Here is a 72,089-nt window from a genome sequence, read left to right as displayed (position 1 = left end):
TGGGCATGTACCGCCGGCCACAAGAGAGTTCACCCACCCCCAGCTCAAACATTGCTCTACCACTTGCACAATTATCTCTCACAGTTACACCTATGTTTAGTCTATGCGCTGACATCCGTAAATTACTGCCACTGACAATACCATTGTGTTGACATGTATGATGGTACTTAACATAGTCAGGGGCAGTGTCCTATATTTACCCAAGTAAATACTTTGTGCAAAATTACTAGGTCTGAAACTACGCAGAGGAGCCCAACCCTGTACCTAATGATTGCACCCTTTTGGTTTTTCTTTTTGTTGTAATGCGAGACATTAACATGTATTGATTTTTTGGGACTACTAACTGGCAGACACTCATTACAATCGGCCGCCGCTGACAACACCAATGGTGCCCACTGCCTGTGTACCCCTGCAAGAGAATTCAAAGTGCCTACAGCCCTAATTTATTATGTTAGGCCATCGAAGCCTGTCTGCGGTCCCTCCTTCCACTAGGCCTCCACTGACCAGTCTACTGCTGCCCGTGTACCCCTGGAACCAATGTTAAAGTGCCCACAGCCCTAATTTATTATGTTAGGCCTTCGAAGCCTGTCTGCGGTCCCTCCTTCCACTAGGCCTCCACTGACCTGTCTACTGCTGCCCGTGTTCCCCTGGAACCAATTATAAAGTGCCTACAGCCCAATTTTATTATGTTAGGCCTTCGAAGCCTGTCTGCGGTCCGTTCTTTCTACTACTCCTCCACTGACCAGACCACTGCTGCCCGTGTACCCCTGGAACCTATTTAAAAGTGCCTACAGCCCAATTTTATTATGTTAGGCCTTCGAAGCCTGTCTGCGGTCCCTTCTTTCTACTACTCCTCCACTGACCAGACCACTGCTGCCTGTGTACCCCTGGAACCAATTATAAAGTGCCTACAGCCCAATTTAATTATGTTAGGCCTTCGAAGCCTGTCTGCGGTCCGTTCTTTCTACTATTCCTCCACTGACCAGACCACTGCTGCCGTGTACCCCTGGAACCTAGTTAAAAGTGCCTATAGCCCAATTTTTTTATGTTAGGCCTTCGAAGCCTGTCTGCGGTCCGTTTCTTCTACTACTCCTCCACTGACCAGACCACTGCTACCTGTGTACCCCTGGAACCAATTATAAAGTGCCTACAGCCCTAATTTATTATGTTAGGCCTTCGAAGCCTGTCTGCGGTCCCTCCTTCCACTAGGCCTCCACTGACCTGTCTACTGCTGCCCGTGTTCTCCTGAAACCAATGTTAAAGTGCCTACAGCCCAATTTTTTTATGTTAGGCCTTCGAAGCCTGTCTGCGGACCGTTCTTTCTACTACTCCTCCACTGACCAGACCACTGCTGCCCGTGTACCCCTGGAACCTATTTAAAATTGCCTACAGCCCAATTTTTTTATGTTAGGCCTTCGAAGCCTGTCTGCGGTCCCTTCTTTCTACTACTCCTCCACTGACCAGACCACTGCTGCCCGTGTACCCCTGGAACCTATGTAAAAGTGCCTACAGCCCAATTTTATTATGTTAGGCCTTCGAAGCCTGTCTGCGGTCCCTTCTTTCTACTACTCCTCCACTGACCAGACCACTGCTGCCCGTGTACCCCTGGAACCTAGTTAAAAGTGCCTACAGCCCAATTTTTTTATGTTAGGCCTTCGAAGCCTGTCTGCGGTCCGTTCTTTCTACTACTCCTCCACTGACCAGTCTACTGCTGCCCGTGTACCCCTGGAACCAATTATAAAGTGCCTACAGCCCTAATTTATTATGTTAGGCCTTCGAAGCCTGTCTGCGGTCCCTCCTTCCACTAGGCCTCCACTGACCTGTCTACTGCTGCCCGTGTTCCCCTGGGACCAATTATAAAGTGCCTACAGCCCAATTTTATTATGTTAGGCCTTCGAAGCCTGTCTGCGGTCCGTTCTTTCTACTACTCCTCCACTGACCAGACCACTGCTGCCCGTGTACCACTGGAACCTATGTAAAAGTGCCTACAGCCCAATTTTATTATGTTAGGCCTTCGAAGCCTGTCTGCGGTCCCTTCTTTCTACTACTCCTCCACTGACCAGACCACTGCTGCCCGTGTACCCCTGGAACCTATTTAAAAGTGCCTACAGCCCTAATTTATTATGTTAGGCCTTCGAAGCCTGTCTGCGGTCCGTTCTTTCTACTACTCCTCCACTGACCAGACCACTGCTGCCCGTGTACCCCTGGAACCTATTTAAAAGTGCCTACAGCCCAATTTTATTATGTTAGGCCTTCGAAGCCTGTCTGCGGTCCCTTCTTTCTTCTACTCCTCCACTGACCAGACCACTGCTGCCCGTGTTCTCCTGGAACCAATGTTAAAGTGCCTACAGCCCAATTTTTTTATGTTAGGCCTTCGAAGCCTGTCTGCGGACCGTTCTTTCTACTACTCCTCCACTGACCAGACCACTGCTGCCCGTGTGCCCCTGGAACCAATTATAAAGTGCCTACAGCCCTAATTTATTATGTTAGGCCTTCGAAGCCTGTCTGCGGTCCCTCCTTCCACTAGGCCTCCACTGACCAGACCACTGCTGCCCGTGTACCCCTGGAACCAATTATAAAGTGCCTACAGCCCTAATTTATTATGTTAGGCCTTCGAAGCCTGTCTGCGGTCCCTCCTTCCACTAGGCCTCCACTGACCTGTCTACTGCTGCCCGTGTTCCCCTGGAACCAATTATAAAGTGCCTACAGCCCAATTTTATTATGTTAGGCCTTCGAAGCCTGTCTGCGGTCCGTTCTTTCTACTACTCCTCCACTGACCAGACCACTGCTGCCCGTGTACCCCTGGAACCTATTTAAAAGTGCCTACAGCCCAATTTTATTATGCTAGGCCTTCGAAGCCTGTCTGCGGTCCCTTCTTTCTACTACTCCTCCACTGGTCAGACCACTGCTGCCCGTGTACCCCCGGAACCTAGTTAAAAGTGCCTACAGCCCAATTTTTTTATGTTAGGCCTTCGAAGCCTGTCTGCGGTCCGTTCTTTCTACTACTCCTCCACTGACCAGACCACTGCTGCCCGTGTACCCCTGGAACCAATTATAAAGTGCCTACAGCCCAATTTTATTATGTTAGGCCTTCGAAGCCTGTCTGCGGTCCGTTCTTTCTACTACTCCTCCACTGACCAGACCACTGCTCCCCGTGTACCCCTGGAACCTATTTAAAATTGCCTACAGCCCAATTTTTTTATTTTAGGCCTTCGAAGCCTGTCTGCGGTCCCTTCTTTCTACTACTCCTCCACTGACCAGACCACTGCTCCCCGTGTACCCCTGGAACCTATTTAAAAGTGCCTACAGCCCAATTTTATTATGTTAGGCCTTCGAAGCCTGTCTGCGGTCCGTTCTTTCTACTACTCCTCCGCTGACCACACCACTGCTGCCCGTGTACCCCTGGAACCAATTATAAAGTGCCTACAGCCCAATTTTTTTATGTTAGGCCTTCGAAGCCTGTCTGCGTTCCTTCCTTCCAATAGTTCTCCACTGACCAGACCAATGCTGGCCGTGTACCCCTGGAACCCAGCTGAAAGTGCATGGAGCCTCCTTTTTTTCTTTGTTTTATATTTAGAAAGCCCAGATGAACTACGCTGTACCACGGTTCAAGCTACCCAGTCGACATTTCTTTTGCGAGAAAAGCCATCCCAGCCCTCCACCGGCATGAAAAAGTCTGCATTGTCATAGCACTCAGGCAATCAAACAGTAGAAAGGTGCACCTGACAAGAGACGCATGGACCAGTAGGCATGTCCACAAAAAGTTACTTGTCCATTAGGGCGTGCTGGGTTAATGTGTTGGATGCATGGTCCACAGGGGACAGCCTACAAAGTCTGTCTGCAGTCCCTAATTCAAATTGTCCTCCGCTGACCACACCACTGCTGCACGTGTACCCCTGGAACCAATTTTAAAGTGCCTACAACCTAATTTTGTTATGTTAGGCCTACTACGCCTGTCTGCGGTCCCTCCTTCCAATACTCGTCCACTGACCACACCACTGCTGCCCGTGTACCCCTGGAACCAATTTTAAAGTGCCTACAGCCAAATTTTGTTATGTTAGGCCTACTACGCCTGTCTGCGGTCCCTCCTTCCACTAATCCTCCACTGACCTGACCACTGCTGCCCGTGTACCCCTGGAACCTTTTTTACACTGCATTGAGGCAATTTTTTTGTTTAAGGCCTACTACCTGTGTCTCTCTGCGCCACTCAATACAGCTGTCCTCCTTTTCAAAAAGCTGAGCGTCAATAGTCTGGTTTTCAGCCTATAGGAATTTGACAACTGCATTGGGGCTACTACTTCGCTACGGCCTACTAACGGTGTCTTCCGCTCCAAGGTGTTCCCCAGGTTTCCTCGCCATTGCTTCAATCTTCATGCTCGTCTTAAGTAGTTGTTGAAAACAACACTGCATTAGGCCTAAAAGTTGGGTCTGGGGTGTAGAGACGGTGTGTTCCACTCCAAGGTGTTCCCCAGGTTGCCTCTCCATTGCTTCAATCTTCATGCTCTCGTTTAGTAGTTGTTGAAAACAACACTGCATTAGGCCTACTAGTTGGGTCTGGGGTGTAGAGACGGTGTGTTCCACTCCAAGGTGTTCCCCAGGTTTCGTCCACATTGCTTCGATCTTCCTACTCTCGTTTAGTAGTTGTTGAAAACTACACTACATTATGCCTACAAGTTGGGTCTGGGTCATAGAGACGGTGTCTTCCGCTCCAAGGTGTTCTCCAGGTTGCCTCTCCATAGCTTCGATCTTCTAGCTCTCGTTAAGTAGTTGTTGAAACAACACTGCATTAGGCCTACAAGTTGGGTCTTCCGCTCCAAGGTGTTCTCCAGGTTGCCTTTCCTGAGCTTCTATCTTCAGGCTCTTGTTAAATAGTTATTAAATGGAACAACTGCATTTGGCGTACTAGTTGGTTTGGGGCCTACTAACAGTGTCTGCCGCTCCTTGCTGTTCTCCTGGTTTCCTGTCCTGAAATTCCATTTTCAGGCTCTCGTTAAGTAGTTGTTAATGTTAGACTGCATTTGGCCTACTAGTTGGGTTGGGGCCTACTATCGGTGTCTGCCACTCCTTGCTGTTCTCCTCCACTGAACAAAGCTGTTTACTACTGTTGCCAATTTTGAACTGCATTTCGACTACTTACTGATTTGGGCCTACTCTCTGTGTCAGCCTCTCATTCCAGTTGTCCTCCACTGAACAAAACAATGCCCCCTGGTTAGTCCTGTTACCAATTTTGAACTGCATTTAGCCCACTTTATTCTTTGGGCCCATATCTGTTTCCCCCTCATCCTGCCCATTGCCCAGCCAGTGATAGATGAGTCTGCTGGTACATTGACCCATAATGCAACATTCCCCGTGCACGCTACACTGCAAGATTGTGACCCTGCTGAAAGTCAGGTCCCCCTTCCCGCATACCATACCACCTTACACGGGGACAAAGAGGAAGGTGCAGATGAAAGGGCAGGTTCCTTCATCAGGTGGGGGGAGGAATACTCGTTGGCGACGTCACTGGCACAGGGCCCCTCATAGTACGCAAAAGTGTTGCTGCCGGTGGGAGGCGCCCCCACCGTGCAAACACACCGCTGTACTTTGAGGGGCCCTGTGCCAGTGCCAATGCCAACGAGTGGGCCCCCCCTGCTTGCTCAGGATCACAGCACTTGCAAAGTTGAAATACTTACCTCTCCCTGCTCCACTGCTGTGACGTGGTCCAGATTTACTGGGCCCACTAATTACTTGAACCAGCCCTACCCCCCACAACTTTAGCCAAATGACCCCCAATTTCAAATGCCTTCCAATTATTATAAGCTAAATTACGATTGACAAGCTTCTGTAACAAGAATAGATGTTTTTGCCATTAAAATGGGCAGTGTAGGTGTTTTCCTGGCCTCCACTCACTGCCGACTATGCTCCCCCATTGACTTGCATTGGGTTTCGTGTTTCGGTCGATACCCGACTTTTTGCGATAATCGGCCGATTCCACTCGACTCGACTTTTAAGATAGTCGGGTTTCGCGAAACACGGCTCGACTCTAAAAAGGTCAAGGTCGCTCAACCCTAGTTGGGAGGTATGCCCTATATATGCCCTTGCGCAGGCGTGTACTATGGAGGACATAGAATGAACTTCAATCCAATATTGCGGCCAGCATGCAGCCAGCGGGTAAGGAAAGGGTGAATCAAACACCCAAAAACTCCGCCCATATGACCGAAAACTGGTCCCGCCAAATTCAGGTGACAGGTTCCCTTTAATTTACGAGTGCATGTGTCCAGAAGCACGAGCTGTGCACAATGTACTGGGCAGTATAATGTATGGGCACTACAATGGCAGATTTGTAATTTTATTTCTCAGCAACATCCACTGCTGCTAGTTTCTGGAAAACACACATAGAGTCAAAATCGTCAAAACACCTGTAGATAAATTCCCAGAGTGGGGTAATTTCCAAAATGGAGTCACTTGAGCAGGGATACTGCTCTTCCACCCCCTGTGCGCCCCCCAGCTGTTCTGAAAATACTCACTCGGCTCCCTCGTTGGTTGTCGCTGCTTCCTGTTCTGGCCGCATCTTCTCCTGTATGGAGTCACGTGGGGCCGCTCATTTACAGTAATGAATATGCGTCTCCACCTCCCATAGGGGTGGAGCCGCATATTCATTACTGTAATCGGCACATAGATCTTTATTTTAAACACTATTATTCATATCTTCTCTGCAGCAAACGCTGCTGCAGGGAAGATATGAATCGCCGCTTCAGCACCAGATGCTGGTACGTGTGGTACCCAGCACGGTGCGTGTGGTACCCAGTGGGCACACGGGCGGCACACGTGTGCCACACGTGTGCCACACTGATGTGCCACAGAAACGTAGGGGCACACGGACACGGATAATTCCGGTACCGATTTTTTCCGGTACCAGAATTATCTGGACGTGTGAAACCGGCCTAATAATGTGTTTGTGTGTTTTTTAACCATGTCATACAATTGGATTAATAATGGAGAGGTGTCATAATTGACACCTCTCCATTATTAATCTGGCTTAATGTCACCTTACAATAGCAAGGTGACATTAACCCTTCATTACCCCATATCCCACCGCTACACGGGAGTGGGAAGAGAGTGGTCAAGTGCCAGAATAGGCGCATCTTCCAGATGTGCCTTTTCTGGGGTGGTTGGGGGCAGATGTTTTTAGCCGGGGGGAGGGCAATAACCATGGACCCTCTACAGGCTATTAATATCTGCCCTCAGTCACTGGCTTTACCACTCTAGCGGAGAAAATTTCGCGGGAGCCCACGCCAATTTTTTCCGCGATTTAACCCTTTAATTTAATAGCTAGAGCGCCCAAATTTTGCACATACACACTACTAACATTAGTAGTGTGGAATATGCAAAAAAAAAATGGGGATATGAGATGGTTTACTGTATGTTAACATGTCTCATATCATGTCGGGTTTAGGAAGGAGATAGGAAAAGCCGGCAATTGAATTACTGGCTTTAAAACTATCTAGCGCTGTATTAAATATTAATATATACACATATATGTGTCTCAATGACATATATATATATATATATATATATATATATATATATATATATACCAGTTTTCATAGGTGAAATATTACAAATCGCACTGATTGGCAGTTTCAGTTTCAACAGCCAATCAGAGCGATCGTAGCCACGGGGGGGGGGGGGGGGGAGTGGTGAAGCCACCCCCCCTGGGCTGAAGTACTACTCCCCCTGTCCCTGCAGATCGGGTGAAATTGGAGTTAACCCTTTCACCCGATCTGCAGGGACGCGATCCCTCCATGACGCCACATAGGCGTCACAGGTCGGATTGGCACCGTCTTTCATTACGCCTACGTGGCGTCACAGGTCGGAAAGGGGTTAAAAACTTGGGGCTAAAAGAACATTTTAGTGGTAAAGATGTACCGTATATACTCTCGCATAAGCCGAGATTTTCAGCACATTTTTTTGTGCTGAAAACTCCCCCTTGGCTTATACACAAGTCATTGTCCAGAACATGGAGGGGGGAGGGGGAGCGGCGAAGCAGCGGCAGGACCGGCTAACAGAAGACATCATACTCACCCTCCTTGCGCCGTCACTACATCTCCATCCCGGGAGCTCTTCCTGTGCTGAGCGGTCATGTGGTACCACTCATTATGGTAATGAATATGCACACGTCTCTACTCCCATAGGCGTGGAGTGCATATTCATTACCTTAATGAGCGGTACAACGTGACCGCTCAACACAGGAGAGCTGTGGCGCCGTAACAACGGAGAGGCAGCGATGGCGCAAGGAGGGTGAGTAGGACGGGGGGTGTGAGCCATGAATACAATGATGGGACGGGGGTGAGCCATGCGGAACCAGTGGAGCTATGCGGGACCGGGGAAGCCACATATACCAGGAGAGGATGGGGAAAGTCATACATAGCAGGGCAGGATGGAGGAGCCACACATAGCAGGACAAAACGGGGGAGCCACATACCAGGACAGGACGGGGGAGCCATGCTCACCCAGTTTTCCGTGGCAAACTTAAGTGCCTCGGCTTATGCTCGGGTCGGCTAAGGCCTCTTTCACACTTCCGTCTTTCGCCTCCCGTCACAATCCATCATTTTTTGAGAATGCAGGATCCTGCAAAAAAATTTGCAGGATCCTGCATTTTCTCATAGACTTGTATTAGCAACGGATTGTGACGGATGGCCATCCGTTTCATCCGTCTTTCACTGGATCCTGCATAAAAAAACGGTCCGTCGGGCAGAGAAAACATTCAGAGAAACGTTTTTTCTGCACGTCGGAAAATCGGTCAGCGACGCATCCTGTACTGCCCGTCACTGGCTACAATAGTAGCCTATAGGCGCAGGATGCGTTGCTGCCTGTGAAAAGCAGGAATCCAGTGACGGGTCCAGCCTTTTCAAAGAGAGCATGCGTGGAAGAATTTCCCATCAGGGAAATTCTCTCTCTCTCGCTCTCTTTCTCTTTTTACTATTGATGCTGCCTATGCAGCATCAATAGTAACAAGATATAATGTTAAAAATAATTTTTTTTTAAATCGCAATATTCTCACCTACCAGCGTTCCCGCGCAGCGATGCTCCCGGCAGCTAGCGTTACTTCCTAGTAATACATTGTGAAATCTTGCGAGAAGTCGCGATCTCACGAGACCGCAACTTCTCGCCAGATTTCGCAATGTATTACTAGGAATGCTAGCTGCCGGGAGCATCACTGCGCGGGAACGCCGGTAGGTGAGAATACTGCGATTTTTTTATTTTTTTTAACCTGGTTTGTGTTGTGTATGCGTTTTCGCAGCGGAAAACTGCTGCGAAGACGCATACACAACATGTGCACATAGGCTCGACGGGTCCATCAGAGAGACGGGCCCAGTGCACACGTTTTCCACGATCTGCACAGGATTTGTCATTTCAACGTCTTGATGGATCCTGTGCAGATTTGGAAGACGGAAGTGTGAAAGAAGCCTTATTCTCGAGTGTATACGGTAATTCATCTTTCTTCACCGCCCAATGGTATAAAATTATGTGAGGCACATGTGGTGTCAACATGCCCACTGTACCCCTAGATGAATTCTAGTTTGTAGTTTGTAAAATGAGGTCACTTATGGGGGTTCTGCTGTTCTGATACCTCCGCATCTCTGCTAATATGACCCTCAAACCATTCCAGCAAAATCTGAATTCCAATATGGCGCTACTTCCCTTCTGAACTTTGCACTGTGCCTCAAAACTAGTTTTCGACCACACAAGGGGTATTGGTATTGTACTGTTTATTTTTTTCTATTTCCCCATCTGAAAATTAACCACTTCGGACTAAAGCAACATTTTAGTGGAAAAATTGGTAATTTTCATTTGACTCAGCTCATTGTTATACAATTCTGTGAATCGCCTGAGGGTTAAAAATGCGCACTACACCCCTAAATTCCTCAAGAGGTGTATTTTCCAAAATTTGGTCACTTGTGGGTGTTTCTTCTATGTAGGCATATCACAAATGCGATATGACATCTGCTATCTATCCCAGCCAATTTTGCGCTCCAAAGGTCAAATGGCGCTCCTTGCCCTTCGAGCGCTGCTGTATGGCCAAACAGTAGTTTTCCACCATATATGAGGTATTGGCGTACTCAGGAGAAATTGCACAGCAATATGGTTACGGTAATTTTATCCTGTTACCATTGTGAAAATTAACAATTTGGGGCAAAACCATAATTTTTGCGAGAAAAATTTATTTTTTCGTTTTCATGGCTAAACGTTGTAAATTTCTGTGATGCACCTGTGGATTTAGGGTGCCCACCACACATCTAGATAAGTTCCTTGAGGGGTGTAGTTTCCAAAATGGGGTCACTTATGAGGGCTTTCCACTGTTTAGGCAGATCAGGACTGTGCAAACGCGAAATGGTATCCGCTATCGATTCCAGTAAATTTTGCATTCCAAAAGTGAAATGGCGCACCTTCCCATCTGAGCCCTGTCGTGCACCCAAAAAGTAGTTTTTACCCACATATGGGATATCTGTGTACTCAAGAGAAATTACACAACAAATTGTATGGTCCATTTTCTCCTGTTACTCTTGTGAAATGAAAAATTTTGTCAAAACCAACATTTTTGAGGGAAAAAGTAAAATTTTCAATTTTTTTCTTCCAGATTGCTTTAGTTCCTGTGAAGCATCTGATGGGTTAATTAACTTATTGAATGTGATTTTGAAAACTTTGAGGGGTGCAGTGTTTAGAATGGTGTCACGTTTGACTATTTTCTGTCATACAGGCCCCTCTAAGTCACTTCAAATCGTCCCTACAAAAATTGTTTTTGTAAATTTTGTTGTAAAATTGAGAAACTGCTGATCAACTTGTTGTAACCCTTCTAACTTTCTAACAAAAAAAATGTTTACAAATGTTTAAAAAATGATGCTTATGTAAAGTAGACATGTGGTAAATGTTATTTAGAAACTATTTTGTGTGATATAACTATCCGCTTTAATGTCATAAAAAATTAACGTTTGAAAATTGCAAAATGTTCAAAATTTTTACCAAGATTACAATATTTTCCCAGATACAGTTAGGGCCAGAAATATTTGGACAGTGACACAATTTTCGCGAGTTGGGCTCTGCATGCCACCACATTGGATTTGAAATGAAACCTCTACAACAGAATTCAAGTGCAGATTGTAACGTTTAATTTGAAGGGTTGAACAAAAATATCTGATAGAAAATGTAGGAATTGTACACATTTCTTTACAAACACTCCACATTTTAGGAGGTCAAAAGTAATTGGACAAATAAACATAACCCAAACAAAATATTTTTATTTTCAATATTTTGTTGCAAATCCTTTGGAGGCAATCACTGCCTTAAGTCTGGAACCCATGGACATCACCAAACGCTGGGTTTCCTCCTTCTTAATGCTTTGCCAGGCCTTTACAGCCGCAGCCTTCAGGTCTTGCTTGTTTGTGGGTCTTTCCGTCTTAAGTCTGGATTTGAGCAAGTGAAATGCATGCTCAATTGGGTTTAGATCTGGAGATTGACTTGGCCATTGCATTATGTTCCACTTTTTGGCACTCATGAACTCCTGGGTAGCTTTGGATGTATGCTTGGGGTCATTGTCCATCTGTACTATGAAGCGCCGTCCAATCAACTTTGCAGCATTTGGCTGAATCTGGGCTGAAAGTATATCCCGGTACACTTCAGAATTCATCCGGCTACTCTTGTCTGCTCTTATGTCATCAATAAACACAAGTGACCCAGTGCCATTGAAAGCCATGCATGCCCATGCCATCACGTTGCCTCCACCATGTTTTACAGAGGATGTGGTGTGCCTTGGATCATGTGCCGTTCCCTTTCTTCTCCAAACTTTTTTCTTCCCATCATTCTGGTACAGGTTGATCTTTGTCTCATCTGTCCATAGAATACTTTTCCAGAACTGAGCTGGCTTCTTGAGGTGTTTTTCTGCAAATTTAACTCTGGCCTGTCTATTTTTGGTATTGATGAATGGTTTGCATCTAGATGTGAACCCTTTGTATTTACTGTCATGGAGTCTTCTCTTTACTGTTGACTTAGAGACAGATACACCTACTTCACTGAGAGTGTTCTGGACTTCAGTTGATGTTGTGAACGGGTTCTTCTTCACCAAATTAAGTATGCGGCGATCATCCACCACTGTTGTCATCCGTGGACGCCCAGGCCTTTTTGAGTTCCCAAGCTCACCAGTCAATTCCTTTTTTCTCAGAATGTACCCAACTGTTGATTTTGCTACTCCAAGCATGTCTGCTATCTCTCTGATGGATTTTTTCTTTTTTTTCAGCCTCAGGATGTTCTGCTTCACCTCAATTGAGAGTTCCTTTGACCGCATGTTGTCTGCTCACAGCAACAGCTTCCAAATGCAAAACCACACACCTGGAATCCACCCCTGACCTTTTAACTACTTCATTGATTACAGGTTAACGAGGGAGACGCCTTCAGAGTTAATTGCAGCCCTTAGAGTCCATTGTCCAATTACTTTTGGTCCCTTGAAAAAGAGGACGCTATGCATTACAGAGCTATGATTCCTAAACCCTTTCTCCGATTTGGATGTGGAAACTATCATATTGCAGCTGGGAGTGTGCACTTTCAGCCCATATTATATACATAATTGTATTTCTGAACATGTTTTTGTAAACAGCTAAAATAACAAAACTTGTGTCACTGTCCAAATATTTCTGGCCCTAACTGTATATCTTATCAGGGAAATCTGATTCTTTCTCTGCCAAAAGTGAATAGTCATTAGGAAAATCTTAATTCTGAGGTAAAATCTGTATTCAGTGAAGACAGACTTTCCTATTATTACGATAGAAAATGGCGGCTGCTACTGGTACAATTCTTTTGCATACAGAAGAAGAGCTAGACGCAGAGCTCCTCCCTTCTATATCTCTTCCTTCTATCTACAGTAGATATCATACAATTGAATCATTATCTACTTTCATCTTCTATCTCAGTAACGGGAAAGTCTGTCTTCACTGAATACAAATTTTACCTCAAAACTGAGAATTTTGTTAATGACTGATCAATTTAGGCAGAGAAAGAAGCAGATTTCCCTGATAAGATATATTATAAACTTTCTTATTTTCATGTGTTATATTGATTTATGAAATAAAAAGTAAAATGACAGTAAACATTTACACTTCAACTTGTGGAGTAACGCTGATTTCCAAAGAATATGTAGCTGGAACCAGATGTGACCAAAGTGTTGTTTTTAATTCAAAGTAATTGTGAAATGAATCCTGATTTAGCTCTGAGAACGTTTGTAGTAATTTTGCAATTTACAATAGTCACCTAACTTCTCCATGGCAGACCGCAACTCAGTTCTCAGTCGTTGTAACCAGAGTGTATTACATCCTCTTTCCATTCCAAAACTTTATTTTAATGCCAAAAAACTGTTTGCGCTGAAGAACTAAAATGCTGCATGGATGTGGTGCTGCTTCTAGATCTGTGATCTGTTATCACAAGGGTATGACACTCAAAATGGCCATGAGTGTTACAGTGGACCAAGATTCATTAAATTTGTATTAGAACTCATTCAGATGTCTATAAATTCAGATGTCCAATCCATGGACTAGTCATGTATATGAGACTGCTGATTTCAGATCAAGCAACCTGTGGCCAGTCCATGGATTGCGGTCCATGTTCGGACCAAGTTTCACGGACGACTGAATGAGCCCTTACTTGAGTTCTTCCATTATAAATTGAAAGAAAAATTAAATCATGAGCAACTAACTATAGGCTAATTGTCACGAATGGGCAAACATATGAAAAAATGGAGTAAAAAGTCCAAAAGTAATACAAAAATAAATTTATTACAGAGAAATGATAAACACAACAAATAAATGGACTAGGACCAGGTAATAACAGGACACACAAATCCTGACCAAGGGTGTTCAGTATTAAGGATGGGTAAGGTGCCAAAGTGCCACATAGAGCGACCAAAAATGTCCGGAATGCATTGGTAAATAAGTGACCAGATCAATATGCGTGCTATATCATTCCAGGGACAAGGTCCCAAAAGAAAAACTGAAATATCACATGGTCATAGGTATTCAGACCCTTTGCTCAGTATTGAGTAGAAGCCCCCTTTTGAGCTAGTACAGCCACGAGTCTTCTTATGAGTGATGCAACAAGTTCTTCACCCCTGGATTTGGGGATCCTCTGCCATTCTTCCTTGCAGATCCTCTCCAGTTCCGTCAGGTTGGATGGTGAACGTTGATGGACAGCCATTTTCAGGTCTCTCCAGAGATGCTCAATTGGGTTTATGTCAGGGCTCTGGCTGGGCCAGTCAAGAATGGTTACAGAGTTAGGCTACTTTCACACTAGTGTCGGAATCTGCCCGTCGCAATGCATTGGGCCGAGATTCCGACGCCAGTGTTTGATGCGCCGCAGAACGGGTGCAGCGGATGCATTTCTCCGGCGCATCCGCTGCCCCATTGTGAGGTGCGGGGAGGTGGGGGCGGCAGTTTTCTGCCAGAGCACGGAGACATAGACCAATAGGAGAGCTCAGCGCGCACACTTCCGGTGTGTTACTAGCAGTATCCAATGGGCAGCGAGGTAAGGGCGGGGCTTAGTGTGGAGACTGACAGCTGTGGTAACCAATCTGTGGTTTGCTCCACAGCTCTTTTGTAACCTTGGCCAGATCTGTGCCTTGCAACAGTTCTTTTTATGAATTCCTTGGCCAGTTCCTTTGACCTCATGATTCTCATTTGGTCTGACATGTACCCTGAGGTGTGAGGTCTTATATAAACAGGTGTGTGCCTTTCCAAATCAAGTCCTATCAGTTTAATTAAACACAGCTGGACTCCAATGAAGGAGTAGAACCATCTCAAGGAGGATCACAAGGAAATGGGCAGCATGTAATTTAAAGGGAACCTGTCACCCCCAAAATCGAAGGTGAGCTGCGGCCACCGGCATCAGGGGCTTATTTACAGCATTCTGTAATGCTGTAGATAAGCCCCCGATGTATCCTGAAAGATGAGAAAAAGAGGTTAGATTATACTCACCCAGGGGCGGTCCCGCTGCAGTCCGGTCCGATGGGCGTCACGGTCCGGGCCTCCCATCTTCATAGGATGACGTCCTTTTCTTGTAGTCATGCTGCGGCTCCGGCGCAGGCGTACTTTGTCTGCCCTGTTGAGGGCAAAGTATTGCAGTGCACAGGCGCCGGGCCTCTCTGACCTTTCCCGCCGCCTGCGCACTGCAGTACTTTGCTCTGCCCCTGGGTGAGTCTAATATAACCTTTTTCTCATCTTTCAGGATACATCGGGGGCTTACAGAATGCTGTAGATAAACCCCTGATGCCGATGGGCTTAGTTCACCTTTGATTTTGGGGGTGACAGATTCCCTTTAAATATTAGTGTCTGAGCAAAGGGTCTGAATAATTATGACCATGTGATATTTCAGTTTTTCTTTTTTAATAAATTTTCAAAAATTTCTACATTTGTTTTTTTTTCAGTCAAGATAAGGTACAGAGTGTACATTAATGTGAAAAAATTAATTTTTTGAATTTACCAAATGGCATTGTCAAATTTCTGTACCCACTGTATGACATTGTAGCACCCAGTAATCAGTGACCATGTAGCACCCAGTAATCTGTTACCATGTAGCACCCACAAACTTATGACCATGTAGCACCCAGTAATCTGTGACCATGTAGCACCCAGTAATCTGTGACCATGTAGCCCCCAGTAATCTGTGACCATGTAGCACCCAGTAATCTGTGACCATGTAGCACCCAGTAATCTGACCATGTAGCACCCAGTAATCTGTGACCATGTAGCACCCAGTAATCTGTGACCATGTAGCACCCAGTAATCTGACCATGTAGCACCCAGTAATCTGTGACCATGTAGCACCCAGTAATCTGTGACCATGTAGCACCCAGTAATCTGTGACCATGTAGCCCCCAGTAATCTGTGACCATGTAGCACCCAGTAATCTGTGACCATGTAGCACCCAGTAATCTGTGACCATGTAGCACCCAGTAATCTGTGACCATGTAGCACCCAGTAATCTGTTACCATGTAGCACCCAGTAATCTGTGACCATGTAGCACCCACACACTTATGACCATTTAGCCCCCAGTAATCTGTGACCATGTAGCACCCAGTAATCTGTGACCATGTAGCACCCAGTAATCTGTGACCATGTAGCACCCAGTAATCTGTGACCATGTAGCACCCAGTAATCTGTGACCATGTAGCCCCCAGTAATCTGTGACCATGTAGCACCCAGTAATCTGTGACCATGTAGCCCCCAGTAATCTGTGACCATGTAGCACCCAGTAATCTGTGACCATGTAGCCCCCAGTAATCTGTGACCATGTAGCACCCAGTAATCTGTGACCATGTAGCACCCACACACTTATGACCATTTAGCCCCCAGTAATCTGTGACCATGTAGCACCCAGTAATCTGTGACCATGTAGCCCCCAGTAATCTGTGACCATGTAGCACCCAGTAATCTCTGACCATGTAGCACCCACACACTTATGACCATGTAGCACCCAGTAATCTGTGACCATGTAGCACCCAGTAATCTGTGACCATGTAGCACCCACACACTTATGACCATGTAGCACCCAGTAATCTGTGACCATGTAGCACCCAGTAATCTGTGACCATGTAGCACCCAGTAATCTGTGACCATGTAGCACCCAGTAATCTGTGACCATGTAGCACCCAGTAATCTGTGACCACGTAGCACCCACACACTTATGACCATGTAGCACACGGCTCTGTACTGGAGAGACTGCTGCTGTAGAGACAGAACCTCCTAATTCCAGTCTCTGCGGGTCTCGCTCTGCGGACGGAAACTCCGACACTCGCCGACCGTGGTGCGGAAGCCACGTCGTCCTCAGCCACCAGTTACCATAGCAACTGAAGAACAATTTCCATTGGTTTACATTCTAGACCAATCGGAACTTAGAACAGTTCTTTCTTATTATAAAACTGAACCAATCCCTGGGAAGCCGGAAAACAACGTGACTACAGTAGGTGGGCGGAGTTTAATCGCAACGTAAACCAATTAGCTTAGGCCTTGTGACCCACCAATCGCCGCAACTTCCGCTTTTGATTTAGAGGCGACGTGCAGTTTTCTGCCAGAGCACGGAGACATAGACCAATAGGAGAGCTCAGCGCACACACTTCCGGTGTGTTACTAGCAGTATCCAATGGGCAGTCAGGTAAGGGCGGGGCTTAGTGTGGAGACTGACAGCTGTGGTAACCAATCTGTGGTTTGCTCCACGTCGGCAAGACTGAGGAAGAAGATGGACGCGGTGCTGCTGGTGAGTGGTGCCGCCGGTGTGGGCGCAGGCGGCTGCTGTGTGAGGGCAGTGTGTGACGGAGGGGACGGACGGTGACCGCTGCTGCCTGCGCTGTGGCAGCCCCGCTCTGAGCTCAGGTGTTGCCTCCCAGCTCTTGGCCCCGGGCTCTGTCCTGGAGGTCGGGGCTTGTGGTCGCTGCTTCCTTTGCACCTGGAAGATAAGTGAAGGAGAAATACTTAGCCAATATCTCCTGCCACCCTGATCCCCGGCCATACAGTGTGCTGACGGGACCGCTGCAGACAGTCACTGGCCACAAACGCCTATGCAGAGGATTGTGAATTCTAACCCTGCTCTGTATTGTATGCTATTAGTGGCAGCTGGATGAACATGGCTTTTTTTGTGGAAATGCCTCAGATTTGTCCTGTGCTCTGCAGGTTGATATAAGGCAGATTTAAAGGCTTAGTTCCAAATTATCAAGATATATCAAAGGGGTATGTCTGTCTCCAAGGTCCTATTTCTTTATGTAGTAGGTGTAATGATATTAGAAATGTAGTATAGTTCTTCTGATTCACTGTCACTTACCCCATGTGCAGGGAATTGCAGTAGCTTATGTATCCGTGGTTACGACCACTCATATTGTGACAGTTATTAGTTGTTATAACCATGGATATCTAAGCTACTGCAATGCCCTGGACACGCAGCAGGTGACATAGATAATCAGAAAGACTATACTACATTTGTAATTGGAGGTATTTCCTAATATAATTATTATTACACCTACTACATGTTGGGTTTAGATCTTGGTGGTGGGAATACTCCTTTGACCAGGTATAGGGGGTATAACTTGCTGATTTCTGGAGGTTTGACTGCTGAGACCCCCTGTGATCCCGAGAGTGGGACGTAGCAGTGCATCATGGGTGGTGCCCATTATCGGCCTCCGCTCTGTTCCTTGGCTCTGAGGCTGCCTGGAATCCGATGAGAGCGGTGTACCCGGCTTTCTTCAGCAGTCTGGACCATGAAGGCGTTGAACCTCACTATTTGTGCCTAACCCTTGATGACCTTATACAACCTAAAGTGAATAGGTTTATATTTATTACATACACTTGAAGTTTTCTGGTCAATTTGCCTAAGCTTAGTGGCACCTGAAAATATAAATATGAATCATTATTAACCACTGCATTTTGCTGTCGCTTTGGAAATTTGATGTTTATGTGAAAGGTTGTGTAAGGGCTGCAGTGAAGCTGTGTTGTCTCAGACTTTGGAGGATATTTTCACCAGTCATAGCTCTCCTCTCAGTGGCACGTCTTGCTGTGTTCTTCTTACACTCCCTGGCAGTCTTCTAAACCATCCTTTGTGCTTCATGTTATGTTGATGCATAGTATCTAAATTATGCTAGAAAGTATTAAAAAAACAAACTTTGTTTTTCTTTTTTTAAAAAAAAGCAGTTTATTTAATGAAAGACATTGTTTGCACAATCACAAGGGAGATGCCATAAATTTCTAATACATGCGGCTCCCACCTCTGGTACCCGAGTCACAGTGGCAGGAAACGTGGCCTCACATGCAAGTCTCTTGTAGATCCTCTGAAATCCCATAACATTGAATCAAGATGTGAGGCCAGATCTGACCCTGCTGTGGGGTATCGAGCAGCCCCTGTTTTGGAGATGGACGGGGTCCCGTGCACCTATTACACAGTAACTTAAAGAACACGGGAGGAAATCCGGCCATACATCGACTCTCCGAACCTATCGTTCCACCTATCTGTGTATCTCACTTTCCTTAAGAGTTCCTTTTCTTAATTCGCTGGTGTTTACTGCTGAGCTGGTAATGTTTCACATCCGTCATGAGGTCTAGTAGGACATTTGTTTCCATCTATCTACCCGCTCAACTGTCCCACCAATAATACCTGACTTTCAATGGGGCAGTTGTTTTTTAATCATTTCTCATTAAAGGGGTTGTCCTTTCCTGCACTAGCGCTGTTCCTGGGATGTTGGCGCCAGGTCTCCCGGCGCTCACATGAGGACTGCAGCCTTAACTTTTTTTTAGAACAGAAGCCCACTCCGATTTTATATTTATGAGCATCAGATGATCAATGACTACTGATTGGCTGCTGCGGTCATGTGACAGGACAATGTCACGCTCCCCATCGGGAATCGCAGCGACAGCATCGCTAGAACGGCACCGCTGCGGGAGTTGAGTATATGTTGTATTTCTTTTCTGTGGGGCACTAAATTGATTAAGCTGGGGTTGTCCAGTAGTGGACTAACCATTTTAATGAAGGGTTGCTTGTGTCCGTAAGGTCTATGGGGTATTGTTTCTCCTTATGCAGACGGGTAAGCCTGCGTAATGAGACTTTTAGGCATTTGCAAACTGGCTGTCCTCCAAGGGAAAGATGGCTTTCTCTATAGCATAACCCATTAAAAGTTGCTACTGTATAAACTAACGTGCAATTCTTTTAATGCACCTTTCTGTATGACTCCTCTAGGAAGAAAATATATAAATTCATAAACAGTAGTTTCAGGGTATTGCCCCTCATCAGTGCAGAACAGGTTAGGCTACGTTCACATTTGCGTTGTGCGTGGCTGCGTCGGCGACGCACCGCACAACGCAAACAAAAACGCAACAAAACGCACGCTAAAACACTGCGTTTTGCGACGCATGTGTCCTTTTTTGCCGAAAAATGGACGCAAAAAAAATGCAACTTGCTGCGTCCTCTGTGCCCTATGCTTGCGGCCAAAAAAACGCATGCGTCGCAAAACGCAGCACAACGCATGTCCATGCGCCCCCCATGTTAAATATAGGGGCGAATGACGCATGCGTAGCCGCGGGTGCGCCCGACGCAACCGCGCAAAACGCTAATGTGAACGTAGCCTTACTGGTTGACTGAGTGAGAGATCTTTGCACAATATTTAAGATACAGTTTTGTTTTGTGAAGGACACTAAACTACTGTAGGGAGATGTATAGGCTAGGCAATGCTTCCTCTTATAAAGGTATATCGAGTAGCTGACCTCCTGGAGTAAGAAAAACGCTCATTGACCACAATCGCTTATATTATTATTCTATGAAACTAATATTTTGGTTAAGAGGTACTTGGAAATGTTTCACTCCTTTGTAAGATTGTCCGGAATTGGAAAATGTATCTGCAATTTGTTTATCTCGGGCAGCACGGTGGCTCAGTGAATCCTGAGCATTACCTATTTGTAAATATGGATATCTTATTTAATGTCTTTTTCTTTTCTTTTTCTTATCACAATCTATAGTCGAAAAATAGAAATCTTGCAGTTTTTCTTCTTGAAAACTTCCTGTTCTTTTCACATGTGCATTAGCAGCAATAGACCCACTCAGACCCTGTATTGAAGCATCTAATGAGTGTGTGCAAAGGATATTGTGATGAATTGGGAGCAGGGTCAGCTGTGACATCGCTTGAGGGCTCGCTCACACCAGACGAGTGCTATCCCATTTTTTTTTTTTTATGGGATAAAACTCTAACCAATTTTATTCAGTGGTACAGTGACGATGCACAATTTTTTTTTTTCAGTAACAGAATCTGTCAGTGAAAAAAAAAAAATCGCAGCCAGCTGCTATTTCTCTTTGAATTTGATTTCACTCAATTCACCCATTCCACCCATTCAAGTTTGGGTGCGTGGAAATCATTGGACTGCGCTCGGATGACTTCTGAGTTCAGTCTGAATTCTGCGGTCTCACGGAATGGAGAAGATAAACACAGGATTCACACTACTAGGCTACAGTTAGATGGCCCAAGATTCAGAGAGAATTGAGCGGGGTATGCAAATGACAAAGAACAAATTCTGATGAGAGAACCGTAGCACTCTGAGGAGCAGATGGAGAACAACAGCTTTCAGCTGTATACAGAGGTGTTATGTCATTGTAATCCTGCCTGTGATGATCACGAGGCTTTTGAAAAGTTTTCTCTGGAGAACAGGAAGATTGAGTCTAATATAGTGCCAGTGGCCAATATGAAAATTGCAAGATTTTTGCATATATTTTTTTTTATGATCTAAAACATTGCCAAGTAAATAATACAATAGAGGAATGTTGTCAGTTTTTGTGTGCTGGCTGCTTAATGGAATTGGCAATTCCTACAGGTATGAGTTGGGATGCGGAGGTAGAAGCATGTGGGACACCTGAAGGGAGAAGGCTGGGAACAAGTCTCAAGGACCCTATCCACATCTTGTGCTTCAGTTAATTCCCTGAATGCAAAAGATAGGGTCAGACTCTTTTCATTATTATTAAAGGGAATCTGTCACCCCATAATTGGCCTATAAACTTAAGGTACCGTCACATTAAGCGACGCTGCAGCGATATAGACAACGAGCTGATCGCTGCAGCGTCGCTGTTTAGGTCGCTAGGAGACGTCAAACACCGGCAACAGCAGAACGATGCAGGAGCGATCCAGTGGCGTACTTATCGTTCTCGCTGGTTGTTCGCTCCATGGAAAACCATTGCTGGCATCGTTGCTTTTGCTGTCAAACATGACGATACACGCTGACCTGACGACCAAATAAAGTTCCGGACTTCTAGCTCCGACCAGCGATGTCACAGCGGGATCCAGATCGCTGCTGCGTGTCAAACACAACGAGATCACTATCCAGGATGCTGCAACGTCATGGATCGCTGTCGTTCTCGTTGGTAAGTTGCTTAATGTGACGGTACCTTAACCCCTCTGTGACCTTAGACGTACTATCCCGTCGAGGTGCCCTGGGCTTATCTGACCCTGGACGGGATAGTACGTCATAGCCGATCGGCCGCGCTCACGGGGGGAGCGCGGCCGATCGCGGCCGGGTGTCAGCTGCTTATCGCAGCTGACATCCGGCACTATGTGCCAGGAGCGGTCACGGACCGCCCCCGGCACATTAACCCCTGGCACACCGCGATCAAAGATGATCGCGATGTGCCGGCGGTACAGGGAAGCACCGCGCAGGGAGGGGGCTCCCTGCGGGCTTCCCTGAGCCCCCCGCAGCAACGCGATGTGATCGCGTTGCTGCGAGGGTCTCCTCACCTCCCTCCCTGCTCGAGCCCCGGATCCAAGATGGCCGCGGATCCGGGTCCTGCAGGGAGGGAGGTGGCTTCACAGAGCCTGCTCAGAGCAGGCACTGTGAAGCAGCCTGCACTCCTATCAGATCAGTGATCTGACAGAGTGCTGTGCAAACTGTCAGATCACTGATCTGTGATGTCCCCCCCTGGGACAAAGTAAAAAAGTAAAAAAAAAAATTTCCAAATGTGTAAAAAAAATAAAAAAAAATATTCCAAAATAATGAAAAAAAAAAAAAAATATTATTCCCATAAATACATTTCTTCATCTAAATAAAAAAAAAAAACCAATAAAAGTACACATATTTAGTATCGCCGCGTCCGTAACGGCCCGACCTATAAAACTGGCCCACTAGTTAACCCCTTCAGTAAACACCGTAAGAAAAAAAAAAAAAAAACGAGGCAAAAAACAACGCTTTATTATCATACCGCCGAACAAAAAGTGGAATAACACGCGATCAAAAGGACAGATATAAATAACCATGGTACCGCTGAAAGCGTCATATTGTCCCGCAAAAAAAGAGCCGCCATACAGCATCATCAGCAAAAAAATAAAAAAGTTATAGTCCTGAGAATAAAGCGATGCAAAAATAATTATTTTTTCTGTAAAATAGTTTTTATCGTATAAAAGCACCAAACCATAAAAAAATGATATAAATGAGGTATCGCTGTAATCGTACTGACCCGAAGAATAAAACTGATTTATCAATTTTACCAAACGCGGAACGGTATAAACGCCTCCCCCAATAGAAATTCATGAATAGCTGGCTTTTGGTCATTCTTCCTCACAAAAATCGGAATAAAAAGCGATAAAAAAATGTCACGTGCCCAAAAATGTTTTCAATAAAAACGTCAACTCGTCCCGCAAAAAACAAGACCTCACATGACTCTGTGGACCAAAATATGGAAAAATTATAGCTCTCAAAATGTGGTATTGCAAAAAATATTTTTTGCAATAAAAAGGGTCTTTCAGTGTGTGACGGCTGCCAATCATAAAAATCCGCTAAAAAACTCGCTATAAAAGTAAATCAAACCCCCCTTCATCACCCCCTTAGTTAGGGAAAAATAAAAAAAAATGTATTTATTTCCATTTTCCCATTAGGGCTAGGGTTAGGGCTAGGGTTAGGGTTAGGGTTAGGGCTAGGGTTAGGGCTAGGGTTAGGGCTAGGGTTAGGGCTAGGGTTAGGGCTAGGGTTAGGGCTAGGGCTAGGGTTAGGGCTAGGGTTAGGGTTAGGGCTAGGGTTAGGGCTAGGGTTAGGGCTAGGGTTAGGGCTAGGGTTAGGGCTAGGGCTAGGGTTAGGGCTAGGGTTAGGGCTAGGGTTAGGGCTAGGGTTAGGGCTAGGGCTAGGGTTAGGGCTAGGGTTAGGGCTAGGGTTAGGGCTAGGGTTAGGGCTAGGGTTAGGGTTAGGGTTAGGGCTAGGATTAGGGTTAGGGTTAGGGTTGGGGCTACAGTTAGGGTTGGGGCTAAAGTTAGGGTTAGGGTTTAGATTACATTTACAGTTGGGAATAGGGTTGGGATTAGGGTTAGGGGTGTGTCAGGGTTAGAGGTGTGGTTAGGGTTACCGTTGGAATTAGGGTTAGGGGTGTGTTTAGATTAGGGTTTCAGTTATAATTGGGGGGTTTCCACTGTTTCGGCACATCAGGGGCTCTCCAAACACGACATGGCGTCCGATCTCAATTCCAGCCAATTCTGCGTTGAAAAAGTAAAACAGTGCTCCTTCCCTTCCGAGCTCTCCTGTGTGCCCAAACAGGGGTTTACCCCAACATATGGGGTATCAGCGTACTCAGGACAAATTGGACAACAACTTTTGTGGACCAATTTCTCCTGTTACCCTTGGGAAAATACAAAACTGGGGGCTAAAAAATAATTTTTGTGGGAAAACAAAAAGATTTTTTATTTTCACGGCTCTGCGTTATAAACTGTAGTGAAACACTTGGGGGTTCAAAGTTCTCACAACACATCTAGATAAGTTCATTGAGGGGTCTAGTTTCCAATATGGGGTCACTTGTGGGGGGTTTCTACTGTTTAGGTACATTAGGGGCTCTGCAAACGCAATGTGACGCCTGCAGACCAATCCATCTAAGTCTGCATTCCAAATGATGCTCCTTCCCTTCCGAGCCCTCCCATGCGCCCAAACGGTGGTTCCCCCCCACATATCGGGTATCAGCGTACTCAGGACAAATTGGACAACAACTTTTGTGGACCAATTTCTCCTGTTACCCTTGGGAAAATACAAAACTGGGGGCTAAAAAATAATTTTTGTGGGAAAACAAAAAGATTTTTTATTTTCACGGCTCTGCGTTATAAACTGTAGTGAAACACTTGGGGGTTCAAAGTTCTCACAACACATCTAGATAAGTTCATTGAGGGGTCTAGTTTCCAATATGGGGTCACTTGTGGGGGGTTTCTACTGTTTAGGTACATTAGGGGCTCTGCAAACGCAATGTGACGCCTGCAGACCAATCCATCTAAGTCTGCATTCCAAATGATGCTCCTTCCCTTCCGAGCCCTCCCATGCGCCCAAACGGTGGTTCCCCCCCACATATCGGGTATCAGCGTACTCAGGACAAATTGGACAACAACATTTAGGGTCCAATTTCTCCTGCTAACCTTGGAAAAATACAAAACTGGGGGCTAAAATATAATTTTTGTGGAAAAAAAAATATTTTTTATTTGCATGGCTCTGCGTTATAAACTGTAGTGAAATACTTGGGGGTTCAAAGCTCTCACAACACATCAAGATGAGTTCCTTAGGGGGTCTACTTTCCAAAATGGTGTCACTTGTGGGGGGTTTCTACTGTTTAGGTACATTAGGGGCTCTGCAAACGCAATGTGACGCCTGCAGACCATTCCATCTAAGTCTGCATTCCAAATGGCGCTCCTTCCCTTCCGAACCCTCCCATGCGCCCAAACGGTGGTTCCCCCCCACATATGGGGTATCAGCGTACTCAGGACAAATTGGACAACAACTTTTGTGGTCCAATTTCTCCTCTTACCCTAGGGAAAATACAAAACTGGGGGCTAAAAAATAATTTTTGTGGGAAAAAAATTTTGTTTTATTTTTATGGCTCTGCATTATAAACTTCTGTGAAGCCCTTGGTGGGTCAAAGTGCTCACCACACATCCAGATAAGTTCCTTAGGGGGTCTACTTTCCAAAATGGTGTCACTTGTGGGGGGTTTCAATGTTTAGGCACATCAGTGGCTCTCCAAACGCAACATGGCGTCCCATCTCAATTCCTGTCAATTTTGCATTGAAAAGTCAAACGGCGCTCCTTCCCTTCCGAGCTCTCCCATGCGCCCAAACAGTGGTTTACTGCCACATATGGGGTATCAGCGTACTCGGGACAAATTGGACAACAACTTTTGAGGTCCAATTTCTTCTCTTACCCTTGGAAAAATAAAAAATTGGGGGCAAAAATATAATTTTTGTGAAAAAATATGATTTTTTATTTTTACGGTTCTGCATTATAAACTTCTGTGAAGCACTTGGTGGGTCAAAGTGCTCACCACACCTCTAGATAAGTTCCTTAGGGGGTCTACTTTCCAAAATGGTGTCACTTGTGGGGGGTTTCAATGTTTAGGCACATCAGTGGCTCTCCAAACGCAACATGGCGTCCCATCTCAATTCCTGTCAATTTTGCATTGAAAAGTCAAACGGCGCTCCTTCCCTTCCGAGCTCTCCCATGCGCCCAAACAGTGGTTTACTGCCACATATGGGGTATCAGCGTACTCGGGACAAATTGGACAACAACTTTTGAGGTCCAATTTCTTCTCTTACCCTTGGAAAAATAAAAAATTGGGGGCAAAAATATAATTTTTGTGAAAAAATATGATTTTTTATTTTTACGGTTCTGCATTATAAACTTCTGTGAAGCACTTGGTGGGTCAAAGTGCTCACCACACCTCTAGATAAGTTCCTTAGGGGGTCTACTTTCCAAAATGGTGTCACTTGTGGGGGGTTTCAATGTTTAGGCACATCAGTGGCTCTCCAAACGCAACATGGCGTCCCATCTCAATTTCTGTCAATTTTGCATTGAAAAGTCAAACTGCGCTCCTTCCCTTCCGAGCTCTCCCATGCGCCCAAACAGTGGTTTACTGCCACATATGGGGTATCAGCGTACTCAGGACAAATTGGACAACAACTTTTGAGGTCCAATTTCTTCTCTTACCCTTGGAAAAATAAAAAATTGGGGGCAAAAATATAATTTTTGTGAAAAAATATGATTTTTTATTTTTACGGTTCTGCATTATAAACTTCTGTGAAGCACTTGGTGGGTCAAAGTGCTCACCACACATCCAGATAAGTTCCTTAGGGGGTCTACTTTCCAAAATGGTGTCACTTGTGGGGGGTTTCAATGTTTAGGCACATCAGTGGCTCTCCAAACGCAACATGGCGTCCCATCTCAATTCCTGTCAAGTTTGCATTGAAAAGTCAAATAGCGCTCCTTCCCTTCCGAGCTCTCCCATGCGCCCAAACAGTGGTTTACTGCCACATATGGGGTATCAGCGTACTCAGGACAAATTGGACAACAACTTTTTGGGTCCAATTTCTCCTGTTACCCTTGGTAAAATAAAACAAATTGGAGCTGAAGTAAATTTTTTGTGTAAAAAAGTTAAATGTTCATTTTTATTTAAACATTCCAAAAATTCCTATTAAACACCTGAAGGGTTAATAAACTTCTTGAATGTGGTTTTGAGCACCTTGAGGGGTGCAGTTTTTAGAATGGTGTCACACTTGGGCATTTTCTATCATATAGACCCCTCAAAATGACTTCAAATGAGACGTGGTCCCTAAAAAAAAATGGTGTTGTAAAAATGAGAAATTGCTGGTCAACTTTTAACCCTTATAACTCCCTAACAAAAAAAAAAATTGGTTCCAAAATTATGCTGATGTAAAGGAGACATGTGGGAAATGTTACTTATTAAGTATTTTGTGTGACATATCTCTGTGATTTAATTGCATAAAAATTCAAAGTTTGAAAATTGCGAAATTTTCAAAATTTTCGCCAAATTTCCGTTTTTTTCACAAATAAACGCAGGTACTATCAAAGAAATTTTACCACTATCATGAAGTACAATATGTCACGAGAAAACAATGTCAGAATCACCAGGATCCGTTGAAGCGTTTCGGAGTTATAACCTCATAAAGGGACAGTGGTCAGAATTGTAAAAATTGGCCTGGTCATTAACGTGCAAACCACCCTTGGGGGTAAAGGGGTTAAAGGGACACTGTCACCTGGATTTGGAGGGAACAATCTTCAGCCATGGAGGAGGGGTTTTGGGGTTTTTGATTCACCCTTTCCTTACCCGCTGGCTGCAATATTGGATTGAAGTTCATTCTCTGTCCTCCGTAGTACATGCCTGCACAAGGCAATCTTGCCTTGCGCAGGCGTGTACTATGGAGGACAGAGCATGAACTTCAATCCAATATTGCAGCCAGCATGCAGCCAGCGGGTAAGGAAAGGGTGAATCAAAAACCCCGCCTCCATGGCTGAAGATTGTTCCCTCCAAATCCAGGTGACAGTGTCCCTTTAAGGCCGCCGCCTTCAGGGTCTTATCTACAGCATTCTGTAATGCATTCTGGAATGCTGTAGATAAGCCCCCAATGTAACCTGAAAGATATGAAAAACAAGTTGGATTATACTCAGCTAGGGGCGGTCCGGTGCGGTGGGTGTCGCTATCCGGGTCCAGCGCCTCCCATCTTCATGCGATGACGTCCTCTTCCTTGCTTACTGTCGCGGCTCCGGTGCAGGCGTACTTTGTCTGCCATGTTGAGGGCAGAGCAGAGTACTGCAGTGCGCAGGCGCCGGGAAAGGTCAGAGAGGCCCAGCACCTGCGCACTTCAGTACTTTGCTCTGCCCTCAACAGGGCAGACAAAGTACGCCTGCGCCGTGACAGTAAGCAAGGAAGAGGACGTCATCGCATGAAGATCGGAGGTGCCGGACCGCGACGCCCACCGCACCGGACCGCCCCTGGGTGAGTATAATCTAACTTGTTTTTCTTATCTTTCAGGTTACATCGGGGGCTTATCTACAGCGTTAAGGCCCCTTCACATTAAGCGACGCTGCAGCGATACCGACAACGATCCGGATCGCTGCAGCGTCGCTGTTTGGTCGCTGGAGAGCTGTCACACAGATCGCTCTCCAGCGACCAACGATGCCGGTAACCAGGGTAAACATCGGGTAACTAAGCGCAGGGCCGTGCTTAGTAACCCGATGTTTACCCTGGTTACCATCCTAAAAGTAAAAAAAAACAAACACTACATACTTACCTACAGCCGTCTGTCCTCCAGCGCTGTGCTCAGCACTCCTCCTGTACTGGCAGTGAGCACAGCGGCCGGAAAGCAGAGCGGTGACGTCACCGCTCTGCTTTCCGGCTGACCGACGCTCACAGCCAGAGCAGGAGGAGTGCAGAGCACAGCGCTGGAGGACAGACGGCTGTAGGTAAGTATGTACTGTTTTTTTTTTTTTTTTACTTTTAGGATGGTAACCAGGGTAAACATCGGGTTACTAAGCGCGGCCCTGCGCTTAGTTACCCGATGTTTACCCTGGTTACCAGTGAAGACATCGCTGGATCGGTTTCACACACGCCGATCCAGCGATGTCTGCAGGGAGTCCAGCGACGAAATAAAGTTCTGGACTTTATTCAGCGACCAACGATCTCCCAGCAGGGGCCTGATCGTTGGTCGCTGTCACACAGAACGATTTCATTAACGATATCGTTGCTATGTCACAAAAAGCAACGATATCGTTAACAATATCGTTATGTGTGAAGGTACCTTTACAGAATGCATTACAGAATGCTGTAGATAAGCCTCTGATGCCGGTGGCCTTAGTTTATAGGCCAAATTTGGGGTGACAGATTCCGTTTAACCCCTCTGTGACATTAGACGTACTATCCCGTCGAGGTGCCCTGGGCTTATCTGACCCTGGACGGGATAGTACGTCATAGCCGATCGGCCGCGCTCACGGGGGGAGCGCGGCCGATCGCGGCCGGGTGTCAGCTGCTTATCGCAGCTGACATCCGGCACTATGTGCCAGGAGCGGTCACGGACCGCCCCCGGCACATTAACCCCTGGCACACCGCGATCAAAGATGATCGCGATGTGCCGGCGGTGCAGGGAAGCACCGCGCAGGGAGGGGGCTCCCTGCGGGCTTCCCTGAGCCCCCCGCAGCAACGCGATGTGATCGCGTTGCTGCGAGGGTCTCCTCACCTCCCTCCCTGCTCGAGCGCCGGATCCAAGATGGCCGCGGATCCGGGTCCTGCAGGGAGGGAGGTGGCTTCACAGAGCCTGCTTAGAGCAGGCACTGTGAAGGCTGCAGCGCTGCATGTCAGATCAGTGATCTGACAGAGTGCTGTGCAAACTGTCAGATCACTGATCTGTGATGTCCCCCCCTGGGACAAAGTAAAAAAGTAAAAAAAAATTTTTCCAAATGTGTAAAAAAAAAATAAAAAAAAATATTCCAAAATAATGAAAAAAAAAAAAAAATATTATTCCCATAAATACATTTCTTCATCTAAATAAAAAAAAAAAACCAATAAAAGTACACATATTTAGTATCGCCGCGTCCGTAACGACCCGACCTATAAAACTGTCCCACTAGTTAACCCCTTCAGTAAACACCGTAAGAAAAAAAAAAAAAAAACGAGGCAAAAAACAACGCTTTATTATCATACCGCCGAACAAAAAGTGGAATAACACGCGATCAAAAGGACAGATATAAATAACCATGGTACCGCTGAAAGCGTCATATTGTCCCGCAAAAAAAGAGCCGCCATACAGCATCATCAGCAAAAAAATAAAAAAGTTATAGTCCTGAGAATAAAGCGATGCAAAAATAATTATTTTTTCTGTAAAATAGTTTTTATCGTATAAAAGCACCAAACCATAAAAAAATGATATAAATGAGGTATCGCTGTAATCGTACTGACCCGAAGAATAAAACTGATTTATCAATTTTACCAAACGCGGAACGGTATAAACGCCTCCCCCAATAGAAATTCATGAATAGCTGGCTTTTGGTCATTCTTCCTCACAAAAATCGGAATAAAAAGCGATAAAAAAATGTCACGTGCCCAAAAATGTTTTCAATAAAAACGTCAACTCGTCCCGCAAAAAACAAGACCTCACATGACTCTGTGGACCAAAATATGGAAAAATTATAGCTCTCAAAATGTGGTATTGCAAAAAATATTTTTTGCAATAAAAAGGGTCTTTCAGTGTGTGACGGCTGCCAATCATAAAAATCCGCTAAAAAACTCGCTATAAAAGTAAATCAAACCCCCCTTCATCACCCCCTTAGTTAGGGAAAAATAAAAAAAAATGTATTTATTTCCATTTTCCCATTAGGGCTAGGGTTAGGGCTAGGGCTAGGGCTAGGGCTAGGGTTAGGGCTAGGGTTAGGGTTAGGGTTAGGGCTAGGGTTAGGGCTAGGGTTAGGGCTAGGGTTAGGGCTAGGGTTAGGGTTAGGGTTGGGGCTACAGTTAGGGTTGGGGCTAAAGTTAGGGTTAGGGTTTAGATTACATTTACAGTTGGGAATAGGGTTGGGATTAGGGTTAGGGGTGTGTCAGGGTTAGAGGTGTGGTTAGGGTTACCGTTGGAATTAGGGTTAGGGGTGTGTTTAGATTAGGGTTTCAGTTATAATTGGGGGGTTTCCACTGTTTCGGCACATCAGGGGCTCTCCAAACACGACATGGCGTCCGATCTCAATTCCAGCCAATTCTGCGTTGAAAAAGTAAAACAGTGCTCCTTCCCTTCCGAGCTCTCCTGTGTGCCCAAACAGGGGTTTACCCCAACATATCGGGTATCAGCGTACTCAGGACAAATTGGACAACAACTTTTGTGGACCAATTTCTCCTGTTACCCTTGGGAAAATACAAAACTGGGGGCTAAAAAATAATTTTTGTGGGAAAACAAAAAGATTTTTTATTTTCACGGCTCTGCGTTATAAACTGTAGTGAAACACTTGGGGGTTCAAAGTTCTCACAACACATCTAGATAAGTTCATTGAGGGGTCTAGTTTCCAATATGGGGTCACTTGTGGGGGGTTTCTACTGTTTAGGTACATTAGGGGCTCTGCAAACGCAATGTGACGCCTGCAGACCATTCCATCTAAGTCTGCATTCCAAATGGCGCTCCTTCCCTTCCGAACCCTCCCATGCGCCCAAACGGTGGTTCCCCCCCACATATGGGGTATCAGCGTACTCAGGACAAATTGGACAACAACTTTTGGGGTCCAATTTCTCCTGTTACCCTAGGGAAAATACAAAACTGGGGGCTAAAAAATAATTTTTGTGGGAAAAAAGTTTTATTTTTATGGCTCTGCATTATAAACTTCTGTGAAGCCCTTGGTGGGTCAAAGTGCTCACCACACATCCAGATAAGTTCCTTAGGGGGTCTACTTTCCAAATTGGTGTCACTTGTGGGGGGTTTCAATGTTTAGGCACATCAGTGGCTCTCCAAACGCAACATGGCATCCCATCTCAATTCCTGTCAATTTTGCATTGAAAAGTCAAACGGCGCTCCTTCCCTTCCGAGCTCTCCCATGCGCCCAAACAGTGGTTTACTGCCACATATGGGGTATCGGCGTACTCGGGACAAATTGGACAACAACTTTTGAGGTCCAATTTCTTCTCTTACCCTTGGAAAAATAAAAAATTGGGGGCAAAAATATAATTTTTGTGAAAAAATATGATTTTTTTATTTTTACGGTTCTGCATTATAAACTTCTGTGAAGCACTTGGTGGGTCAAAGTGCTCACCACACATCCAGATAAGTTCCTTAGGGGGTCTACTTTCCAAAATGGTGTCACTTGTGGGGGGTTTCAATGTTTAGGCACATCAGTGGCTCTCCAAACGCAACATGGCGTCCCATCTCAATTTCTGTCAATTTTGCATTGAAAAGTCAAACTGCGCTCCTTCCCTTCCGAGCTCTCCCATGCGCTCAAACAGTGGTTTACTGCCACATATGGGGTATCAGCGTAGTCAGGACAAATTGGACAACAACTTTTTGGGTCCAATTTCTCCTGTTACCCTTGGTAAAATAAAACAAATTGGAGCTGAAGTAAATTTTTTGTGTAAAAAAGTTAAATGTTCATTTTTATTTAAACATTCCAAAAATTCCTATTAAACACCTGAAGGGTTAATAAACTTCTTGAATGTGGTTTTGAGCACCTTGAGGGGTGCAGTTTTTAGAATGGTGTCACACTTGGGCATTTTCTATCATATAGACCCCTCAAAATGACTTCAAATGAGACGTGGTCCCTAAAAAAAAATGGTGTTGTAAAAATGAGAAATTGCTGGTCAACTTTTAACCCTTATAACTCCCTAACAAAAAAAAAAATTGGTTCCAAAATTATGCTGATGTAAAGGAGACATGTGGGAAATGTTACTTATTAAGTATTTTGTGTGACATATCTCTGTGATTTAATTGCATAAAAATTCAAAGTTTGAAAATTGCGAAATTTTCAAAATTTTCGCCAAATTTCCGTTTTTTTTACAAATAAACGCAGGTACTATCAAAGAAATTTTACCACTATCATGAAGTACAATATGTCATGAGAAAACAATGTCAGAATCACCAGGATCCGTTGAAGCGTTTCGGAGTTATAACCTCATAAAGGGACAGTGGTCAGAATTGTAAAAATTGGCCTGGTCATTAACGTGCAAACCACCCTTGGGGGTAAAGGGGTTAATGTACTTGTGGATTTCCTGAAACAGGAAGTTTAAGAATCACCCCAGTGACCAGTGAGAAATTTGCCAGATTTCTATTTTTTATTTTTAATCAAGGTTGTGATAATTGCAAATAATTTTAAGACCTACATTTAGCACAAAAACCTAACTTAAACATGGCATTTTCTGACTTCCCTTTAAAATCAGTGGACACCAGTGGAGATTAGTATACCACTGCTTTTTGTTGGGTGAGTATCTAGGCATACTAGTCAAATTAGGCTAGTTTCACACTAGTGTTTTGCTGACCTGCAGAGGGCTGCAGACTTCCTCCATGAAGCCCCGCCCACGGCCGCACCTCCACCGCTCAGCTCCGCCTACGTCTGCGTGAGACCTGCGTACCCATCTTTAACATTAGGTGTGCAGGTCGTGCGGATGCCTCCGCCTGCGTCGTTTTGACAATGCAGCGAACCGCATCGAACGCAGCTGGTTAGAATTTTTTTTTCTCTGCATCGTCAAAATGACGCATGCAGAGGCATCTGCACACATCCGCACGACCTGCGTACCTAATGTTAAATGTTATAGGTACGCAGGCCACATGCGGACGTAGGCGGAGGTGTGGGCGGGGCTTCACAGAGGAAGTCCGCAGCCCAGCAAAACGCTAGTGTGAAACTAGCCTTAGACGTTTCTTAGCATACACCAACCCTAGTCATCATGGCCTAATAGAGAAAAACATCAAATCTGCACCATGTGAACAAACCTCGATGTAGAATTGATTGCTGCTCCCTTATTTGTGTATATATAAATGTTCCTGCAATCAAACGTAACGTGCTGGGAACAATCAGCAGCTAGTAGATATTGCATTACTTGCATAGTTTATCTGGATTGAGGTAGACGGGTCGCTCCAAGTCCTGATTACAGGTGTGTAAGTGAATGATTTGAAGTCCCAGGCACAATTAGTAGTATGTCACACAGCAAAGTTGCAGTCTGTCCAGCTTTTAATGGCTAGGTCACTATTTATTTCCATTAATTGCAGCACTAATAAATAATGCTCACATAAGAATTAATTACTTGGATTCCGCCATCACATCCAAATCACTCATCTTCCATCACGGGAATGAGATTACGGTAATCGTGCTTCAGCGCATCATGGCTGCTCTGCTGCACTCGCAATAGATCTGTGTAATAATTAAAAGGGCTCTGTAATGCCCGTGGTTTATTGGTAATGGGATATGTTCTGATTCATTAACACAAAAGCCTCCTGCTGATAAATGAGGTATATAAGGGGCTTTAACTTGGTAAATGCTTAGCAGGCGGTTATGTATACAAGTCAAAAGACAGAGCATCTCCAGCTAAAATCAAAGTTTAATTTGACAGGGGTGCTCTCTCCTAAAACTTTCTTGTTTCATACCCCATACATATATAAAAGTAGTGTAACATTGATAAAAATATGATTGATTGCTGCCACCCAGAGATCAGACCCCCAGAGATCAGACCCCCAGAGATCAGACCCCCAGAGATCAGACCCCCAGAGATCAGACCCCCAGAGATCAGACCCCCAGAGATCAGACCCCCAGAGATCAGACCCCCAGAGATCAGACCCCCAGAGATCAGACCCCCAGAGATCAGACCCCCAGAGATCAGACCCCCAGAGATCAGACCCCCAGAGATCAGACCCCCAGAGATCAGACCCCCAGAGATCAGACCCCCAGAGATCAGACCCCCAGAGATCAGACCCCCAGAGATCAGACCCCCAGAGATCAGACCCCCAGAGATCAGACCCCCAGAGATCAGACCCCCAGAGATCAGACCCCCAGAGATCAGACCCCCAGAGATCAGACCCCCAGAGATCAGACCCCCAGAGATCAGACCCCCAGAGATCAGACCCCCAGAGATCAGACCCCCAGAGATCAGACCCCCAGAGATCAGACCCCCAGAGATCAGACCCCCAGAGATCAGACCCCCAGAGATCAGACCCCCAGAGATCAGACCCCCAGAGATCAGACCCCCAGAGATCAGACCCCCAGAGATCAGACCCCCAGAGATCAGACCCCCAGAGATCAGACCCCCAGAGATCAGACCCCCAGAGATCAGACCCCCAGAGATCAGACCCCCAGAGATCAGACCCCCAGAGATCAGACCCCCAGAGATCAGACCCCCAGAGATCAGACCCCCAGAGATCAGACCCCCAGAGATCAGACCCCCAGAGATCAGACCCCCAGAGATCAGACCCCCAGAGATCAGACCCCCAGAGATCAGACATTTATCACTTGGTCTGAGGATGGGTGATATATTTTGTTTATGGGTTTTCCGCTATACTTTTAATTCTTTTGAGATTTAGTTCCTTGATAATAGTGTGTTAGAGAATGCAAAATATGAGGGGAAAAAAATTCTATATACTGTACTTTTCTTTTTTTTTAATCATTTTTTAAAGCTTTGAAAAACTCTGCTGCATGCCTTTTTATTTTTCTCCTCTCTTAACTCAGACCAGAACCAAGATATTGAAATGAAGAAAACACCATTCCTCTTGGGACTATACAGGCTTTCACCAAATATGTCACAAGTATCTTTTAATATTTTACCCATGCGGACTTGAACACAAAATTTTGAAAAGCATTTCCAAAAAACTATTATAATTTTTTTGTTTTTAAATTCTTATGTGCCCCCTATGCTCCTAGGAACATCTGTAGCAAAAATCATGTTGTGGTCTCAAAGGGACCATACTTAAAAAAAAAACAAACAAAAAAAAAAAAACCATCAGTGATGCTCGTTTCAGCAGCAGAGCGGTTTCACTATACCCAGTGTGCCGGAGGACTACCGCCGCCCCCGCAGGTGACGTCTCTGTTGGGCATAGTGACTCCGCTCTGCTGTCGTCTTATTACTATTCATCTAAGCAGACAGCAGAGCGGGCGCTGCGCTCATTGCACAGGGAACTGGGGGAGATGTTTCAGGGCAGAAAGGGGAGTTTCAGCAGTTTCTGACAGCAGATGATGGGTTTCAGACTAACCCTATAAAAAAAAAAAAGACACATTTATAGCTCGCCAACAGTCGGACTATTACAATCACCTCAAAGAAAACATCAGTATGAGTCAGTAATAGGCTTAGACTTTTCAGAGAACTGTCCCTTTGTTGATTGAGGATGAAGCACAGTCAGAAATAAAACACAAAAGTGTAGTTACGATAACTAAGTGCTTACTTCATGATTCAATAGCTGTTCATTTGTAAAAAAAAACAAAAAAAAACTTCAGCAATATAAACTGACATCCTACCAACTTTGAGCAAGGTCTACTACTTCTCGGATGGCTTTTCTACACTGTATAAAAGTAGGAGACATTTTATAAGTGTACTAGATGTTGGCCCGATTCTAACGCATCGGGTATTCTAGAATATCTATGTATATAGCAGCCACATAGTATATAGCACAGGCCACAACATATTCTTGAATACCTGATGCGTTAATCCAGGCCACGCAGTATGTAACGCAGCCCACGCAGTATGTAACGCAGCCCACGCAGTATGTAACGCAGCCCACGCAGTATGTAACACAGCCCACGTAGCATATAGCAATGTGGGCACTATAGGCGTGGTTAAAAAAACACTTAAAATAAAAAATAAACATATACTCACCTTCCGAAGGCCCTTTGTAGTCCTGGCACCTGTGTGCGGTGCACGCAGCAGCTTCCGGTCCCAGGGTTTGTATGAGCGCAGGATCTGTGATGATGTCGCGGTCACATGACCGTGATGTCATGGAAGGTCCTTCTCGCATACCATCTTTGGAACTGGAACCTGCCGCTTGCACTGCCGAGGACAGGGCGAGACGTCGGAGGGTGAGAATAACGTTTTTTTTTTAAATTATTATTTTTAGCATCAATAGTAAACAGTTGGTCACACAGGGTTAATAGCTGCGTTAATGGAGTGTGTTACACCGCGGTCCATTAACGCTGCCATTAACCCTGTGTGAGCGCTGACTGGAGGGGAGTATGGAGCGGGCACTGACTGTGGGGAGGAAGGAGCTGCAATTTTGCTGGCGGTCTGTGCCCATCGCTGATTGGTCGTGGCAATGGTCGTGGGCGTTTTGCCACGACCAATCAGCGACTTGGATTTCCATGACAGACAGAGGCCGCGACCAATGAATATCCGTGACAGACAGACAGACAGACAGGGACAGACAGAAAGACGGAAGTGACCCTTAGACAATTATATAGTAGACTAGATGGTGGCCTGATTCCAACGCATCGGGTATTCTAGAATATGCATGTCCACGTAGTATATTGCCCAGCCACGTAGTATATTGCACAGTGACGGAGTATACAGCACAGAGCCATGTAGTATACAGACTTAAAATAAAAAATAAACATATACTCACCCTCAGTTGAAGTCCTGGCCCTGTGTGCGGTGCAAGCGGCAGCTTCCGGTCCCAGGGTTGGTATGGGCGCAGGACCTGTGATGACGTCGCGGTCACATGACCGTGACATCATGGCTGGTCCTTGTCGCATACCATCCTTTCCACCGGAACCTGCTGCTTGCATGGAGCGGTCACCGGAGCGTTGCGAGGAGCAGGAAAGACGCCGGAATGTGAGTATATGATGATTTTTTATTTTTTTTTTAAATTATTTTTAACATTAGATCTTTTTACTATTGAGGCTGCATAGGCAGCGTCAATAGTAAAAAAACTGGTCACACAGGGTTAATAGCAGCGTTAATGGAGTGCGTTCCACCGCGGCATAACGCGGTCCATTAGCGCTGCCATTAACCATGTGTGAGCGCTGATTGGAGGGGAGTACGGAGCAGGCACTGACTGCGAGGAGGAAGGAGCGGCCATGTTGCCGCCGGACTGCGCCCGTTGCTGATTGGTCGTGGGCGTTTTGCCACGACCAATCAGCGACTTGGATTCCATGACAGACAGAGGCCGCGACCAATGAATATCTGTGACAGACAGACAGACGGAAGTGACCCATAGACAATTGTATAGTAGATGCTTCAAGAAAGATTTTGGAGCAGAAGCTGAGTGTCACTTTAGGTTTAGGAGGCACCGTGAAATGCCTTGCAGCTCGTGCTAGCCTCCAGAGGCCGTATTCACACCAGATCTTCACACTCATGCAGAAATATTCCTAAAATCCAGTTCATGTGCTGTACAAACCACAGCACTATGAAGAAGAGGAGTTTGTTAAAATATCGGTTACAGGAAGCAGAACCCAATAAAGGGATTTGGCAATACCACACCTTCATTCCATGAAATGAAACAAAAGCAACGACCCTAACGTCCATGAAGTGATTGAAGGTGGCACAAGATTGGCAATGCATGACATAACTACTGGTTATGTGACCTGTGAATATGATCGGCACTACTGGCTGGCTAGTGTACTTTCCAAAGATTATGATAATGTAGAAGTGAGTTTTCTGCGCCTTCTGGTCCATCACCGTCCATCCTGTATCCAAGAAAACCAGACAAATTAAAAGTAAACAAAAATCAGATATTAACCCCATAACATGCCGGACATACTGTGACACAAGGAAATGGCCATTGTTAGTAAGAGCTTGCGGACAAGATTACACTTCAGCCAGTACAAGGGACAAATTGGTAAAAGGTCAATTTAAGGAGTTTCTATTAATTGTTTATCATTAGTTCATATCTTATTTTATAGCATGATGATTTAACTACTGTACTATTCTTAAAAACTTGAAAAAGGACATGTCGAGACGTAATAACAAAAAAATGGTTACATGTATTTTTAAAAAAAGGTGTTTATAATATTGATTACTTTAATTTAGTATTAAATATATGATTAGGATTGCATTTAGATTGCATTTAGAAAATCCCGCTTAGAAATCTCATCCTACAGGTATCCCAACTTGAATCCCTGAACAAATGTAACCAAGAACACAAGTAATACACAAGCATGTTTTTAATAATTTATAATATATTGTTTTCCCTAATTCGCATATTAAAATTTAGGATTTGACTCCTCAAATCCTAGATATCAACGAACATATACTCGTGACATATCAAATTAAAGCCTGTACCATTCTGAACAAAATGGTGCCTTTCACATTAATTCTAGCCCAAGATATGATTACAAAATGTAAAGTCATACAAGCCCAAAATTCAGGCTTTTTTGAAACATTAGAAATCTCTAAAAAAAATTAACTAAAGAACATTAAAATGTAGAACTTTATTTTTTTTTATTCACTAAAGTAGCACTAAAATACAAAAGAAAATAAATATCCTAATGTCAGGTAAAAAATAATATTCATATTTAGAACACTTTACAAAAAAGGGTGAGATACCATGTATTCCATTGTTACCTTTCATTTTGATACTGTCTGCGATGATAATGAGACTGCTGGAAAGTGTAGGTCTAGTGTTCAGTGTTGAAAAAATACTTAAAAAATAAATTTAGTATAAAAACCTAATTAAGTAATGGGTCATTTTCTGATGACACATTCCCTTTAACTTCCAGTAGTTGCTCATAATGCAGAGCAGAAAGTTGAGTCGCTCATTGACATTACGCTGGTATCTACACTTTGTTTCTGTCACATATTGTTTATTGACTCATTTTATTCAGTTCAGTGCCCAGAATGGCTCTCCGACACCTGCTCTATATTCATAGCTGTCTGCACGACACTTATGATTATTACACTGCGAAGAAGTATGGATCCGCACATACTCCGTATGGAGGAGGGGAGGACAGTGTTCAGGAGTCTTTTTTTTTTTTTTTTTTTTTTTTTATGGCACAGCTTATGCAAGTGTAAATGTTGTACAATAGAAGTTATGCCTCATATCCAGAATTTTGGAGCTGTGATATGACATCCATAAAGGTGTATGAGCCCAAACAAAGCAAAAACAATCATGTCCATTTTGTGGTTTGAAACATAACTAAACCTTTTAGATGTATTTATATAATGTAACCTCTTCAGCTTGAAGCTTCCTGTAGATTATGCTGTTTGGGGCCTGAGACTTTCAGAAATCGCAGAGCAGGAGGTGTGAGCAGGAAGTGTGCGGACCCACAGACCAGTTTTTCAGCCCCTACTACTATGTATGCTCTCCCGTAGAAGACGAGCGCTACTGTTCTGTTCCTTCAGCGATCAATGGTATCTTAAGACCCAGATTTTCCCCAGTCTATAAGGAGTTTAAATATAAAAAAATTACTTGGTTTTAGATAGACTCTAAGGGAATAATAATATTTCCATAACACAGCACATGAAATGCCTTCGGTTACTTTGGCCATTTTGAGACAAGCATGCTATAGCTACGTTTGTGTGTCCGTTTTACAAACACAACTCCTGGCCTGATTGCTGGGTTAGAACCCAAACTGACAGCTTTAGGGTTTGTTCAGACAGCTGTATTATTGGTCCTAGTGCACTCTAACAACACCAAGACTAATGTTAGTGTATAGGGCCGGGCACATGTCCGATTTATCTTTCCAAGTCACCACCTGACAGCACCATGGAGGTTGTCCTTCTTATCCAAAGTGGGACAGGAAACCACGAGAGTACGAAAGGACCCTCCCCCTACCACCCATCAGTGATTTTCCAAAGTACCACATCTGGATGGATGCAAAAAAGAATAGTTTATTTAAATAACAAAACAAGATACAAATGTTACATGACATTAGTTTTTAATGATTTAGTATAGGGAGGGAAACTAATAGTGCTGTCAGGATGGATTCCTGGAAATACAATTACCGGTAGGTCTAATTACCGTTTTCCAGGTCACCACCTGACAGCACCATGGAGAAGTACCAAAGATTATTGGTTCTTTGGGTGGGACTACTGCTTGGAGTACCTTCCTGCCAAACCCTAGTTGTGTCGACATTACATCTAGTTTATAATGTTTGGAAAAGGTACTGAGATTAGACCAGGACGCGGCTTGCAAATTTGATCTGCTGAAGCTCCCCCCCCCCCTCTCTGCCAATGAGGCTGCCATTGATCTAGACGGATTTGCTTTGATACTGCCTGGGGGATTCTTTCCCTGAGCTTTATAGGCAGAAATAATTGTGGATCTAATCCACCTCGCGATAGTAGATTTATATGCCTTTCTACCTTTGTTTGGGCCTCTAAATTGACCAAAAAGATTATTATCCTGCCTCAAGGGTCCAGTTACTTCTAGGTATTTAAGGACCGTTTCTCTAACGTCCAGGTTATGGTAGAGACTTTCTTTTTGATTTTTAGGCGATTGAAAAAAAGAGGGGAGTATGACCTCCTGATTCATATTTGAATCCGAGACCACTTTCGGGAGAAAGGCTGGATCAAATTTCAAAACAAACCTGTCGTTAAAGACCTGCAAATAAGGATCTTGGATAGAAAGAGCCTGGAGCTCTCCCAGTCTCTTCGCCGAAGTGATGGCTACAAGAAAGGCTGTTTTTAGGGACCGTTTACTAATCTAGTTCGCTCCCTAAATCATATGGGTGTCTGCATAGTTCATTAAGGACTAAATTTAGGTCCCATGGTGGGACAGTTTTCCTTATCAATGGTTTTAACCTCGCAACTGCTCTGGAAAACCGATTTATCCAAGGGTGGGATGATAAGGTAGAGTCATAGAAGACACTAATGGCCGCCACCTGTACCCTTAAGGTACTGGGTCTAAAACCTGATTGCAAGAAGTCAAGGTTTTTGGGGATATCAGGGTGGTCAGTATCAACTGTCGCCTCTCCACAATAGCTGTAGAATTTTTTCCAAATCTTAGTATAGATGGAAGAAGTTACTGGCTTCCTACTTTCTTGTAGTGTGGAAATAACTTCATCCGACAAGCCCTTTGCTTTCAGGACCTGGCGTTCAGGATCCAGGCTGATAACCGGAGAGTTTCTGGATTCTGGTGAAAAATAGGTCCCTGATAGAGAAGGTCTATTCTTCGGGGAAGAAAAATGGGTTTCTCCTTTGACATTTTCTTTAGTAAGGGGAACCAACTTCTCCTTGGCCAGAATGGTACTACAAGTAGGACTCTGGCTCTGTCTTCTGCAATTTTCCTGAGAATTCTTGGTATTAACGCAAGAGGAGGGAATGCATATAACAGGCTTCTGATCCATGATGGGGAAGAGGCATCGATCCCGGCCGGGTCCTTTTGAGGGTTCAGTGAGTAAAATGTGCTGATCTTTGCATTCTGTCTGGCTGAGAAGAGGTCTACGTCTGGATTTCCCCAATGATGGCATAAGGCTTCTTTCACACTTACGTCGGTATGGGGCTGTCGCAATGCGTCGTCCCGACATACAAACGTACATTGTGCAAATTCGGCACAACGTGGGCAGCGGATGCAGTTTTTCAACGCATCCGCTGCCCAATCTATGTCCCGGGGAGGAGGGGCGGAGTTCCGGCAGCACATGCGCAGTAGGAAATGACGTCCGAAAAACATTACATTGAACATTTTTTCGTGCCGACGGTTTGCCAAAACATGACGCATCCAGTGCATGACGGACGCGAAATATGGCCGCGATCCGTCGGCAATGCAAGTCTATGGGGGAAAAAACGCATCCCGCGGGCACATTTGCGATGTGCGCATTGCGACGGATCTACCACGACGCAAGTGTGAAAGAGGCTTAAGTCTCTGAATACTTCGTTGTTTAATTCCCATTTTGCCACAGCGTTGGAGCGCCTCAGCCGCGCTCACCGATTTGCCCCGGAAACAGCCTCAGTGAGGAGACGCCGCCCCGCCCACTGCTGACTGCAACCTGGAAGTGACTACGCCGGGTAGCAGCATGCGGTGTCTCAGCGACGGCCACTGGTACACTTCACTCCGGGGCCGCATGATGAAACCTTCAGCCCACAGAGGTGGCTCCAGACCAGGGAATACTCCGGGCGGCGTGCATGGTCGAGAGCCCCCTTCAGGAGGAAGCGACTTGATATCCCAGGAGCAGCGCTGCACTGGGTAAGCTGAGGTACCCTGTGTCAAGTTTCAGCATACGGAGGTCTTGAGGTGGGAAGGGTAACAAGGGCTGAGACCCCCCCGATCCACACCCTCCGAACGGAGCCTGTCGGCGTTACTCTCGTCGTTCCTATCCACAGTGGGACAGGAAAAACACTGATGGGTGGTGGGGGAGGGTCCTTTTGTACTCTCGTGGTTTCCTGTCCCACTGTGGATAAGGACAACCTCCGTGATGCTGTCAGGATGGATTCCTGGAAATACCATTACCGGTAGGTCTAATTACCGTTTTTTCCAGAGTCTGTCCGAGGAAAACGTCACTGCATTCCCGGCCATGCAAGTCAATGAGTTCTGGGAATCCACCGGACTGCGCTGAGATGATATTTGAGTACAGTCTAATTTCCACACACTGACACAATGAAGAAGATGGAGAAATTATGTTGTCCATCTTCTCGTCAGTGTGCTCCGATTGTCTCATCCAAGGGAATCTGATCAAACTCGGTGTCATTTGCATAATCTGCCCAATTCTCTCATATGAGAGAATCTATGGCCATCTGCATGAGCCCTTATAGGATCTATGAAGCGGTCAGTACAGATTTCTAGACCTGGGTTGGGTTGTGACTTGCCCCTGTAAGATTATCAACTGAAACTGGCCATAATATGTAGCAGTATTAGGGACTCAGGTTGTTGTACAGGATCTTTGTGCTGATTGGTTGAAGACTCCTCATTCTAAATAAATGAACCCTTGTTGGTAAAAGTGTAAGTATCTATGTGATGACAGTCGGCATTTGAGGTGAAGTTCTGTTATACACTCAGGCTGTGAGTATGTGGAAGTCAGTGCATCACAGAACTTTGTCTCGAGGGCTCTGGGGCGTCTACAGGATGGACCACCATGAAAAGGCACAAACTGAATGGCAAGGTGTGAAGGGGTCATGGTCATAGAAAATATTTCATGTGCAGCTCCTCCTCTGCATCTTTCATTAGGTTCATCATGTGTTGATATTTCATAAAGAGTATGAAGTAGGTAGAAAGTACATGGGACAATAATCAGAAGTCATAGTGGTTTAATTTGTGTCCATATTTAAAGGGAACCTGTCACCCCGAAATTCGCGGGTGAGGTAAGCCCACCGGCATCAGGGGCTTATCTACAGCATTCTGTAATGCTGTAGATAAGCCCCCGATGTAACCTGAAAGAGGAGAAAAAGATGTTATATTATACTCACCCAGGGGCGGTCCCACTGCTGGTCAGGTCAAACGGGCGTCTCCGGTCCGCTGCGGCGCCTCCCATCTTCATTACAAGACGTCCTCTTCTGATCTTCAGCCACGGCTCCGGCGCAGGCGTACTTTGCTCTGCCCTGTTGAGGGCAGACAAAGTACTGCAGTGCGCAGGCGCCGGGCCTCTGACCTTTCCGGCGCCTGCGCACTGCAGTACTATCCTCTGCCCTCAACAGGGCAGAGCAAAGTACGCCAGAATGCTGCAGATAAGCCCCTGATGCCGGTGGGCTTACCTCACCCGCGATTTTCGGGGTGACAGGTTCCCTTTAAAGACAATATGCACTCATCATCGTCATCATAAGGGGCTTCCCTAAATGAGGATGGTGTGGGAGGGAAGTGGGGTGTGGATGGCGACTGATAGTGATTTCCATGTATTTTTTTTTCTGGCAGGACCCCTCACTGTACACAGTGAAAGCTGTTCTCATATTAGACAATGATGGAGAGAGGCTGTTCGCTAAGGTAAATATTCAGTCCATTTATAGGCTGTGTTCAACTGTGAGAAAACCAATTCTTGGTTACAGCTAGCTAGGATTTCATTAGTTTGTGATATGGTTTTCTATGAAATATAAACCACTCCACACATCCCAAACCTATATGTAAAAAGGTAAAAGAAAAGTTTCACTTGAGTTGAGGCATGAGATATTGATGACCTTTGTTTAGAATAAGTTTCATCTGATATTGATGAGCTTTCGGATGACAGCTGACCACTGCTGTATACTGCAGAAAAGCTCATATTAACAATAACAGGAGCTGATCTGCAGCACCTGGCAGCTTCCACTACACATTGAATGCAGCCCCGCAGTACAGCGCTTTTCCATGTGTTTTCATTCAGTAGCTGGAGCAGAACTGATGATGGGGGTGGGGGTGCCAGACCTGCATAGGTCATCAATATCTGATCTATCTGAAGGATAGGTCACCAACGATGCAGCTTTGGAAATAGGAATAAAGGAATATATCCTGTGGTTTTGTGCACAGCTCATGTGCAGACCTATGTGTTTTCATATTTGCACATAGTATAAAAACTCCCCACATATTAGTTAGCTATTGCGGCCATACTCCCTTTTATCTGTGTTATACTTCTGGGATTTTTGCATGGAAGGCAAAAAATGTGACCATGTTTCTGTACAAGTTACATAAATGTATATATATATTTTTCTCTTGGCAGAGTGTAGGAGCTGATGGGTACACATACTGTACATGATGGGCATGGGTCCTCTTTCACAGGGTTACAAGTGTAGTTACAGAAGATGCATCACTCTAACTACTTAAATTCTGTGCCTGCTCTTGACATCCAAGAGGCTATTATTGAGGTCCGATCTCTCTGAACCTGGGCGGTGCAGGCTCACAGGATGTGCTAACTTTATTCCGCTAGTGCTGCAAATGTGACGCCAAAAGAGTAAGATGTGTTTACTCCAAAGCATTAAGTTGGCATTACAACTATTGTGTAGTCAACAACCTATAGCTCGGCCAAACATGTTGTTTCATCAGGGTGATAAGGGGCTACCGGCCATCATGGCACTGCCTATAACATAGCCATAGGTTTGGTACTTTCCTGTCCAACTCTTGTTTTACACACCACATAGGATATAAGGGGGTCTTGTAGCCTTATCCCATCTTCTACAAAAAGATGGGATAAGGCTGCAAGACCCTTTGAGGCGGATTCAGCATTTGATGCATTGGTTGTGGGGAAGTATTGGCCACATTGGAGACTACACATACTGTGTACCATAGACACATTGAATTGGATCACATGCTGTCCTGTTTACCCCACAGTACTATGATGAGACGTATCCTTCGGTGAAGGAGCAGAAGGCTTTTGAAAAGAACATCTTCAATAAAACACATCGGACGGACAGTAAGTGTGGGGTAGTATGAACTGCTTGTACCATTACTGAATATATGATACCTAGGGAGCATTGAGTCTAACAATTAGTCAGATGGGGTGTACACTTAAGAACAGTGGATATCTGATCACTAGGGCTCCAATCATTGCAGAGAAAGGGGACTGTTGATGAATAACTTTTACCAAATTTTTTTCTTTTACAGGAATAAATGAAGCTCTTCCCCAGTCTATTTGCCTGCCTTTAGCTGCATTGGTATCAGAACGTACTCATTTGGAGCACGGGTGACTACAGTGACAGGGTCATCTCAGCACCTGAGTCTCACTTAAGGTACCTTCACACTCAGCAACTTTACAACGAGAACGACAGCGATCCGTGACGTTGCAGCGTCCTGGAAAGCGATCTCGTTGTGTTTGACACGCAGCAGCGATCTGGATCCCGCTGTGCCATCGCTGGTCGTAGCCAGAAGTCCAGAACTTTATTTGGTTGTCAGGTCGGCGTGTATCGTCATGTTTGACATCAAAACCAACGATGCCAGCAATGTTTTACATGGAGCTAACAACCAGCGAGAACGATAAGTGAGTCGCCGTTACGTCACTGGATCGCTCCTGTGACCTAAACAGCGACGCTGCAGCGATCAGCTCATATCGCTGAGTGTGACGGTACCTTAACTCTGGAACTAATCTTCTGCAGGAGATTGCTCTGATTAGCACAAGGCTCAGGATGAGGCGGCTGCTGGTTTATCATTGCCATCATCTGTACTCCAGATGAGTGCATGTAAGTAGACAGTGGGAAAAGCAGGCGTTTGGAAGCCACTTATATGCAGTTTCTTTGGAGGGAAAATTCTCTAATAAAGTGGTGTTCAAAGCTTTGTAACTTTCCATGCTGAATAAACTTATTTAAAAAAAATATGAAAGTTAAACCCTCTAACATCTGTCATCAGGAGAGCAGCATGAAAATGTCCGTCACCACTGACTTGGGTGTTTCAGAAATGGCTTAATGCTCCTAATCAGACAAGCCCTTCTGTAGTGAATGTGTGTCCCTCTGTACTGTATCTGTGGACGCATCACTTACTGCTTTCTACCTGTGCAGGTGAAATTGCCCTCCTGGAGGGCCTGACCGTGGTCTATAAGAGCAGCATTGACTTGTACTTCTATGTCATTGGAAGTTCCCATGAAAATGAGGTATGTTTCACAGCTTGTTCTGCTAATACGTTTCAGAAGCCGCAGTCATTTGGTGAGATAACATCACCCCTGCCTGTGCTCAGAGCAGTTATATTACTGTGTACATTAGCTAATATTAATGAACTGCATTCGACAGCATGTTAATAGGGTGATATAAGCTAATGGTGATGATTAAGTCTGCCTACCTAACAGAAGTGAGCGCGCAAAGACATTCATCCCATAAACCTCTAAAGTGTCTGTGTGTTGTATCACACTGCCGTGAAGATAGATGGGTGCTGTAGGTTCCGTCTCTTGCTTTATCTCGGTAGTCTTGGCTTTTAAAACCTCTCTCTTTGACTTCAGCAGCTGTTCATATTCCATAGTCTTTCATGGATTCTCCTGATCTAAAGTAATTTTATACGTGCCCATGATGGAGCTGTAGTTTAGTTACCGTCCTGCAGAAATTTCTGCTCTAGGTCGATCTACGAGATAGAGGCTGTTTGGGCTTACAAGTAATATAGCTTATAGTTGTGTGTACGCATGTACTATTTAGTATGTCCCTTCCTGGAAGCTTCTGATCGCTAGTGCTACACATAGCAGCCTTGTTATGTGTAGCAGAAATGCTCATCTGCTATGAACGCTGGCTACGGGGTGACGCTCATTGCAGATCGGCAATGACAACCACAGGTGTCTCTTACAGATCCTGATTTGTCTTGCCAACCTATTGGCGCCCTGCAATCATGTGACAGGGTCGCCGATGGGCAGAGCTAGTGACACCCTTCCAGCGCGGGCATGTTAAGTGCTGCTGTCAGAGATTGACAGCGGCATTTAACATGTTAACGGCCGCAGGAGGATCGTTATTCAACCCGCGGCTGTTAGGGGCACATGTCAACTGATCAGGTCAGCTGTCATGTGCCTAAAAACATGCACATCAAAATGGTGGAGGTGACCTTGAACATACCTATAGGTCGTGAAGGGGTTAAGGATTTGATTATCAATGAAAGTAAGAACTATAAATGTATTTTAGCGATGTCAGGTATTTTGCTTCCTCTTCAAAAGAAACCTATTATTCTATTCTGTAATACTTCTGTATTTCCTTTTACCCTCATATAGCTCATGTTGATGGCTGTCCTGAATTGCCTCTTTGACTCATTAAGTCAGATGCTGAGGTAGGTGGAGTGTCTACTATTACCATAACTCTCTGTATATCCCCTAAAGAGGCCTCATTGAACAGGTGGGTGTTTGGTCCTCTATTGCTATAACTAGAGCTGTATACTGCTCTTGGCATCCTGCTGAAGCGGACTTTTGGGATCAGTATTGCTGTATCTGTAAAGTGCTCTAAGCCAATCGGCGTCCTGAAGAGCTTTCCTGCCGCTGCGGCTCGCCGTGCTCCTCCCTAATATTCTTTCCAGCTGGCTGCCGAGCATCCTGCAGCAGACGTAGGCTGAGAGCCCTGAGCATCCTGCAGCAGACGTAGGCTGAGAGCCCTGAGCATCCACCAGTGTACTAACCCTGAAAGCTTCTATCGCTTTATCTCACAAATTGTCCTCTTTTAACACTATTCAGAGTAAAGAAATACAAATTTATAAAATACACACACATGCCATATTTGCATTTTAAAAGTCCAATCTATCAAAATATAAAATTAACCTGATCAGTAAACGCTGTAAAGAGAATAAATCAAAACGCCAGAATTGTCTGATCTACCCCAAAATGGTATCAATAAAGCTTGCCACAAAAAGATAAACCCTCATGCAACTCCATTGATGAGGAAAAAGGAAAACGTTACAGGCCTTGGAAAATGGCGACGTTGATGAATTATTGTTTTGTTTAAAAAAAAACAAAAACAAAAACACTTTTTATCGCCATAGTTGTATTGACCTGGAGAATCATGTTGCCAGGTCATTTTTACAACCCCTGGTCTAACAATTCAATAGAAATAGTTATTTCTAATTTGTTTTTCACTCAAGCTTTGTTTTCATTGGAGAAATCTATGCAAAAATTTGGCTATAAAAAATGTCTAATTCTGCAGAAAAAACGTAGAAAAGAGAACTCTGCTGGAGAACATGGAAGGCTTGTTCCTGGCGGTGGATGAGATTATCGATGGCGGGTAAGAGATTAATTGGATTTCTGGCGTAGCCTTTTCTCTGTGACTGATAGCCACCGACATCTGTTCCTGCATGTGATGGGAGTGTGCCATCTATCTGCTCCTTCATTTCACCTCTCTCCATGACTCAGGTTATAAAACCTGCGCAGCATTAAATGCTACAGTGCTCCTCTCCATCTTGTAAAGCATGGCGCTGGCGGATTAAATGACTGGCAGCGCAGTGGTTAAACGTTCAGCCCGAACATTAAGGCAATTCAAATTCACAAATGCAGGCAGTAAAAGCCTCCTGTGATTGTAAATAGAAGTGTTAATCTGGAAGCCGTACATTTCCCGTCTGTGCTTGTTTTTGTTTGAATTGTGATAGCGCAGCAGTTACCGCCATAGAGGCTGTGTGCGGAGCGCGGCTCCTAACAGTGTCATTACCGTGTGAGGGCTGCCATGTCTCCGTGTAATGCCATCATTAGGAAGGCTCCCATCATAGGCTTCTGCAGATTGAGCAGCCGCGCTCCGGCTATAGAGACGGATAGGAATTGCCTGATGTTTAACTCCGTAATGACTGACGCTCTCCACCTGCCCGTGGTGTACAGTAACCTGCGTGCGGCTGATGCAATCTTGTTGTCTTATGTTCCTCTTTACAGAGTCATTTTGGAAAGCGACCCCCAACAAGTGGTTCATCGGGTTGCCTTGAGGGTACGTTGTCATTGTCCATGCTTTCCATTAGGCATCTATAGATAAGTTGCTAGCATAAACATTGCTGTCCCAGACTGCAGGTTATCATAGAAAAACATGCCCTGCTCTACCCACCTTCCTGGGGTCCACTGGCGAGTCTCTGCCAATTTCTCCTCGTGCCGAACGTTGGCCCCAGCGTTGACGCCAATTGCTGAGTCAGCAACTCTATAGGTGCAGACTGATCCCATAAAAACACACACACACACACACACACACACCCACACCCACCCACCACTTCAGAGCCACTAACAACTCTGCAGGTGTAGACTGATCTCACACAGACGCACCTACAGAGCCACTGAGCGCACTGATTGGTTGGCTGCCTTGCTGTCAATGCCATCGCTTTTTTTGGTGAACCCAGGGAAGGTGAACACAGTTCGTTTCTTTATAATAACCTGCTGCCGGGGACATTCATTTATTGAAAGGGACAATCCCATTTATGTATCCATAGCCCCCCTTTCACATGACAGATGACAAAAAAGCGTAAAGGCCCCTTCACATTAAGCGACGCTGCAGCGATACCGACAACGATCCGGATCGCTGCAGCGTCGCTGTTTGGTCGCTGGAGAGTTGTCACACAGACCGCTCTCCAGCGACCAACGATGCCGGTAACCAGGGTAAACATCGGGTAACTAAGCGCAGGGCCGCGCTTAGTAACCCGATGTTTACCCTGGTTACCATGCTAAAAGTAAAAAAAAACCAAACCCTGCATACTTACCTACAGCCGTCTGTCCTCCAGCGCTGTGCTCTGCTTCTCTGCTCTCCTCCTGTACTGTCTGGGAGCCGGAAAGCAGAGCGGTGACGTCACCGCTCTGCTTTCCGGCTCACAGCCAGTACAGGAGGAGTGCAGAGCACAGCGCTGGAGGACAGACAGCGGTAGGTAAGTATCTAGTGTTTTTTTTTTTTTTTTTTACTTTTAGCATGGTAACCAGGGTAAACATCGGGTTACTAAGCGCGGCCCTGCGCTTAGTTACCCGATGTTTACCCTGGTTACCAGTGAAGACATCGCTGGATCGGTGTCACACACGCCGATCCAGCGATGTCAGCAGGAGTCCAGCGACGAAATAAAGTTCTGGACTTTATTCAGCGACCAACGATCTCCCAGCAGGGGCCTGATCGTTGGTCGCTGTCACACATAACGATTTCATTAACGATATCGTTGCTACGTCACAAATAGCAACGATATCGTTAACGATATCGTTATGTGTGAAGGTACCTTTACTGTGGGACCCTGTGTCTGACTGCAGTCACCCGTACAGTGGTACTTGTCAGCCTTTCATTGTTATAGCTTATAGGCACATACATCCGCTGAAGGCACAACACAGTATATGAAGCCAAGTTTAACTTTGAAAAGTCGAAAAAATCTTTCTTGCTCCCTGCTGGCAATCAGACTGATCCCTGGATCGTCATTTTACCTGATGAGTGGTAAATCCTATCTGTTGTTCTTAAATCGCTTCACACTTCAGCCATTGCCACCTCCTGTGGGTTCCATAAAGGTTTGGAAAGTAAAGAAATGTGTTTGATTTTTGAGACTGTGACTGGGTATTTCTGTGGGGTTTGCGAAAGGAAATGCCAATTACTTTTTATCAGCATCTCCTCTGTAGGGTTAAATAAATGTAGTTTGGCAGCCGAAAGGTAAATTGTATTTCACATTTCCTTAGACAAGAAATGTGCTCTTGGTCCTGGATGGAGACCTTCAGTTTTGCTTGGTGAGGTGTTAAATAAAAATTGCTGGTAGTCTTGGGAGGCTCGGGACTAGTGGGCAAGGAATTGGAGTGAAATCTAAGTGATTGTTATTTCTATTGAGTGTCCTTAATCTGAGGTCCAATGTGTGGCGCTGCAGAGGCTCCTGGTGACTCGTCTGAATGGTGTGAATACTGCTGGATGTTCTTTTGGATCTGACAGTGGTTAAGTGCCGTGTCGCCATATGTTGTTTCTCTTCCTAGCATCTGTCCCCTGGGTCCTCCACACAGCTCCCTGTGAATGCCTGCTGAGAAGGCAGATTTATGGGCTCCATTAGCATGCTGCTCCTGGGAGTCTGTGCCCAACTACTGGCAGTGCCACCTGCTGAGCTGTGCAGTGATGAAGGGGGTTCACTACGCTGTATTGGAGTGAAGATCAGTAGGGTGTCTGCTAGGGTGGAGGCTAATCTGGGGAAGAGCTGCTATTTTATGGCAAAGTATTCAGGTGACCGGCCCGAGTGCCCCCAGTTGTACAAGAAGTAGGGGAGTTTATGATAAACATGCTATTTTGTTTTCTAGGGAGATGATGTTCCTCTCACAGAACAAACGGTCTCACAGGTAGGTTGCCCAGACTGCAGTGTGATCCCTATACTGTATTGTGCACCATGATATGAGCCACGTTCATACAGCTATAAAGGGGGATTCCAGCCTCAACAAGTGATCAGCTATTCACTAGATATGTGACAGCATTTAGATCAGGGTCCTGGTCAGGTGCCATGATCTCGCACCCTCACCTAAAGGTACCGTCACACTAGACGATATCGCTAGCGATCCGTGACGTTGCAGCGTCCTCGCTAGCGATATCGTCCAGTGTGACAGGCAGCAGCGATCAGGCCCCTGCTGTGCTGTCGCTGGTCGGGGAAGAAAGTCCAGAACTTTGTTTCGTCGCTGGACTCCCCGCAGACATCGCTGAATCAGCGTGTGTGACACCGATTCAGCGATGTCTTCACTGGTAACCAGGGTAAACATCGGATAACTAAGCGCAGGGCCGCGCTTAGTAACCCGATGTTTACCCTGGTTACCATCCCAAAAGTAAAAAAAAACAAACACTACATACTTACCTACCACTGTCTGTCCTCCAGCGCTGTGCTCTGCACTCCTCCTGTACTGGCTGTGAGCGTCGGTCAGCCGGAAAGCAGAGCGGTGACGTCACCGCTCTGCTTTCCGGCCGCTGTGCTCACAGCCAGTACAGGAGGAGTGCTGAGCACAGCGCTGGAGGACAGACGGCTGTAGGTAAGTATGTAGTGTTTGTTTGTTTTTTACTTTTAGGATGGTAACCAGGGTAAACATCGGGTTACTAAGCGGGGCCCTGCGCTTAGTTACCCGATGTTTACCCTGGTTACCAGCATCGTTGGTCGCTGGAGAGCTGTCTGTGTGACAGCTCTCCAGCGACCAAACAGCGACGCTGCAGCGATCCGGATCGTTGTCGGTATCACTGCAGCGTCGCTAAGTGTGACGGTACCTTAAGGCCGGGATCACACATGCGAGAAACACGGCCGAGTCTCACATGCTAATACCCGGCACTCTGGAGCGGAGCATGCAGCTCCATGTATTGCTGTGCGGCCGCACGCTCCGCTCCTGAGTGACGGCGGCAGAGCTGGGTATTAACACGCGAGACTCGGCCGTGTTTCTCGCATGTGTGATCCCGGCCTAACAGTCGTGCACAAAGGAGACCTCATTCTAGGGACTGCTCAGGTCCTTGCTAATGGGGTCTGGAGCGACCATACTGGTATTTGTGGATATCCTTGGCATGATGGGCAAGCTTTAGATTTAAAAATCTACATTGTCCAATAAAATCTGTATTTTTTTTTTTTTCTCCCAGTTCTGAATATGGATTGTATGCAGAACATTTACAGGTTTTTTTAACTGTTGGATTTAAAGAGATTAAATTATAAATTTTGTAAAACAGTCTTAATCTAATCTTTAATCAACTAATGACAGCACTTCACACCTTTTATATTGTGCTAGTGAAATGTTAACGCTGTGATCAGTTGCTGCAGACCACAAAGACAGGATTTCTGGACTGTTTCATAAATTCTGAGCCACTAGGTCATATAGCAGGCAGGGCTGTGGAGTCGGTAAGCCAAACCTTGTGACTCCTCAATTATTATGACTCCAACTCCACAGCCCTGATAGCAGGCTTCATATGTTAATATCGTGTCATTTATAATTGCACTTTTTAGATTTGAAAATAAATAAATGAATGCGCTAAAATCACCTTAAAACATGAAAATATGCACATGGCTAAATGCCTACCTGCTGGCTTGTGTCATTATCCATCACGGAACAACACATACGTATGCATCATAAAATAGACACAAGCCAGCAGGTAGGCATTTAGCCACGTGCATATTTTCATGTTTTAAGGTGTTTTTAGCACATTCATTTATTTAGCAAATCACACACTAAAGGTGTGCCAGTATATGCAGCTTCAGACATCGGCGTCTGAGTGGGAGCACGAGAGCATTTTATAATTTGCACTTTAGATTTGGTTTACATAGTAAATTTAGTGGAGAAGTAGATGATAATGGTTCTGTGGGTGAGGGTGGTATCTGATACCTGACTGGGAAAGAGGGTCTCTTGGATGAGAAAATGTGATGTGCATAAGATGTTGGGGCCGAAGGACTTGTTCACCGTGTACCTCAACACTGCCCACCTGTGCACACCACACTGCCCACCTGTGCACACCACACTGCCCACCTGTGCACACCACACCACACTGCCCACCTGTGCACACCACAGTGCTCACCTGTGCACACCACACCACACTGCCCACCTGTGCACACCACACCACACTGCCCACCTGTGCACACCACACTGCCCACCTGTGCACACCACAGTGCTCACCTGTGCACACCACACCACACTGCCCACCTGTGCACACCACAGTGCTCACCTGTGCACACCACACCACACTGCCCACCTGTGCACACCACACTGCCCACCTGTGCACACACATTGCTCACAGCTACCTTCCTCTGACTAACTCGCTAATTCCTATAACACAGCACTGATTCTCTCTATATCATGTGTTTCTTCCCTCAGGTGCTGCAGTCTGCAAAAGAGCAAATCAAGTGGTCTCTTCTACGATAGCTGTTGACTCTGAACCAATTTTCTGACCATTCCATCTTGATGCAAGAGCTCGCCCTTATCCCACCTGCTCGCCATCATTTTTGTAGTATAAAAACCTTATGTTCAGGGCACTGATGTATATTGGGCAGAAGTAAGAGGTATAGCTAGTGGCACTGCATGTGCACTCCTGTCATGTTATACTTTCTTACAAGTAAAAACGTTTAATTCGAGTTCCTTACCCCAGAATATTTTGCTGGTTCATCCTGTGTGCGGACAGTGTACTTACTAGTGCTGCGCTGCTGCTCCTATTAGTACACCTTATTACAGTTGTATCCATATGTATCCAATCCAACATCTTATCTTCTCAAACTAAGACCAGATACATATATCCGTGTACCATGATCAGAGTAATGCAGAGAATGGCCGTGGGTCTCCTGACTGCCACCATGACAGTCTCATATCTGCCTATGAGGCTGCTGTGTTCTGGTTGGGGACCCGCAGCCAGTCTGTGATTCGTGGTCCATGACACACGGATATGTGAATACAGCATAAAGTTCATATCTTTATATGCTTTGTATTACACATGCAGGGCCTATCTGTTTTACAACAGCTGCTCACATTCGGGGACTGGCACCACAGGAACAGTGTACTGTTGTCTATAAGCAAAGTGAATGTTTGACCACGTGGACCAATATTACTAATATAGGATGGCACAAGCCGGTGCTTAAGGTGACTTCTGCTTCTGTTCTCCGTATCTGAATAGAAGCAGCTTTAAGAACTGGGATTGTTCGTTCTTATACTTGTGCTGTATAAATCTCACCTATACGATGATTAATAAATTACTGACAGAATATTGACTGGGGTTTTTTGTGTTGTTTTTACCATTATCTTAACTCCGTGGTTATACAAGACCTACATTACAGAATCATAACCTTTTTACTGTGTCCCTAGACACCTCTGTGTAAATGTTTTATCTGCCTTATGGATGTCAAAACCGAGCCTAATTTTACGGATGGCCCAAAAGTTTCCACATATGCCCCTCATTGTTTAGTCCACACACATAAACCCCCCCCAACACATAGCCGGAGAAGGGCACAACAGCACTGACCTGCTCATGCTAAAGAATCAAGGATGTGTTCACATGAGGCCAAAAAAACGAAGAAACAAACTTCCTGCAGTCTCTGATTAACCCTAGAATGCGTGACCATAGAAATCTACACTATTACGTACCTGGGGCCTTTGAGGCCTGTTTTCAAATAACATGGAATAACTCAAAAAAATTTTTTTTTCAAAGTTATTTGAAAGTAAGCATGCATTCCCACTAGCTCTGGGGTCCGCCTGGACGGGATTTCGTAATGGATCTGACCTCCTGGTGACCCCGGCTAAGGCTGGTAGAACGCGTACCTGGGGCCTCGCAGGCCTGTCAGGTTACTTTTTTATTATTTTCTGTAAAACTACTTTAGTTACAATTTTGAAACTCTAGGTATTCCTCAGCTATATAGTTGTTAGTAATTTCCAGTTGTTCGTATATTTTTATGTTATAGGCATTTCGTATAGCAACGCTTTTTTTGTGACTACCCCATATTCACGTACCTGGGGCCTTTTAGGCCTGTGTGCAAATAACATGGAATAACTCAAATAAAAATACAAAGTTTATTTTAAATTTGCAAAGTAAGGATGCATTCCCACTAGCGCTGGGGTCCACCAGGAGGGGATCCGTAATGGATCTGACCTCCTGGTGACCTCAGCTAAGGCTGGTGGAATCCCGGCATTCCATCAGCCTTAGCTGGAGTTACCAGGAGGTCAGATCCATTATGGATCCCATTCTGGTGAACCCCAGCGCTACTTGGAACATAGCCTAAGATGTGTATAATTCCAAAAAAAAATTATGTACATAAAACAACAAAAATGTAATTAAACGGGCACGCCCAATATATTCACTCAGTACAATTTTTTATGATGGATACATTTTTTCTTATAAAAAGTTTTTACATAAAGTCTGTAGCAAACTTGGTGCAGGAATATTTATTTTCCACTTTACATATTCCCCCGACAATTCTTGCATATTATTTTTTCTTCAGAATGTTCCCTGCATACATTTTGTCCGCAAGTAGAACAGAAACGCTCCGATTTTCTTTCTTTCTTTGCTGGACAAATATAGCAGCGCTTTCTTTTTTTTTTCTCTTTGCTCTGGCTGTTCCTGAAAGCATATTCCACATCGGATCATTGCCTCTGTAATTTGCCTTGATAAGCATTTTGTGCTGCTTCTCTCTAGCATAGTAGGCATCAAAAGTTCATAACAAAGTTCTGTCAAAAATATACGTCTATTGTCCTGCCTGTTTGCATGGAATTCTGGATTAGTTTAACAATATAGCTATTGAGGGCTGACACATCAAGGATATTGGAAAAAAGGGCAACAGGCCAACGTTTAGTCTGCCTTTTACACGAATATTCAGTAATCATTTCGTCCATCTTGTCGACACCTCCTTTTGTCTTATTATAATGAAGTATAATTTCAGGTTTTTGTTTCCTGTCATTGGTGTCAATACTTTCATCGTGATGCATTGTGCTCAGTAATATCACAGATTTTTCTTTCTTGGCTTTATAGGACACCATTGTTACCTCATTGCAGAAACCGAATACACTCTCGTAGATTGGTCGCTGTGCATTGTGCTTCATTATTGGTGGAATTTCGCGGCGGTTTGGTCTCATTGTACCAACAAGTGTTAGTTGTTTCTGAAGCAAAAAATTGGCCAGTTCTAAATTAGTAAAATAATTATCCATAGTGATATTTTCCAGAATGGAAAATTGGTAAAGATAGTGTTTTCACTATGTTGGAACATAGATCTTTCTGGACTGGAGCGTCAGCTTCTTTTCCACAGTAAATCATGCCATTCATCCCATAATAAGTTGCTGAATCGCACATCCAGAAAATTTTTATGCCGTATTTAGCTGGCTTACTGGGCATATTATTGGATAAATTTGCAACGTCCCCTAAAGGCAAGAAGTTGTTCGTCCACTGTCACATATTCGCTAGAATTGTAAAGTTTGTAACAGTTCTTGATAAAAAGATTCCATATATAGCTAATAGGCGCTAATTTATCGGTTGCCAACCTCACAGGCCGAGTTCTCTTTTCATCAAAACGAATGCATCTCTGAATAGCCTCAAATCTATCTACGGACAAAGTGGCTTTGTAATGTGGATCTGCAAATGGGTTCAGAAATAACTCTCTGATTGGCACATCATATGATTTAGTCGACCCTGCCAGAAGAGTAAGGCCAATATAGGCATATAGTTCCTCTTTAGTTAAATTTTTCCAAGTTTTTTTTTTCCCGAAGCAATACGTTTACCTTCCACATTCGTACACAAAACTACCTCATCTGCAATATCATCTGAAACAAATTTACTGAAAACATCTTTTTTGGACATGAATTGGGAAATTCCGACAGCTCCTTGAGGAACTCTAATAATGTTATGTGATGGGGTGCGTGCATGAGCCACAGCAGTACTGTTCCAAAAAACATTTGTTTTAGATGTTCTACTTGCACATTCTGCTGGATCCATTACTTCTTCATCATCTGAGGAATCGCTGGACGATGAAGTTGATACATTAGCTGGTGGAATATACTCTTCATCCGACAAAGAAATGTCATTGTCTTCATCACTATTGAAAATAATCGCCTCAATTTCTTGGACAGTCAATCCCCTTGATGTAGACTGTGCCATTGTAATCTTAGATGTGAGTAAACTAAAATGAAAAGTAAAAAATAAAGATTACAATCAGGCTTGTGCACTATACACTGTGTGTGCTAAGACTTTGTTAGTGTTTGTGTGCTTAGGGTAAAGTACAGGCCCCCTACTCTTACCTTCAACAGATCACTTTCTTGTAAGCGCAGTAGAAGCCTCTGGTTTTGGAGCTCAGGAAGGTTCTTTGTTACAGACCAAAGAAAGCTGACTTCTTCCTCCAAAGTCTCTCCAGCAACTAGGATTTAGGACTAAAGGACCTGTACTGACATCATAATCACGTTACTTTGTGAGGGGAAACTCCCTTCCAGGATCACATTACCATGTCAGGCAGAATCCACACTCTTCCCAGCAACAGCCATCGACCAATAGTCATAAAGACTGAGTCATAAGTTCTTCCCCAACAATAGTACAGACAAAAAGACTGAGGAGTACATGTAAACCAAAGCAGGCCTCAAAGGCCCCAGGTACGTGAATCTGGGGTAGTCACAAAAAAAGCGTTGCTATACGAGATGCCTATAACATAAAAATATATGAACAACTGGATATTACTAACAACTATATACCTGAGGATTACCTTGAGTTTCAAAATTCTAACTAATGTAGTTTTACAGATAATAGAAAACAAGTAACCTAGCAGGCCTGCGAGGCCCCAGGTATGCGTTCTAGGGTTAAAAGTGCCGCCTTGTTTGCACTGTGCGTGACTCGTAAACCATATACAAAATACACCAGCTGGCAGCCATTACTTGGGTCCTGTCTGTGGGAAACCTGAAATGTATATACAGTGCCTACAAGTAGTATTCAACCCCCTGCAGTTTTAGCATGTTTACACATTTGGAATTGACTTGGCATTGTGACATTTGGACTGTAGATCAGCCTGGAAGTGTGAAATGCACTGCAGCAAAAAAAGAATGTTATTTCTTTGTTTATTTTTTTTTAAATTGTGAAAAGTCTTTTCAGAGGGTCATTTATTATTCAACCCCTCAACCCACCAGAATTCTGTTTGGTTCCCCTAAAGTATTAAGAAGTAGTTCAGGCACAAAGAACAATGAGCTTCACATGTTTGGATTAATTATCTCTTTTTCCAGCCTTTTCTGACTATTTAAGACCCTCCCCAAACTTGTGAACAGCACTCATACATGGTCAACATGGGAAAGACAAAGGAGCATTCCAAGGCCATCAGAGACAAGATCATGGAGGGTCACAAGGCTGGCAAGGGGTACAAAACCCTTTCCAAGGAGTTGGGCCTACCTGTCTCCACTGTTGGGAGCATCATCCGGAAGTGGAAGGCTTATGGAACTACTGTTAGCCTTCCACGGCCTGGACAGCCTTTGAAAGTTTCCTCCCGTACCGAGGCCAGGCTTGTCTGAAGAGTCGAGGCTAACCCAAGGACAACAAGGAAGGAGCTCCGGGAAGATCTCATGGCAGTGGGGATATTGGTTTCAGTCAATACCATAAGTAACGTACTCCACCGCAATGGTCTCCGTTCCAGACGAGCCCGTAAGGTACCTTTACTTTCAAAGCGTCATGTCAAGGCTCGTCTACAGTTTGCTCATGATCACTTGGAGGACTCTGAGACTGACTGGTTCAAGGTTCTCTGGTCTGATGAGACCAAGATCGAGATCTTTGGTGCCAACCACACACGTGACGTTTGGAGACTGGATGGCACTGCATACGACCCCAAGAATTCCATCCCTACAGTCAAGCATGGTGGTGGCAGCATCATGCTGTGGGGCTGTTTCTCAGCCAAGGGGCCTGGCCATCTGGTCCGCATCCATGGGAAGATGGATAACACGGCCTACCTGGAGATTTTGGCCAAGAACCTCCGCTCCTCCATCAAGCACACAGCCAAGAAAACCAAGGCCTGGTTCAAGAGGCAAAAAATCAAGGTGTTGCAGTGGCCTAGTCAGTCTCCTGACCTTAACCCAATTGAAAACTTGTGGAAGGAGCTCAAGATTAAAGTCCACATGAGACACCCAAAGAACCTAGATAACTTGGAGAAGATCTGCATGGAGGAGTGGGCCAAGATAACTCCATAGACCTGTGCCGGCCTGATCAGGTCTTATAAAAGACGATTATTAGCTGTAATTGCAAACAAAGGTTATTCCACAAAATATTAAACCTAGGGGTTGAATAATAATTGACCCACACTTTTATGTTTAAAATTTATAAAAATTTAACTGAGCAACAAAACTTTTTGGTTTGTAAGATTTATGCATCTGTTAATAAATCCTGATCTTGTTTGAAGTTTGAAGGCTCTAACTTATTTGCATCTTGTTAAACCTGTTAAATCTGCAGGGGGTTGAATACTACTTGTAGGCACTGTATGTCATGTGCTGTAAGCGAACAGTTACTCGGCTCGGATATACTGCTGTATCCTGGAGTCAGAGTTCATTGTGGATGAAGTTTTATAAAATCTCATTCACACATTGCAGAGAAAATTTGCAGCATTTAAATGTACCTATATATAAACATGGTACAAATTTTGCAACTGCGGAAAATCTGCAGCACACCAGATTGGTGTGGGCGTACAATATTACCGCTGTTTGTGCACTTCACACGTTTCCAAAGCAATAGAAAATATTTATATTTAAATTCCCAATATAAAACCAACACTTATGTTGTGACGTCCTGCACAATCTGGCAGACGCGGTACTGATTAAGGTACGCGTCTCTGACTGGGGAGCACTTATAGACAGCTGCATGTAAAGGTTGTCAGTGCCAGTTCCCCCCTAGCATCACTCCCCCCTTAGTGATGCACTAATTGGAAGACCCCCAGCCGGCCAGTGGGCACTAGAGGGGAGGGGTCCTACGGCCACTCCTACAGGGGTTAAATCCAGGTGTCCGGCCGGGAACTTTCTCTTTCACTCCCGGCAGGACACCTGGAAGCTTTTGTGTTTTCACTCCCGGCAGGACACCTGGAAGCTTTTGTCCCTGCATCCCCGTAGTAATGTCGGACTCCCTGGTCGAGGCCCTGCGGAAAGGATTGGAACAGAGGTGAGCACTGGCTTCAGGCCATCCTTACCGGCCTCAGGGCTCACCTCCCTGGGCCTTCTCCCGACCCCGCTTTGTCTTTCTTCACCCCTTCGTCCCCTGGCCCCATGGGTCCGTCCTTCACCCCTTCGTCCCCTGGCCCCATAGGTCCGTCCTTCATCACCCCTTCGTCCCCTGGCCCCATAGGTCCGTCCTTTATTACCCCTTCGTCCCCTGGTCCAGTAGGTCCGTCCTCCATTTCCCCGTCGCCCTCTGGTCCCCTAGGTCCGTCCCCCAGTATACCTTCTCCAGGGCTGTTCTCCCTCACCCCTCCGCCCTCGGGCCTAGCTCACCTCTGCTGCCTTCGGGAGCACCCTGTGGTCCGTCGTTTGGTCCGGCCCCGATCGCTGGGCAGGGGCCCCTCTCGGTGCCGCTGCCGGTATCGGGGCCCTCGGCTGTAGATGGTCTGGGGGCCTCTCGAAGGCGGCGGGGTAGAGCCGGGCATTGCACCCGTCGGAGGGTGGTCGGCGTCTCCTCGCCGGCTCTTGTCCGGACTCCGGTGGGGGCGGAGGGCAGCGATGGGCAGCGGTGTCGCCCCCTTCCCCGGCCGCTCCGGAGAGGCCGGTGGTGGCGCTGGGTGGCAGGTGATCCGCCTGCTTACCCCGCGCCCCGGAGCGGCTCCAGGTCGGGGAGGGGAGGGCCTCGCCGCCTCGCAGCTGCAGGCGTCTTCCGGAGGCCTCGGGCACCGCTTGGAGTGATGGGGAGGCTCCGCCCAGCCACTTCCGGTCCCCGCCCAGCCACTTCCGGTCACCGCATATCAGCGCTGAACACAGCGCTGGCCAGTCCTCGGTTGCCTTCCCTGCGGGCACATATACGCCGCCCGCAGGGGGTAACCTGGGGGCTGGTTTTAACCCTTCACGCTCCCCAGAGCGCGCTGTTCGGTCAAACTCGACCGATCAGCGTGCTCATTTATCACCTGGCGTGACCTCCAGCTTACCCCCGGCAGGCGCAGCACTGATGCCTGTACGGGGGTATCAGGGGTCAGGCCGGAGAGGTCACAGGGCGGCTGAAGAGCGCGTTGTTCGGTCCCATGGGACCGAGCAAGGCGCTCAACAGCCGCGCAGCGGGAATCACGGCGACATCTCAGTAAACGCACCAAGCACAGACACATTCTCACCTCCCCACACTGCCCAAAATCTTAATAAAAAGTTTCCGTTTACCACCGCCCCGTCAAATCCCAGCAATAGGGAGGAATATGGTTACCTCCTGACGCCCCCCCTTCCGATTAGCGCTACAGGACCATCTACGGCCAATTATCCCCCTTTGTCTACTGATAGAATCCCCCCATTACACCGCATAATAACGGCGGATGAAGGCGTAGACGCCGCACGTCCTCCCAATCTTCCTCCGATAACTCCCGTCGCCGTTCCCGCCACTCCTCTAAACGCCCCTCCCGTCACCGTCGCAGACGCAGCTCCCATAGGAGCCGCCGCAGATCCCGGGCCACAGGATGGCTGTCATCAGCAACATCCCAGGGGTCTGAGGTATCGCTAAGTCCGGATAAGAGTCATCATGCACGTGGTAAATCCTCTAAATCGCAGGCACCCTCTAGGGCTTTCAGCCGGGGAGAACAATCCCCCGCGGCTTCCAGCCACAACAACCACCACGCAGTCGCTGAAGACGGAGCCATCAATCCGCTACTATGTGGTAGTAATCGGGCTCCAACGCACGATATTCAGGACATCGGCCAGCACATCGGCCAGTCCCACGCTGTAGCAGGAGCCAGAGTTTCCCCGTCCTGCGACATCCCCCCCGTCAACATCTGCGGGGGTTCCTCCAGGATCGGTGTACACTCGTCCAGAGTCACACAGCAGTGAGCGTACCAAGGATAGCGAGGAAATGTTGCGCTACGGGGTTAATGTAAAGGAAATGGAGCTAACTTCAGCGTTAAAGGAGATAATCCTACAATTATCTCAGGCAAGGGGAAATGTGGTGAACAACACACCACAATCCGCTAACCTACACAAAGACGCCTTCTTCTGCGGGATCAGTCCGCTAGGCGCTCATATAGATCAGGAAACTAGACAGAAGATATGGAGCAACGATTATATTGATATATGGTCGCTGTTATCAGCCGACCAACAAACGGTGGATAGAGCTAACGATAGGGGTTTTGATAGGGGGAGATCGAAAATTGCTCTAACCATGAATAATTGGATCTAGGCCTTCGCAGTATTGGGCTGTATTATGGGCCAGAAACATCCGGAACGCTGCTTGGAATTGTTTATATATCAGGACATGATATACAGTTCGTACAAGTCGCACGGCGGTTCAGCCTGGCGACGGTACGACGAGGAGTTCCGCAGGCGTCTGGCCCTACAGCCCGATCTAGGCTGGGGGGTAAAAGCGACAGACGTGTGGTTGCGTATGATGTTGTCTCAAAAGCAGCCCCCCTTTTCAGCCACGACCACTAATTACTCCGGAGCCGCAGGTCAGAACTCAGTGGTCGTGCGAAAACCCGGGGCCTGCTGGCTATATAATGAGGGAAACTGCCGTTTCCACGCGCTATGCAAATTCAGACACGAATGCTCCGCTTGCGGGGGGGGGGGGACACCAAGCATCAAGGTGCACTCGTCAGGCATACAAAGGGCCTACAAGGCAGAACCCCAGTGAGCGTAACTGCGATGGCCCCCTGGCTAAATCTCTACCCCAATAAGGAAGCGGCTCAGCAGCTGCAGGCGGGATTCACTGACGGGTTCTTTATACCCTTTAGGCTAACAAGAACGCCAACCCTATCCGATAACCTTAAATCAGCTCGCGAATTCCCCAAAATTCTTAGGCAATAAATTGGAAAGGAGGTGGAATTGGGTAGTTTAGCAGGCCCCTTTACGTCGCTCCCCTTCAAAAACATTAAAATATCACCGTTAGGCATTATACCAAAAAAGGAACCCGGTAAATACCGCCTAATCCATCATTTATCCCACCCAAAGGGCGATTCGGTTAACGACGCAATTACCCCAGAAGAAGCTTCTGTCTCATACGCGTCTTTTGATAAGGCGGTTGAATTAGTGCGGGCAGCCGGGACCGGCGCCCTGCTAGCCAAATCCGACATTGAATCGGCATTCCGTTTACTACCCGTGCACCCCGAATGTTTCCACCTTCTGGGCTGCAAAGTGGACCAATACTATTACTTCGACATGTGCCTCCCGATGGGATGTTCCATCTCATGTCACTATTTCGAGCTGTTCAACACCTTCCTAGATTGGGTAGTTCGGTACGAGACGGGCAGTAAATCCCTAATTCACTACCTCGACGATTTCCTGTTCGTCGGCCCCAGAAATTCTAAACTCTGCTTCGATCTACTAGAAAAATTCAAATCTATCTCACTCAAATTCGGCGTGCCATTGTCACCGGAGAAAATGGAGGGTCCATGTAATGTATTGCCCTTTCTGAGCATTGAAATAGATACCAACATGATGGTGTTCCGCTTACCAGAGGATAAAATACAAAAAACCCTGCAAATGTTAAAAGGCTTCCGCGAAGTTAAAAAGGTAACCCTGTTCTGTCCCCACATGAGGCGAATGAAGGTGTCGCAGACTAATAAGAGTTGTGAGAGAGATAATCGTACCATCGTATTTCCTCGATATGAGGCAGACAGGACCAATGCTGCTCAGCGTCCAGAGAGATGATGCACTCCAGGGATTTTGTAATCCAGACTTGTTTATTTTGTAGATCTGGACATACAGCGTATAACTGGTAATACAGAACTTCTCCAGAAATGCAGGGTAGACAGGGTACAGTAAGATGTAGCACCAAGTGTGTCTGCAAGTGTGAGCAGCATGAGAGAGTGGTCGAAAGACTGATGCCTTCCTAAGCCCAGTTCAAAAGCACGTCCTCTCACAACAGAAAGTAAACTGGAAATGGCTGCCAGAGGAAGAGAAGATTTGACCCCTGAACCGGATGTAAGACATGCCCACAAGAAATACATGAAAAACAAGCTGCCATACAGAAAAAGGCCATTGGGTGGCAGCAGAGTAAAATATAACAACATACATGGAAACTGAGGAATATACATGGAACAGCACACTCCCCGTCTGAAATTCCGAAAGGGATTTCACTATATCAATGTCCTTAAAAAGTCCAACAACCTAGAAAATGAAACCAAACATGCATGTAATGCAATAATAACTTTAAACAAGACATTAAGTCAGTTCCTGAGATAATCCAATGGAAAACCCATCTTCGGGTCAGAGAAGCCGCACTAGGCCAAACTATCTCTGACCCACTGTAATCCAATGGACAAATAGTAGTGCAGTGTTCTGTTGGTAGTTTATCCTACCGGAATGTCCTCGATAGTGAGTATTTTTTGGCAGACGTGCCAACCATGACAGTCTTTGTCTCCATGTGGCTTGTGATAAGATCTCGCAATGTGGACTAACCTTGCAATAGTCTTAATGAGTTTCATCCAATTGGAGAAGCGTTTGAAGCACTGGCAACCGAGGGTGGAGGTTGGTTTTGCATTCGTGGCCAGAGCACTGACCTCGGAGCGGACTTCTGGATCATCGTCCGGATCCTGGATGCTGAAGAATTCCTGAACACATTCACTTCCCTTCTGTTCCAGCAGAAACTTTGGACCTGAAAGCCAAGAAGAGTTAGCAAAGGAATTTATAGACATAGGTCTAGTGGCATGGTCGGCTGGATTAAGTTCAGATGGGATATAGTGCCACTGTTCAGGTTTGGAAGACCTTCTTATTCTCTCAATGCGGTTACTGACGTACACGTAGAAGCGCCTTGTTTGGTTGTAGATGTAACCTAAGACAACTTTACTGTCACTGTAGTATTGTACGTCATCTATGTGAGTGTCCAGCTCATGCTGAATAAAGTCTGCGAGTTCTACTGCAAGCACAGCCCCACAGAGTTCCAGCCTGGGAATAGTGTGGTCAGGCTTGGGAGCCAACTTAGCTTTCCCGAAAACGAACCCAACATGATCTTGATTGTCAGATCCCGTTACCTTCAGGTAGACAACAGCTGCAATGGCCTCCGTGGATGCATCCGAGAACACATGGAGTTCCGTCCTGGTGCTAGCAGCAAGTGAGATTCCAGCGTAGCATCTCGTTATATGGATTTTATCCAAGGCACACAAAGACTGCTTCCAGGTTTCCCATTTTGGTTCCTTATCAGGAGGTAGAGGGGTATCCCAGTCCTTGACAGTTTCGGACAGCTGTCTCAGAAGGGATTTACCTTGTATGGTAATTGGTGCTACGAATCCCAGTGGGTCATACAGGCTATTTACCACTGACAGGACACCACGTTTAGTGAATGGTTTGTCTGCACAGTTGATTTGGAATCCGAAGGTGTCGGCTGACAGGTTCCACCTCAGGCCTAAGCTTCTCTGCACAGGCGGACGGTCTGGTCCCAGGTCTATGTCCTTGAATCCAGGTGCGTGGTCGCTTGACTCAAAGGCTCTCATGACAGCTGGGCTGTTTGAGGCAATTTTGTGCAGTCTAAGCTTAGCTCGGTACAGCATATGTTGGGTCCTTTTGAGTAGGTCGATTGCAGCTTCTTCTGTAGGTAGAGATTTTAGTCCATCATCTACGTAGAAGTCTTTCTCTACAAAGTCTCTGGCGTCTGTTCCATACTCAGACTCTCCTTCTTGTGCGGTTCTCCGCAGGCCATATGTTGCCACAGCGGGTGAAGGGCTGTTCCCGAATACGTGCACCCGCATGCGATACTCCACCATCTCTTTGCTGGGGTGGTTGTCCTTGTACCACAGGAACCTGAGGAAATTCCTGTGGTCCTCTCGGACTATGAAACAGTGGAACATCTGTTCAATGTCGGCGGTGATGGCAATGGGCTCTTTCCTGAACCTCATCAACACTCCTACTAGGTTGTTTGTCAGATTAGGACCTGTGAGGAGGACATCATTGAGAGATACGCCTTGATGTTTGGCGCTTGAATCAAAGACAACTCTAATTTGTTTAGGTTTCTTCGGGTGATATACTCCAAATGAGGGTAGGTACCAGCACTCCTCGTTTTCCTTTAAGGGAGACGCTGGCTCCGCATGGTTGTTATGGAATATTTTGCCCATAAAGGTGACAATGTGTTCTTTCATCTCCGGTTTATTGCTTAGCGTGCGCTGGAGAGAGTTAAATCTGGACAAGGCTTGTTCACGATTGTTCGGGAGCCTTACCCTGGTAGCTCGGAAGGGTAAGGGGAAAACCCAGTGATTGGTTTCGTCCTTAAGGAACTCATTGTCCATTATCCTGACAAATTCCTTGTCTTCCATAGATGGGGCTACTTTGTTGTCATCCTTAGTGGTATGAAACACCAATTTTCCCAAGTCGTCTGCATAGGGAGAAGGGATAACATCAGGCAGCTCTACGGAATCTGGAAGCTTTTCCTTCACCTCATAGTGATGAGGACATGGCTTGCAGAAGGTAGTGCGCCCGTCTCGGCGTACGTACGTCTTAAAGGAGTGGACTCCTGTTTGGTCCAAGCATACATTTCCTATGACTACCCACCCCAAGTCAAGTCTCTGGGCGTAGGGGGCGTAGTCAGGACCATTACACTGTTGGCGGACCTTATGTATCCTCAAATTGTCTCTGCCGAGCAGAAGTAGGATTTCAGCATCTGTGTCCAAAGGTGGGATAACGCTGGCTAGGTGCCTTAAGTGTGGTTGGTGGAAAGCAGCTTCCGGGGTAGGGATCTCATCCCTTTGGTCTGGTATTTGATCGCATTCAATTAGCGTAGGTAGGAGTATTTCTACGTCTTCATTGACAGGAGAAGCGATGAAACCTTGTGCTCTTCTGCCGCTAGTCTCTATGCGCCCCGAGCAAGTATTCAGAGTGTAGGGCGTTGCTGGTCCCTTGATTCTAAAGGCTTCAAAGAACTTAGGTCCAGCTAGGGATCGATTGCTCTGATCGTCAATGATGGCATACATTTTTACAGCCTTCTCTGGTTGCCCTTCTGGATAGACTCTGATTAGGCATATCCTGGCACAGCATTTAGCACTTTGATTCTCCCCACATACCTCTGAGCATGAGCAGGACACAGCTGTGGTGGACTTGGCGTGATTCTGTGGCTCCCCGCCATGGTTTGTAGCGGGACCAGAGGTAACTGCGACTGCTGGATCGCTGGTGACTGAGCCTGGGTGCAAGGCTGATGGGTGTCTGTCGCTATGACACTCTTCACACTTAATGGCAGATTTACAGTCCTTGGCCATGTGTTCTGATGAAGCGCAGTATTTGAAACATATCCCAAGTTCGTTGAGGATTTTCTTGCGCTCCTGCATGGTTTTGGACCTGAAGCCTCTACATTTGTTCAGTGAGTGTGGTTTTTTGTGAATGGGACACTCACGATTGAAAGACTTATCCCTCGACGGAATAGTGTACTGCTTGTCGGCAGGTACTGCAGGCGATGGCAGGTTAGTCTTTCTGACGCTTACACTGTTCCTTGAGTCCTTGCGTCTATGTGCGACGCTTTCATACCTTGATGAAGGTGTTGCTGGAGCTGCAGTGTTAGACTCCAGGAAGTCGAGGCTAGGGTCGTTCCTCATTTGGGCTTGTTCGTCAATGAACTTGCAGAACTGAATGAACGGAGGAAAGGTGACGTCATGTGACCTTTTATACCTGGAGACACACACTGCCCACTTCTCTTGCAGACTGTGTGGCAGCTTTGAGATGATCGGGTTCACCCCGTGGGCAGTGTCCAGGTAGCACAGTCCAGACAGACGAGGGTCTCTTTTAGCAAGTTCCAGCTCCATAAGCAGGTCACTTAAATCCAGAAGCTTGTGGGCTTCCTTAAGGTTGATCCTTGGAACGTTCTGCAGTCTCTTGAATAGGGACTTTTCTATGACTTCAGCGCTGCCGTAAGTTCTTTCGAGTCTCTGCCAGGCAGCAGCGAGACCTGCTTCAGCTTGCCCCACATAGACGGTCCTAAGACTCTTGATACGGTTTGTGGATTCAGGACCCAACCATTTTACCATGAGGTCGAGCTCCTGCTCCGCGGATAGGTTGAGATCAGCAATGGCGGCCTTGAAGGTTGCTTTCCAGGCTCTGTAGTTCTCTGCACAGTCGTCGAATTTCGAGAGGCTAGTGCTGATAAGCTCCCTGCTCACCATGAACCTGGCAAACTCGGACATGTCTGATCCTTCACTCCTAGTTACCATATTAGCTTGTGGTGCCCCTCGGGCGTATAAGCCGTGTGGCGTGGAAGGGTGAATTGTTCCCGGGTAGAATGATGTCGCTGCAGGGTTGAGCTGTGGTTTAACCTCTAGAGATTCCGATGACTGCTGCTTGAACTGTGGAGGCGGGCTGGAGTGTGCCTTGTGGTCGTCTTGCGATGATGATTGTTCCTGAGGGGGTACATCACGGCGTTGGTCTTGGGTCTCTGTAGGGGCTGTGGGCGATACTGGCACCATAGGTTGGGCTGACTTGGACGTTTCCGCAATGTTGGGTTGAACGTCACTGGAGAAGGTGTGCGCTGCAGGTATCTGTTTCTGCACGTAGTCTCTGGTACGAACAGCTGGGTCGTCTTCTTCCTGTGGTGGCAGGCAAATTGGGTCGAGGTTTTGCTTCAATGCTTGCTCGAGTATTTTTACTTCGGCTAATGCAATTTCTTCCTCCATTTCTGTTTGAAGAATCTTTGCTCTAGCCTCTGCTTCTGCTCTCTTCGCTTCTGCTTCTGTTTTCTTTTCGGTGTATGAACGTCTTAGCTTGGACCGCTCTGCATTTAAACGGGCCTCTAGGATTCTGTCGCTGAGGGCTGAAGTTCTTGAGCAGGATGATTTGTATGACCGAGCAGAGTGTTTAGACGAGGCTGACCTGTGCGATCTAGTTTCTTGCAGAAGGGTGATACGAAGCTCCGCTTTATCTTTGGCGTCTTGCACGGCGGCGTCCCTTTCTCTGTCTGTGGAATCTGCCTTGCTTAACTCTGATAGGGCTTCGTCGATTTTAGATTCTTTTAGGAAGGCAGCATACTTCGCGGACAGTCTCTTGTATCTGCCGTGGGCCACGTCTAGCTGTCTTATAGTGTCCTGTAAACCCGCTGCATCATTTTTATGGCGTTGGACGCTTGACATAAGGGAGGCGACTCGTTCCCATAGGTCGTCCAAGTTGTCATTGAACTCATCCCTTGTGGAACAGTAATTCTCAAGGACCTTTAATGTTGGCTTGATGGAACGTACTGGTCGTGCATCTGGGTCTGCTGTGGAAGCGGGCTCTGCTTCCTGGTCTTCATAATGGACAGTATCAGGTTGTATTTGCTCTGTTTCAGCATTGGGGAACTGTGGAAGGTCCTTTTCGGCCATTTTGATTTAAGGTGCGCTGTCCCTTTAAGAAACTGAACCTTTGAATTGGGGGCTGGGAATTGCGGTGCAGCTTAGTTGCGACCCCCTGATAAGATTCCCAAGGTGTTGTTGGAGAATTGTGGGGTTCTGCGGTCCGACGATCTGCAGCAGTGTGGTATAATACACAGAGAGTCTTTATGTACAATGCAGTCTGAGGTGATGCTGCAGGAGATTTCTTAGCAGAGCAGGGCTGCAGTATGTGAGCGGGCAGAGAGCGGGCACGTGAATAGTGATATAAGGGTGATTCTGGCCGGGCTTCAAGGCAGTCTTTCGACTGTTCTGTCCCCACATGAGGCGAATGAAGGTGTCGCAGACTAATAAGAGTTGTGAGAGAGATAATCGTACCTTCGTATTTCCTCGATATGAGGCAGACAGGACCAATGCTGCTCAGCGTCCAGAGAGATGATGCACTCCAGGGATTTTGTAATCCAGACTTGTTTATTTTGTAGATCTGGACATACAGCGTATAACTGGTAATACAGAACTTCTCCAGAAATGCAGGGTAGACAGGGTACAGTAAGATGTAGCACCAAGTGTGTCTGCAAGTGTGAGCAGCATGAGAGAGTGGTCGAAAGACTGATGCCTTCCTAAGCCCAGTTCAAAAGCACGTCCTCTCACAACAGAAAGTAAACTGGAAATGGCTGCCAGAGGAAGAGAAGATTTGACCCCTTAACCGGATGTAAGACATGCCCACAAGAAATACATGAAAAACAAGCTGCCATACAGAAAAAGGCCATTGGGTGGCAGCAGAGTAAAATATAACAACATACATGGAAACTGAGGAATATACATGGAACAGCACAAACCCTATAGCAAATGCAGGCGTTATTGGGTCTACTGACCTTCGCCTGCCGCGTAATGCTGGCTGGCAGAGCATTCTCGCGCAGACTATCTCTGGCAACAAAAGGCGCTTCTCAGCCCGGCCATAGAATTAGGCTCACTCGTTCGCTAAAAGCAGATCTGCTGGTATGGCAGACGTTCCTACAATCGTACAACGGTCACACGTGCGTCATGGCTAGAGAGACCACAAGCAAGGAATTAGGGCTGACATTAGGGTGGAACAAAAAAGAGGGTTTCGCAGCAATCTATAAAAACCAATGGTGCAAATCTGGTTGGCCAGAGAGATGGACGACAACAAAGTGGGGGCAAGACCCAGCCCTATGGGAATTGTTTGCGGTAGTAGCAGCGTTGGAGATATGGGCCGATCAATTGAGGAACATGAACATTCGTTTCCAAACTAAAAATACGAAAACAGCGAAGAGTT

The 72,089-nt window shown here is 45.9% G+C and overlaps 1 protein-coding gene across 1 annotated transcript; it reads left to right on the top strand.

Annotated features, from left to right (window-relative positions):
• The first annotated feature begins 17,090 nt into the window (after window positions 1–17,090).
• On the top strand, window positions 17,091–55,618 carry COPZ1 (COPI coat complex subunit zeta 1). Its single transcript, XM_069758721.1, has 9 exons — window positions 17,091–17,275; window positions 44,498–44,566; window positions 45,881–45,962; window positions 47,041–47,132; window positions 48,225–48,280; window positions 49,144–49,221; window positions 49,857–49,908; window positions 52,209–52,247; window positions 54,735–55,618. The coding sequence occupies exons 1-9, from the start codon at window positions 17,162–17,164 to the stop codon at window positions 54,780–54,782; spliced, it is 630 nt and encodes a 209-aa protein (XP_069614822.1). The 5' UTR covers window positions 17,091–17,161; the 3' UTR covers window positions 54,783–55,618.
• Window positions 55,619–72,089: the final 16,471 nt, after the last annotated feature.

Source organism: Ranitomeya imitator, chromosome 3, assembly GCF_032444005.1.
Source record: "Ranitomeya imitator isolate aRanImi1 chromosome 3, aRanImi1.pri, whole genome shotgun sequence".
NCBI classification, from domain to species: domain Eukaryota; kingdom Metazoa; phylum Chordata; class Amphibia; order Anura; family Dendrobatidae; genus Ranitomeya; species Ranitomeya imitator.
Note: the sequence above shows the minus strand (reverse complement) of the source record. Positions and strands in the feature narration are given on the sequence as shown.

Bases quoted from the DNA above. Each gene is read 5' to 3' on its own strand.
- COPZ1 (XM_069758721.1), top strand. From the start codon at position 17,162: ATGGGCAGTCAGGTAAGGGCGGGGCTTAGTGTGGAGACTGACAGCTGT. The intron at 48,281-49,143 runs GTAGGTGGAGTG...CTAATTCTGCAG, and splicing joins TCATTAAGTCAGATGCTGAG to AAAAAACGTAGAAAAGAGAA. The intron at 49,909-52,208 runs GTACGTTGTCAT...TTTGTTTTCTAG, and splicing joins TTCATCGGGTTGCCTTGAGG to GGAGATGATGTTCCTCTCAC.